General features: G+C 36.8%; 1 protein-coding gene across 1 annotated transcript; it reads left to right on the top strand.

The window, feature by feature from the left end:
- Positions 1-41,513: 41,513 nt before the first annotated feature.
- LOC144445227 (transmembrane protein 65-like) lies at positions 41,514-54,432 on the top strand. The gene is made up of 7 exons (XM_078134768.1): positions 41,514-41,757; positions 50,081-50,128; positions 50,583-50,650; positions 51,466-51,520; positions 52,332-52,374; positions 53,238-53,343; positions 54,304-54,432. The coding sequence occupies exons 1-7, from the start codon at positions 41,514-41,516 to the stop codon at positions 54,430-54,432; spliced, it is 693 nt and encodes a 230-aa protein (XP_077990894.1).
- The last annotated feature ends 8,528 nt before the right edge of the window (positions 54,433-62,960 follow it).

Consider the following 62,960-nt stretch of genomic DNA (forward strand, 5'->3'; position numbering starts at 1 on the left):
ATCATGGTTGGACTGTTATACAACGACGAATAGACGGTTCAGTTGACTTCCATCGCGATTTCAGTGACTACAGATTAGGTTTTGGTGACGTCACAGGTGAACATTGGCTTGGGAATGAACAAATATACCAAATAACTTTCGGAAACAGTGGCCCCCTGAAAAGGTATATTTTGAGAATCGACATATCTGATTTTCTTGGTGGCGCTGATGTTGCGGAGTACTCTGGTTTCAGGATCGAACATCTTACTGACGGATATCAGCTCGGACTTGACGGTTTTCTGGGAGGAGGGGCAGGTGACTCTCTAAGTCGACACAATGGAAGTCAATTCATAGCATATGATAATGGTGAATACGCTGATCGAGATTCAGGGGGTTGGTGGTTTAACGACTGTCCAACAACAAATTTGAATGGTCTGTATTACTCTGAAAACTATGGAAGCTACGACGCGAACTATCCAGATGGGATTCTTTGGAGAGCATGGCGAGGTGCATTCGTGTCTTACAAATCAATCCTGATGAAAATCCGACCTGTAGAACCTTCAACTACAGAGCTGTTGCATCTTAGTCGTGGCCATGATACGGCAAACTCTCCACCAATACCCGAGTACTGTCCCGAATTATTTCAAGGTAGGGCGGTGTTCATTACTATATATGTATAAGTTACTGTACTGATAAGGAAATCTCAAAACCCTTTACACCAAAGTTCTCGACAATATATGGAAATACCTGTATGTGAAACGACCGCCCCCATCTGATGTGTGTAAGCACAGACAACTAACAGTTAATAGTTGTCTGTGGTGCAAGTTACCTTATGTGATGCGTCTGTCCACCTTTCAACATCCTTCTACACATCGTTAGTATGTTATCATATCTTGAAGATTGATTCGTTCAGTCAAAAGTTTTATCTCCATGGAATACCAAAACTTCACTGTAGTTTCCACAGAGGATAACTCGTGAACGGGTTCTTTCATGTTGAGGGATGGCTTGCAACAGATGCATTTCTCAAAATTATTAGAACAATTAGTTAATATTGTCTGCTACCCTTAACTTTACCTTTATCTAAATAGATTGTCAGGATTTAGCCGACGGTGGCCATTCTAAAGATGGGGAATATGGAATATGGCCCGAAGGTCTCTCAAGCCCGATTACGGTTCGATGTGAATTTGACGACGGTGACGGGTGGGTGGTAATACTACGTCGACTAGATGGGTCGGTAGACTTTGCTTTAGTCTGGAGTGAATATAAAGCCGGCTTTGGTGATACCAATGGCGAATACTGGTTGGGCAATGACGCAATACACCTCCTGACAAACGGACCACGAACTTACGAACTGTATATTGATTTGATTCGTGACGATTTACACGCTGCATATACCAGATACACAACGTTTCGTATTGAAAATGAAGACAATTACTATGCACTCAGGTTGGGAACTATTTTCGAAGCAGGGGGTGGTGCTCATGATGCGTTCGATTACCATCGTGACATGAACTTTACAACTACCGACAACGACAACGATGATTGGCCCAATAACTGTTCCACTGAATTTGGAGGGGGAGGTTGGTGGTATAAAAGTTGTTACCACAGTGAGCTGACAGGATATTACCCGGATGACGTCATCTGGATTTACGATGGAGGCTTTCGTGGACATGTATACGCTTCGATGAAGTTACACCCTGTACAGTAGCTGTCATAGATATGGAACGTTTGATAGTTTCAAAATCACCTTTTACCGAAATTAAAGTTGGAAAAAAATATTTTGTGGGTCTGAAAAGGGATAATTCAAAAATGTATAATATTAGTTCATAAATAACGTTGTGTTATTATTCCTGTGTTAATTGAATGGTGTGAATTTGATAATAAAGCTATGATAACATGAAAATATTAAAATTTTCATAAATCAATTAAAATGTATACAACCAACATATATTGTTATGTTTGATTTGAATTAAGTTCCGATTGAATTCCTGTTTTGTGATGTGTCCACTTGTGAAATCATAGCTTATATATGAGCGTACTTTACTAGCCATGCACTTGTGTGTGTGATATTTTAAGCTGCTAAGCCATGTACTAGATGAGAGTTAATATTGGTGCAATGATGTGCAATTTGTAGCTAGTGTTAGAAGTAGCTTACATACATCATTGAATTAAAGTCACGTGTTCAAGAGATTTTGCATGCTATTTGATTGAGATTACGTCATTCATAAATACGTGATAATCTTAAACATGGAGAAAATTGGAAATTTCCTTTGAAGCCACAAATACAACACTCCAAGACTCTCATAATCTCCAAGGATGTAATCTAAAGATGATAAATGTAAACGTAAAGAGAAGGAGAGATTTGAATCCATAGACTTTCTTTGAAAAACATACTGGTAGAAATCCGTATTATACAAAACATTGTCGTTGTGTGTTCCTTCACTAAGTTAACTTCCTTAATGGTTCGCCGTTGAAATAGAAACCAATGCAGTTGTGATACATACGAATATTACTAGTAAACATTACTGTCTTGGTCGAGTACTACATCATAATTACTTGGGAGTTCTGATAGACTACGTTATTATGACTAAAATACTTTGGCTATTATCAAAATACAACGCTCACACCCTCTCATGTATCAGCTTCACCATTTGTTTATCACTCATGTGAACTACATGTGCAGACGTGTCAGGAGAATTCTGCAGTACTAGCTATCTGGTCATATTTATATTGTGTCACTCTATTTGCTGTGTGATAACAACTGTCTGGCTGTCACGTTGGTCTCTCGTGATTGATGGATCGAACTAGGATGTTGACAGATCTTTTCAGTTGTTCTAGTCCGCATGCGCAGATCACATAGTCTCTTAACTTCTTCTCAAAACATTGCCAAAAGATGTCAGATTATAGAGGTAACTTTTGAAGATTTCACAACTTAGTAATGATGAAATGGGGGGGGGGGTGCAATATTCAAGGAGGAGGAGGGGGTTTTGAAGATAGTTTTGTTAATGGATGAACCTAGTATAGTTCATGGTTTGTGTAAATATTAGTTTTAAATTATTTGATAATTTTATAAATTGACAATGAAAAGGATATTAACAAAACATGGTAAAATTAATTTAAGTTGGTGGTGATGTGGTGATGATGGTGGTGGTGGTGGTGGTGGTGGTGGTGGTGGTGGTGGCGGCGGCGGCGGCGGCGGCGGCGGTGGTGGTGGTCTATAGTCGAGTTGAAGTGTTTCTTTCACAACAAAGAGGCTGTCCCGGCGATGTGAATCTATTCAAAGATTGACACTGATTGGTAAACATACTTCATACAATCAACATATGTCCTTTGTTTTCTAACCAATCAGAATGAACTTTATAAAGTGCTTCACATTATCTGAGATTGTCTGCTGCTGTTTATACAGAGACAAAAGAAATGTCAGTTGCCCTTTAATTATCATGTGTGTAGCAAAGGTGACGCGACCTTTTATTGGACCTGTGAAGTCGTTCATGGCTGACTATTCTAAAACATACACACCCTATCGGCGAATATCGAATTCTACTTTACACTTAGTGCACCACAGTTGTAGACTCTTGCCGTTGAGGGCTTCACCCACTACAAAGTTTCACAAAATATATTGAGCGGTATACTGTTTAATGTTTCATTTGGTAACTTTTTACCTTTAATAGTAACATCAATTAGGTGCACATCAAATATGCTTTTCTCTACCGTAATATTTGTGAACAATCTGATACTTTGGAAAGTGTTATGGGGCACGGACTATTTTGCCACCTGGTACAATATCGCTGCACTTGGATTATGAGTGGAAGGTGGTATTTCAAATGGCGGTGTGAAATCCGATAGGTACCCAAATATTTCTTAGCCCGTTGGTGGCGCAATACTTCGACATCTCAACGTTACTCCGGATCCCCAGGGGGAGGGTACCTACCATATATTGCAAATGGAGCACTTTCCAACTAGAATTCAACTACACTTAAAACAACTACCGCTGATTGGTTGACTGGTTGGTGATTGATGAAGTTCTCAGTGGTTAGTAGGTAGAGAACACGGCCCGAGTGGTGAGACGATCAAATATTGCGTTATTCAAATAGGTTTATAGATCTTTGTACGGGTTGTGTTTATTTTTTAAAATGGGACCAGCAGGGGAATATTAAGTGGAATTCCATTTTTCTTTGTCACAGTATTCTATATCATTCACCGTATTTTAACCACTTATGGTATCAAATTATTCTTATGATCTTATTCAAATGGTTTGTTTTCATTTAATCATGCTTTTCCATATTACTAGGAAGACATTTGCCTGGTTTATCACAACGTTACTATATTTAAGAAATAAACCACCCCCCATGGGGATGGTATACCCCAAGGTCAAGTTATGACCAGTTGACAACATATAATATACACACGAACGTGCGCGACTGTGCATATGGAGTCAACTGGTCAGAAACACCAATGCCTGGAGGTGATTTAATGTTATTGTATTATGTTTGAAATTATTTTTTTTAAATGGAAAAATGACGTTATCGATTGGCCGCAGAATCTGAATATATGTTCGTTATGTTCACAGCATCCTTCGAATCTGTACGATACAATGTTAACTTGTATGACGGCGTCATTAAACTTATGTCTATACAACGTGTCATTTACTACATAGTAGGGAATGAATAGAAACTGGGACGCAAGGTCGAAAGGTGGTATACGTCACCACATTTACAATTGTCAAACAGATGTAAAATCGTATGGACATCATTGTGTATGAATTATTGACCAATCAGAAGTCTGTCTCAAGTCATGAATATCTCTAATTATATATTCGACCAATCAGGTTCTATCGCATAACTACGTACGTCAGAGACTATTCTAATTTATGTTGGCTTTTTTTGCGCACAGATGTGTTGGGGCATGGCCAGGGCTCCAGTGCTGTAACTGTGTTGAGGTGTGGCTTCAATACTGGTAGATTTGGAGAACGGAGAGGAAAATTCAAAATTGAAAATGTCTATTTATGGTCGCTGAAATACCGTCATATCTTCAACAGTGCCTCAAGACTTCAGGTAGGCTAAATAAAATTTACAAGTGGTTTCAAAGAAATAAAATGGAGTTAAATGGTAAGAAATGCAGGGACTCGGAAATGAGAATTCTCTTCTCAAGATCTGATATTGACCTCCCTCTTCTTAAGCATTTGAGGAGGTCAATTCCTAAAACGTTATCTTACTCAGTAACCTGGATTCTCACGTCGAGGAAGTCGTCAGTAAAGCGTGTAAATGCCTGCAGTCATTGCGGGTTTTGTGTCGGTATGGAGCCAGTGTTGATGACGTGAAACCGATTTACATCTCGTTGATTAGTTATTGCCTAGAATTTTCATGTATAGCTTGGCAAGATTGGCTTAAAGATAAATTGTGAAATTATCATTGGAATGTGTTTAGAAAAGAGCCTTGCGTGTAATGTTGCTCTATGTACCTTACAAGCAAGCAATTCGTCAACTTGGTATTGTTAGTTTAAAAGGAAGGCGTAAGAATATCCGTCAAGAATTTGTCTTTAGGATTGTACAAGTACAACACAAACTTCACCACCTTGTACCGGATGGCCATTCATGGTTATGAAACCCGCCATAACACCAAAATCACATTCAAGTGTAGGACAAAACGTATGGAAAACAGCCGTGTCGTGTATTGTATCAAGTTGAACCAGTAGTGTGTCTCATTTTTTGTTAATTCATGTCGCATTATGTATTAATTTTTGTAACTTTAAAAAAAAAATATTTTCATGGTTTACCATTACTTCTTTGTTTTGTGCAACTTTTACTACAGCTGTCATTGCATTTAGTTGCAAATAAACCAATGTTTTTATTAAATATACACAAACCGGGCGCGGTGTCATCAATTTTAAACTTGGTACTTTCTGACGCAATGTGGTATGTGTGCTTTTGTTAGAGGTCAAAACCAATGAAGCTGAGCTGAGGCTCCACTTGGTTTTGTCCAATTCATTCTTCATACTTTTATCTTCGCTTTTCTTATATCATTTACTCTCGTAAGTCGTTCTTTATCATCTTAGCATGGAAACGTCTGAAATATCCCAGTCTTTGTGTTTGTGTCCTGTGAAACTTGTGAGGATCTTCTCAAGAATTAACCAACAGACATATTTACAACTTGGTTTGTATTTTCAATAGCAGAAGTTCTCAAAGATTTGAAAGAGCAACTCGAATATACACTTTTATATGCATTATTGATGCAGTACCTGGAACCACGAGGTTCAGGAGGAATAAACAACTTTTTTTCACGATGTCCCGGATTTCTAATATTATTTTCTTGTTTTTTTCTCTACATATAACAAGCGTGACTATCATTTCTCCTGACAGTATTTTCCTATTTCCTACCGTTATCACTACCTTACCAACGTTTATCAACTTCATGAGCTCATCCGAGTTTCCTCTCTGGAACCCAAAGTCGGTATTTTCACGCTTATTGTACGTCACACTAAAACGTTGTAGTGAATGTTCAGCTAGCTACATGCTAAGTTCCGCCCGTACCGGATCACACGAGCACACAGGGAATAACTCAACAGATGTAAATTTATGGTTCACGAGTTACCCACTCCAAACCAGATGGTTACATTTTCTGATCTAAATGCTTTCTCTCCTTTATTATCCAAACTCTTACTTTGAGAAAGTGTTTACATTTCTATTAATAAACAGTGATGTCATTAATATCTTCAGTGTGATTGGATAAGTAAACAATGACATCATCGGCGATAATTAACTTTAAATGATATCGTCAGCGAAATCCTAAGATCATATGCTCTCATTAATCAATGCAAAGAGATTATTTTTACACTCAACTGATCACAATATGTCAATACCGAGTTCGCTCGTCATTCAACCGATAAGAGCCACGGTTAAAGCTAGTTTTCTTGTAGCTCAATTGTAGAAGTGAATTTAATATATTTTTAGACAAAGGGACGAAATTGCCTAAATAATGAATATTAAAATATTGGTCAGTGACAATATCAGACATACAATGTACCAAAATGGTTATAAAAATTGAATTTTGAACAGATGTAAGTTCGTACAAGAAGACGTCAAAGGCAATGAGAGCCTTTCATCACGGTTACGGTTGTCTCGTAGAAGAGCCCCAGATGGTGGGAGTCTGGGTAACCAAGACTATCCCTCACCTCCCTCTACGTATAGGCATCACACACATAATTATGCTAACAATCTACAGGCTTTGTAAAACACATGCATGTATTGAGTAGCACACAATTTTCTCGGAACATCATACTGCGCTCAAATATTTCTCGCGAACGTAAAGTAATATCATTGAACCAAGCAGAACGGAAGGAATGTTTTCTCGAATAATAATTATTTTTTTCTACTTTACCTAGGCTCTTGAGTGCGCAGAAATCCTTTCAAATATAGGTTCATTGTTTTGTTGATTAAGATGGAACACTGGATATTGTGTAAGGGTTGTAAGTTTATATAGGTCGTAGCTTCATAGATGCATACGTATGTTCGATGCGAGTGCTCGAATAACGCCAATGGACATGTGTAATATAGGTTCCTGTAAACAAACAATGGTAACAGCTATCATACCACCACCCGCCATAGTCAGTTTTGGCTGCACAATTTCCACTATTATTGTCATTGTCTTTATCAACAGTTGTGAAAGGTAGGTTTCGATGATGATCTAGGGAGTCATCAGCCCCACCCTCTCCTGGTAAAAATCCTCCTAGTCTAAGTCTATAATTGTCAGCTTCATTTTCGGTGCGAAGGAATGAATATCGTACAAACGCAACGTTCGAATTCACATCTGTCAAATCCACGTGCAGTTCGTAAAATCGTGGTCCATTCGTCAGTAGGTGTACAGCCTGGTTGCCGAACCAGAACTCGCCACGCGCATCTCCAAACCCATATTTGTATTCGTCCCAAACTCTGTCAAAACTTTCCGATCCATCTATTCGACGTACAAATACCAACCACCCGTTATCCTTATCAAATTCACATCGAACCAAAGTCTGACAAGGAAAACCTTCAGGCCATATTTCATACATCCCGTTTTCTGAATACCCTGCATTGGCGATATCTTGGCAATCTGAAATGAGACCATACTGACACTAAATATACGGTCAATGGCATTGATGAACAATCTTTGGGTTTATCCTCTCGATAACACCTGACATTTAATAGTTCTTAACATTTTCATATTGTATTCAATTTAACTTTTTCATATTGTATTCAATTTAACTTTTGTTCCAAACACAACTTGAAAAATTTACCTGATATTTTCGACTACTCACTTTAGTCTTTGTCAACAGATTGACCCGCTATTCAGTATACGTGGCCTTATGACCTTAAATTGAATACTGTGGTTTACCATCACAGAAGAATTTCCATTTGAAATTTTTTTATATCGATATATATACGGGTAACATTTTTTCATGGTCTTCTGATGGAAGCTATCCGAAACATTTATCAACAAAAAATCACAGTCACACACACACACGCACGCACGCACGCACGCACGCACGCACGCACGCACGCGCACGCACGCACGCGCGCGCGCACGCACGCACGCACGCAAAATAAAGGTTATTTGAGAAGGTTTGAGAAAGCTCTCAGATTAGCATTTTGTTGAAAAACATTTTACAGTTTATGATCGCGGTAAACTGGATTTAATAAATACTTTTAAGTAGCAATATAGGTCAGTCGTGTACATAAAGTGGTTAACTTTTTACCTTGAAATTGCTCCTCGGAGGATGGCAATATCGCCGTTTCTTTCGTCATACAGTGTTGACCAGGCGTCGTTAAAGGTTGGTAATTGGATGGTTTCGCGTTTGTAGACAGTTCAGGCCGGACCTTTATTGTGACTGATTTATATGACACATATGGACCTCGCCATGTGTCCCAGTGAATACCATCTGTGTAGTTAGATTCGTAGTTTCCGAAGTTGTCGGAGTAATAGAGTCCATTCAAATTGGACGTTGGACAGGCGGTAAACCACCAACCACCTGTATGTCTATCTGCATAGTCAACATTCAACGTTTCATCATTATCGAAATCAAAAGTACTGAATTTATTCCCGCTGTGTAGGCCGAGAGAGTCGCCAGCCTGTCCCCCAAGGTAGCCTTCAACCGTTAGAGGATAGTGGTCAATTGGCTGTCCAATGCTGAAGCTTGCATATTCGGCAGTTTCTACATTACCGAACCAGTCAGTGATGTCGAATCTAACCACATACTTTCTACCTGATAAACCGTTAGCGACAGTGATGTAATGTATTTTGTCGTTTCCAAGCCAGTGTTCAGTAAGGACGTCACCAAAACCAAATTTATAGGCAGCGTAGTTACGGTTGAAGTTGACTGCGCCATCTATACGTCGTTGGATAATGGTCCATCCAAATCCAGAAACCGTGTTCATATCACAACTGACTTCGAACGGAATTGAGGAAAAAGCCGGCCAGATCTGGTATAAGCCACTGTTTGTATTACCATCATCGAAAACGTCTTGGCAATCTGATAACAAACAATTATAAAGAACGTCAAAGTTTGTAATGACAGTGTTGTTGGCTACCAAAATTTAGATTACAAATATCAGGTGAAATTGCAATGACTTTTTACATTTGCCTGCCTGCCTGCCTGCCTGCCTGTCTGCCTGCCTACCTGTCTGTCTGTCTGTCTGTCTGTCTGTCTGTCTGTCTGTACAACGGTTATTGAAAAAGATACAAAATACAAGAAAAATATTATCATCTTTTGTGAGAGAAATTACGATGACGTGATTCCATACATTAAACACATGATATTGAAATATCGATATATGGATATAGGTATATATAGACAAAGCAATGGGTACCTGCAGTGCTTCTATGAACAAGTTATGTAAATTTTGTATCGACAGAATATTTTAATATGGAGTAGAAAACGTGGAAACATTATCATGGTAGACGTTTGATCTGTCATAAACTGCGTTTTTGCACGTGGCGTGGTGCTGAAAACAAGAATTGGAACACTAAACTGAAAGTGTCAAGTTGTATTTTTTTTTCTGACCGACGTGGAATAAATCTTACTGGAATTTTGCGGCTTACATGATTCTGAATAACATCATTATCCAGATGTAAACTGAGTGCCTTCTGTGAGTACAAAAATGCCAGACTTAAGAATTGATTGCTGTTCCTTTATGCATCGCATACATGAAATTGCATATTGACCATTCTGACCACCTACGTTTTTTGTTCTTATCTTGTCAATTTTTCTGTCATGAGTCATTTGTGTGCTATGTTTATAACATATGGCACTATAGACATGGTTCGGAATGAGGCCGAAAAAATGTGTGACGTGGTTCCGGTTTATACCTGACCACACCCAGTTATTCACTGCAGATAAACTTTTTTTATATATTCGAGAGCAAAAAATAATAAAATCACGAAAAGAGTGTGAAATCTCACGAGAAATAGTGGATGCGGAAACTGACATCAACTTAAAAAGACAATATAAAACTGTTCTTCCAATCTGATAAGAAAAAACCAATAACACAGAGACCATATGGAAAACAACGGAAAACATAACTACCTGAACTAGATTCTTACACCTGAAAAGATAATATAATAATAAAATAAAATAAAAAATCTACCTACCCCACTTATTCTAAAATTAAGTGTAATCGGAACCACACAATTTTTTTTTATTAGGCCTAACATCGTTATCCAGATATAATCTGAGTGCCTTCTGTACTGTAAGGACTAAAATGCAAGACTTTCAAATTGATGCTGTTCCTTTATGCAATACATGATGTAAAAGGAACACTTGGAATCAATATATGATTTATTATGAAACATGTTGAAACACTTACCGAAGTAGCGTTGTGCATAGGAAGTCCAAACCACCACTGAAAACATGTACACGTACAGGAACAAACGAGCCATGCTGATTGAACGTAGTCAAACTATGTATACCAATCTGTTTGTATTTGTCTCTCTTTATATTCTCTGCAACGCGTTTGATGCATGTGAACCGATAACAAGATACCAGACGACAATATCGTGGAAAGATAAAACGCAAAGGTATTGTCCCCGACGTTTCGCATGTCAGTCCCATGACTAAAACCCTTAGGTCATGTGGCCTGGTATAGAGAGAACGCCCTTGCTCTCAATACACGCTTCAAACATCCATTTTGACTTTATGGAAATGCCAAAATGATTTTACTTCACAAATGTATCTCCAAGCGAATAATATATGAAATGGTATTTTTAGGAAAAAGTGATCTTCCATTCTACAATGCAAAATATAGTATATGCAATGCCTGCTTTTTGAAACACATTGACAAAAATCATTATGACATGATATTGATTGACACAAACTCTTTATGAATAAATTACTAAATTATATTGTACTTTACAATTTTACAATAATAGATAACTCATATTTTACAAAAGTTTGTATTTCTTTGTCTCTAGTCCTTTGACCAAGGCTCAGGAGGAATAAAAAAAACTTTTTTTCACGATGTCCTGGATTTCTAATATCATTTTCTTGTTTTACACTACATTTAAAATAACAAGCGTGACTATCATTTCTCCTGACTGACCTTTCCTAATTCCTATCGTTATCACTACCTTATCAATGTTTATCAACTTCATGAGCTCATCCGAGTTTCCTCTCTGGAACCCAAAGTCGGTATTTTCACGCTTATTGTACGTCACACTGAAACGTTGTAGTGAATGTTCAACTAGCTACATGCTAAGATCCGCCCGTACCCGATCACACGAGCCCACAGGGAATAGCTCAATAGATGTAGATTTATGGTTCACGAGATACCACTCCGAACGAGTTGGTTACATTTTCTGATCTAAATCCTTTCTATCCTTTATTATCCAAACTCTTACTTTGAGAAAGTGTTTACATTTCTATTAATAAACAGTGATGTCATTAATATCTTCAATGTGATTGGATAAGTAAACAATGACGTCATCGGTGATAATTAAATTTAAATGATATCGTCAGCGAAATCCTAAGATCATATGCCCTCATTAATCAATGCAAAGAGATTATTTTTACACTTTACTGATCACAGTATGTCAATACCGAGTTCGCTCGTCATTCAACCGATAAGAGCCACGGTTAAAGCTAGTTTTCTTGTAGCTCAATTGTAGAAGTGAATTTAATATATTTTTAGACAAAGGGACGAAATTGCCTAAATGATAAATATTCAAATATTGGTCAGTGACAATATCAGACATACCAACATGATTATAAAAATTGAATTTTTAACATGTAAGTTCGTACAAGAAGCTTTAAGACGTCAAAGGCGATGAGAGCCTTCCATCACGGTTACGGTTGTCTCGTAGAAGAGCCCCAAATGGTGGGAGTCTGGGTAACCAAGACTATCTCTCACCTCCCTCTACGTATAGGCATCACACACATAATTATACTAACAATCTACAGGCTTTGTAAAACACATGCATGTATTGAGTAGCAAACAATATTCTCGGAACATCATACTGCGCTCAAATATTCCTCGAGAACGTAAATTAACATCACTGAACCAAGCAGAACGGAAGGAATGTTTTCTTGCCCAATATTTTTTTTCAGTTTTGACTAGCCTCTTGAGTGCATAGATATACTTTCAAATATTAGTTCATTGTTTTGCTGATTAAGATGGTCAGAACACCAGTCCATGACAGAAATATTGTAATTTGGAAGGTTGTTTAAGTTTATATAGGTCGTAGCTTCATAGCTACATAGGTATGTTCGGTGGAAGTGCTCGAATAAGCCCAACGGACATGTGTAGTATAGGTTCCTGTAAACAAACAATGTCGACAGTTATCATACCACCACCCGCCATTGCCATATAGGGTTGCACAATTGCCACTCCTATTATCATTGTCTTTATCAACAGTTGTGAAAGGCATGTTTCGATGATAATCTAAGGAGTCATCAGCCCCACCTTCTCCTGGTAAAAATCCTCCTACTCTAAGTCTATAATTGTCAGCTTCATTTTCGGTGCGAAGGAATGTATACCGTACAAACGCAACGTTCGAATTCACATCTGTCAAATCCACGTGCAGTTCGTAAAATCGTGGTCCATTCGTCAGTAGGTGTATAGCCTCGTTGCCGAACCAGAACTCGCCACGTGCATCTCCAAACCCGTATTTGTATTCGTCCCAAACTCTGTCAAAACTTTCCGACCCATCTATTCGACGTACAAATACCAACCACCCGTCATCTTTATCAAATTCACATCGAACCAAAATCTGACAAGGAAAACCTTCAGGCCATATTTCATACATCCCGTCTTCTGAATACCCTGCATTGGCGATATCTTGGCAATCTGAAATGAGACCATAATGACACTAAATATACGGTCAATGGCATAAACTATATTGATAAACAATCTTTGGGTTTATCCTCTCGATAACACCTGACATTTAATAGTTCTTAACATTTTCATATTGTATTCAAATTAACTTTTGTTCCAAACACAACATTAAAATTGTACCTGACATTTCCGACTGTACACCTTAGTCTTTGTCAACAGATTGACCGACTATTCAGTACACGTGACCTTATGGACACAAAGGTTAAATTGAATACTGTGGTTTACCAGCACAGAAGAATTTCCATTTGAAATTTTTCTATATTGACATACGGGTAACATTTTTTCATGGTCTTCTGATGGAAACTATCTGAAACATTTATCAACAAAAAATCACACACGCACGCACGCACGCACACGCGCGCGCAAAGTAAAGGTTCTTTGAAATTTTGAGAAAGCTCTCAGATTAGCATTTTGTTGAAAAACATTTACAGTTTATGATCGTGGTAAACTGGATTTAATAACTACTTTAAAGTAGCAATAGAGGCCAGTCGTGTACGTTATAATTGGTTAACTTTTTACCTTGAAATTGCTCCTCGGAGGATGGCAATATCGCCGTTTCTTTCGTCATACAGTGTTGACCAGGCATCGTTAAAGGTTGGTAATTGGATGGTTTCGCGTTTGTAGACAGTTCAGGCCGGATCTTTATTGTGACTGATTTATATGACACATATGGACCTCGCCATGTGTCCCAGTGAATACCATCTGTGTAGTTAGATTCGTAGTTTCCGAAGTTATCGGAGTAATAGAGTCCATTCAAATTGGACGTTGGACAGGCGGTAAACCACCAACCACCTGTATGTCTATCTGCATAGTCAACATTCAACGTTTCATCATTATCGAAATCAAAAGTACTGAATTTATTCCCGCTGTGTAGGCCGAGAGAGTCGCCAGCCTGTCCCCCAAGGTAGCCTTCAACCGTCAGAGGATAGTGGTCAATTGGCTGTCCAATGCTGAAGCTTGCATATTCGGCAGTTTCTACATTACCAAACCAGTCAGTGATGTCGAATCTAACCACATACTTTCTACCTGATAAACCGTTAGCGACAGTGATGTAATGTATTTTGTCGTTTCCAAGCCAGTGTTCAGTAAGGACGTCACCAAAACCAAATTTATAGGCAGCGTAGTTACGGTTGAAGTTGACTGCGCCATCTATACGTCGTTGGATAATGGTCCATCCAAATCCAGAAACCGTGTTCATATCACAGCTGACTTCGAACGGAATTGAGGAAAAAGCTGGCCAGATCTGGTATAAACCACTGTTTGTATTACCATCATCGAAAACGTCTTGGCAATCTGATAACAAAGTTATAAAGAACATCAACGTTTGTAATGACAGTGTTGTTGGCTACCAAAATTTAGATTACAAATATCAGGTGAAATTGCAAAGACTTTCCACATTTGCCTGTCTGTCTGTCTGTCTGTCTGCCTGCCTGCCTGCCTGCCTGCCTGCCTGCCTGTCTGTCTGTCTGTCTCTGTCTGTCTGTCTGTCTGTCTGTCTGTCTGTCTGTCTGTCTGTCTATACAACTGTTACCGAAAAAGATACAAGATACAAGAAAACTTTATTATCTATTGTAAGATAAATTACGGTTACGTGGTTCCATACATCAAACATATGATATTGAAATATAGATATATAGATAAAATATAGATATATAGATAAAACAATGCGTACCTGCAGTGCTTCTATGAATATGTTATGTAAATTTTGTATCAACAGAATATTTTAATATGGAGTGGAAAACGTGGAAACATTATCATGGTAGACGTTTGGTCTTTCATAAATTGCGTTTTTCACGTGGTGTGGAACTCAAAACAAGTCTTGGAACTCTAAACTGAAAGTGTAAAGTTGTATTTTGTGTTTTTCTGACCGACGTGGAATAAATCTTACTGGAATTTTGCGGCTTACATGATTCTGAATAACATCATTATCCAGATGTAAACTGAGTGCCTTCTGTGAGTACAAAAATGCAATACTTTCGAATTGATTGCTGTTCCTTTATGCATCGCATACATGAAATTGCATATTGACCATTCTGACCTCCTACGTTTTTTGGTCATACTTCTTATCTGTCAATTTTTCTGTCATGAGTCATTTGTGTGTTATGTTTATAACATATGCGGTATATGGCACTATAGACATGATTCGGAATGAGGCCGAAAAAATGTGTGACGTGGTTCAGTTTATACCTGACCACAACTAGTTATTCACTGCCGATCCTAAACTTTTTTTACATATTCGAGAGAAAAAAATAATACAATCACGAAAAGAGTGTGAAATCTCACGAGAAATAGTGGATGCGGAAACTGACATCAACTTAAAAAGACAATATAAAACTGTTCTTCCGATCTGATAAGAAGAAATCAATAAGACAGGTACCATATGGAAAACAACGGAAAACATAACTACCTGAACTAGATTCTTACACCTGAAAACAAAATATAATAATAAAATAAAATAAAAAATCTACCTACCCCACTTATTCTAAAATTAAGTGTAATCGGAACCACACAATTTTTTTTTATTAGGGGCCTAACATCGTTATCCAGATATAATCTGAGTGCATTGTGGACTGTAAGGACTAAAATGCAAGACTTTCAAATTGATTCTATTCCTTTATGCAATGCATGATGTAAAAGGAACACTAAGTCTTGATTTATTATGAAACATGTTGAAACACTTACCGTAATAGTGTTGTGCATAGGAAGTCCAAACCACCACTGAAAACATGTACACGTACAGGAACAAACGAGCCATGCTGATTGAACTCAGTTAAACTATGTATACCAATCTGTTTGTACTTGTCTCTCTTTATATTCTCTGCAACGTTTGATGCATGTGAACCGATAACAAGATACCAGATGACAATATCACAATACGTGGAATGGAAAGATAAAACTTAAAAGGGATTGTCCCCAACGTTCCCCATGTTAGTCCCAACCTTATCAGTAAAACCCTTAGGTCATGTCATTTCTTAGTAATGACGATACGATACACTGCAATAATTGTCGCGTTTGTTGTGATTTTGAGGGTTTTTTCTTGTTTTATGGTGTTTTTCGTTCCGATGTTTAACTGGAATGATTCAAATCTCAATTGCAAAGTTGGGTGGATTTTTTCTGCTAAATTACGCCTTGCCTGCCCAAAACTTATCGAACATTTCCTAATTTCAGCATTAATTACGAAACCTTCAAGTCCGAAGAAATTTTCTGAGGTACTTCAATCCCGTGAAAATCGGCTAAATTAGCATCGCATGCTGCAAAATTTGCGTCGTTTGTTGTGATTTGGAGTGTTCTTTATTCTGGTTTTGTGTTGTTTTTCGTTCCGATGTATAACGGGAAGCAAACGCTACAATTCCTGTAACGTTAACGCGCAAATTAACGAGATCACACTGAAAACGTGAGCAAGATGTCAGCGTACTAACCGTTTCATGTGTATAATTTGTCATTTAATAGTATTTTGGCAATAATTTGTCTCAGCGACAGAGCTCTAGCAGATGTATGCTACTGTACAAGAGAATCATTTGTTACTTTTAAAGCGAAATGAGTGCGTTAACTAGCATTCTCTCCAGAGAAACAAACGTACGATATAGCAATTTCAGTTCACATCTTGTTGATATTTTGTTCTCAATATATTGGAATAGAATCCACACCATTCAATTCGTCCATACCGCAATTGCGTAAAACGTACAGTAAATGAAGAAAGACATGTGTTATCAATAATATGCCAAACTTTTTTTTTTTTAAATGGGGCGGGGGAGGGGGTGAATAACGAGGACAAGTTTTATCACACCACTCATCCGCAACACCTGTGCTCTTCCCTTACTTAGTTGATAAAGTTGTATTTGTATTTGATAAAGTTGTTTTTCACATTGAGCATATTTACGAACGTCTTAACTCCATATTTTGGCTATGGCTTTTCTACGATTATTCGAGCTTGAGATTTTATCGTCTGGATTTCGTAGTTACATGTTCAAGCTATGGGAGAGTGCTCGATACATTCACTCAGTTGTAAGCTTTGTCAATGTATTTTATAAAGAAAATTGTCACAAGATAGTCTAATTTACCAACGTCCAAAGTGACACCGTTTGTAGGACAGAGTAGGGTTAGCATTCTCCAGTTGGAAATGATAACACAAATGATAGATTAACACAACCCCGTAGTAGTTAACCCACATGTGTTGAGTACAATACTCCTTTTCCCCAATATTTATATGCCTGCGTTGGCATTTCAAATGATCTAAACCAACGGTTATCATTGAATGTACAACGAGCAACCAACAAGCGAGCTCATAAGAATGCACTATGCATGAAATAGGAATTAGGTAGAAATGATGTACAGTTTGTAATTATAACAGTGCCAGTAGGTGAAAAATGACCCTCGAGTTACAAGTATAACTGGAACACACCTGCTCAAATTAGAATGACAAAAGTTCTCTTGAATAAACACTAATAGAACTATAAAAAAATTCTGCGACATTCTTGCTGGTTCTTTCATCTGATATTTAAACCATAATGATATGTGCATAATTATGTTGCTATAGCGACTAAATCCTGGTTACTGGATGTCCAAATATATTTTTGTAAATTACTGTAAATATAATTATATTCGTCGCTATAAAACGTTGCGATTTTACAGTCCTCGGCTCGTTATCAAAGACTAATTGTTACTAATTACTACACACATTGTGTTCACGTACAAGGAGGCATTTTTAGTCGGTATTTGTCTTTGTGGTTTTGTTTTCCAGCGAAAAAGATGTTAATTCTCTTTTATAGATCATTCATTGAGAGAGAATTTAAAGTTTTTCCATTGATGGTTTGGTAATCTGAATATACAAAGCATAAACATGTTTAGGAGAATTGTTAACATCTGTAGCAAACTCATATTGGTGGACCAGTCTTGCCAAGTTGTACGAAAAACAAGTTTTTAGAAAAGCCAAGGCCATTCTAAGCAATAACCAACACCCCCTTCACCAGGAATTTGAAGTTTTACCATCCCGTCGGAACTATAGAGTTCCAAAGACAAAAAACATATTCATTCGTTCGACATTCCGACAGCAATTCTTTACTGAACTGTGTCAGGAATGATTAGTAACTCATCGTTCTATCGTTTTATGTGTCTGCCTCTGTCATGTATGGTTTTATCCTCGACTGTCGCACAGAGAATTGCCCATGTTAGGATAATAAAGAAATATTGTATTGCATTGCATTGTAAATAAGCGAAAATAGTGTCCATGTTTACAGTATCACGCCACACACGGACATTGATCAACAGAAGAGAGTAAACTGTACAGGAACAAGAATCAGAATGGGCAATAGTTACTTGTGTCTTTATTCATTTGATACCAATTACATTCGGTTTACTGTATGTGTGTGCTGGCTATTTGTCAAATGTTACACCCTGCGCAACTTCATGACAGCGTACTGGTGTTCTCTATAATTATCGGAATAGCTCCAAAATATCTCCTGTGTGTATTTTCCTGTTAGCAGACAACGCATACATGCATCATACCACCACCCTCCATCCCCTTCATAATACGAGGCACAGTTAGTATCGAAGTTATCATTGTCGTTATCGGTAGTCGTAAATAGCATGTTGCGATGATAGTCCAAACCGTCATCAGCGCCACCCTCTCCCGGTAGAAATGTTCCAAGTCTCAGCATGTAATTGTTTTCTTCACTGTCAATGCGAAGGAAAGAGTATCTGGCATACGCAGCGTTTGAATCCACATCTGTCAAGTCCACATGCAGTTCATAGGTTCGTGTGCCACTCGTTAGTAAGTGAAGAGCTTCGTTACCAAACCAATACTCGCCAGTTACGACCCCAAACCCAACTTTATACTCGTCCCAAAGTCTACCAAAGTCCACTGATCCATCCTGTCGACGCAGTATCACTAACCATCCGTCATTTTTATCATCAAATTCACACCAAACCATAGTCGAGCAGTTGACACCTTCCAACCATATTTCATACACTCCATCGTCCGAATATCCTGCATTTGCATAGTCTTGACAATCTAAATGAATAAGAAGGACTTATCAAAATGTACTTTGTTCTCAGGGACGATAGTCGATACATTAATTTGGTGAATTAGAGACGTTTTAAATGCATTACACCGTCTTTAGACATGTGGTCTAATACTCTTTCAAAAAACAACAGTCCGACATTTTGAAATCTAAAATACACCACATCACATGCATGTAGATGAATACTTTGTGATAGCGTTGACAACATAAATCTAGTGTATTTACCTTGATATTGCCCGACTGAGAACTTTGGTATCAATGTATCTAGATTGTTTTCCACGCTGTTTTCATTGGGACTGACAGGGTATTTCGCTGAGAAATCATTGCCTTTACCAAAGGGTGACGATTCTGGTCTGATTTTCATCACAGCTGTGTTATAAGACAAAAATCTACCTCTCCAAGTTTCCCAGAGAATTCCATATGGATAGAACGCATTATAGTAGTGTCCATAATGCTCAGAGAAGTAGTATCCATTAAGGTTAGCTGTTGGACAGGTTGTAGTGGACCACCAACCACCACATAATAAGTTGTCTTCATGGACATCATATGTAGAAAAGTCTACTCCGTTGTGTTGAGTAAGAGAGTCGCCAGCTAGTCCTCCAATAAAGCTATTTATTTCAAGGGCAAATCGGTCAAATGCTTGCCCTATCTTGAAACCAGAGTACCTTGCAAATTGAAAGTTTCCAAACCAGTCTGACAGGTCGATTTTCAACTCGTATGTATTAGGTGGCGGACGATTGAAATTTGTTAAGTAATATATGTTGTCGTTTCCAAGCCAATGTTCACCAATGACGTCACCAAAACCATCCTTGTACGCATCCCAATCCCGGTGAAAGTCTACTGAGCCATCTAATCGTCGTTGTATGACAGTCCAACCATAACCAAGAATATTGTCCATGTCACACGTGGCTTCAAATGGAGCAGGGGCAAACTGAGGCCAAAGTGTATAGACTCCATTCATTGTCAAGCCATCGTCGTAAACAGCTTGGCAATCTGAAAGGAAAAAAATACAATTTATTTGTTAAACAATACAGTACTGTATAACCAGAAAATCGGTTGGCTTGCTGACCGTGCACACATTACATTGATCACAAAATAAATACGTATCTGAACAGTTCAGGGTATCGTAACGCAACGCTCTGACTTCATTTCCATAGTGTTTGTTATGATAATGCAATTGTCATTTGAAGGAATGTTTCAAAAACCAAGCATGAAATGATATTCATCAAAACTCTCTGTTCAAAAATCTACTTGAGAAATACAATATTAAGAGCGTGTTTTGCATATAAATAGGATTTAGTCTAATGATTGATTAAGTTACCCTCATGTGGAATGGTCCGAGTTTACATATTTAGTATTTGATATAATGAAAATATTAATAAAAGGAATATTCCAACGAATTATGCATGCGCATGCAATAACACCTGAACGTCTACCTAAAGAAATACAACATGAAAAGGGTATTTTAATTGTCTGCGAGTGTTTATTCTCTCCTTATATTCCTTTGATAATCTTTATTTCCCAACTATCACTTCAACAGCATTCTCACAAACCAGAGCACATAGTTCAGCTATACCAACGAAATAACTCTTGGCGGTGCATCTTGGACGGTGCCGTAAAAGAGGCTGTGGTTTACGACGATGTTGAACAGTTGGTACAACTTTCTTTGATGCCCATTTACGTTTACATTCAAGATAACGAAAACAGTTCTAAATAAAAAAAATGATTAATATGTGATAGCCTTACCGGCATAACGTTCAATTTGAGCATTTGTGGTTAATATCACTGCTGATATGAGTACTGCAACCGTAGACAGTCCGGCCATGCTTAGTGAGTGAAGGAATACAATATGTATGTATGTTATCTCTGTGTTTGCAGTTATTCATATCATGGCGGTGCCGGTCTTTTATATTGGATGTCTGTGATAAGCCTAGGAACATGTGGTGATATCACACGGGACACGTGATCACTGAAAGGTTCCCCCTATTTTACCCCGGGGTATTACCATTTTACGAAAATAGCTCGATTTCATTATTTTGGCCATACATTGGCTGCTTGTGTTTTACATATTTGATGACCTGAATTGGATTTATATACATTGTAATACAATTGCTGTATGTGTCTGTCTTCTGCAGAGGGTGATTTATATACATTGTAATACAATTGCTGTATGTGTCTGTCTCCTGCAGAGGGTGATTTATATACATTGTAATACAATTGTTGTTTGAACAGGAACAGGAACACTCTATTCTCAAAGCATAATACTGCACACTGCATAGTTGATTTTACATGTTATATTTTCAGTACTTTTAAGTGTATCTGGTAAATTGCTAACCAAAATCCATTGTTTCAAATGTATAAAGCTCTTTAGATAGGAACCCTATGAGAAGTGCGATTGTCTGTTCACGGACATACAAAATATTCATGATTTAGTAACCAAAAGTTCTAGGATATCTCTTAGATTGAGTGAACTATTAATATTGATTAATTCAGCTAATTATCAAGTACAATATTATAAATGGAGTTAATATACTTGTAAAATCCATGTCAATAACTGTCACACCTAATGATGTACTTGCATCATATAATGAATTGTTCACATCATATAGTTGATTGTTTTTTAGATTTAACACAACTGTGGCTTTCCATACATGTACATGTTTGCACTCCTCAAGGCACTTGTTTGTCCTGTTCATAATTGTTCAGTGTAATCATGGCACTGACTCAAAACGCCATCCCCCAACCCCCATTCATTGACCACACTGCTAATTTTAACCAAAATATTTTTGAAAGGTTTTGAATAATGAAATGTGATAAATGTCATTGGTTTCAATAGAAATTAAAAAATATCATAAAAATGTTTTCTGTACTACAGCAGTTGTTTCTAAACTAGATTACTAATTCAATTCACTTACTATTGGCTATGTTGTCCAGTATATTGCTGGCAACATGATAGCCTTGAAAATAAATACATTCTAATACCAAGGAAATGTAATATGATCTGCTGACAAAATGTTACTCGCAGTATACAGTCACTCAATGTGGATATTAGATATTCCAGGGGAGATGTAAAATCTAACCCCCCCCCCCCCCAACTTTGCACCGTGTCATTACTATAGAAGTCCTGGCTACAGTAAGTAGCCCTTTACTAGATCATCATCAAACAAGTCTGTGTTTATAACTTTGTTTATCAGTCATTCACATAATATATATTCTCCGAGAATCCGATTAAATACTGTGTTCACCTTGGAATATATTTCTTTCTTGGTAGTTTATGGTGTAAAACAATAGCAAGACAAAAGGGGGTTTCACATGTAGCCTGGTAACATGTATTAAACTCGGTGATAGTCACAGGTATCAGAGAAGAAGTGAAACACAAACACAGAAAAGTAATTTTTGATAAGACATGTAGTTCGTACTATAGCCATGCCAAGTAACAGTTCAATAGTTTGTACATGTATGATAAATCAACACATTAGGGGTGAGATCAGTAGGTAAGAAAACTTATTCTTTTAGTAAGGCCTCAGAACCCCTTCCCCATTACCTTCTAACTAAATTGGTAAAATTGTTGTACACAGCACAATCAATTTCAAATCAGTTTATAGTATTATGTGGTGCTATGAATACAAAGCCAGTATGTAGCGAGGAAAAATAGCTCTTTTATATGCACAATAAATGTATTTTAGTGCCATGCATAACAATTTTTTCCCATTTTTCAATCTGACATTTTTAGAATTGTTTGTATTGGGGGGGGGGGGGGTAGAGTTGACTTCTCAGACAGAGCTCAGAGGCCTCAGAGGCCTCAGACAGAGGTCAGAGGCCTCTGTCACAGAGGTCGCGCACAGAGCTCAGATACTACCTCAGACGATTTCGTCCAAATGATTCATTTTACAGTCTGAACCGATCGCAATCTTGGTGGTCTTTCATTCTTAGTGAACATGTAGTCAGATATTAAACATATCTCTGTATGAAGTGCACATACAGATATGCTCTGCCGAAAATGGCGGACAATTCTAGGTTACGCTAATACTGAAACAAATAAACGAGAAACGACCTGTCTCTAAACACAGACACCAAGTGACTCTTATATTTATAAAGTAGTTAAAGCACTGGCATCCCCGTAGCATGCGTAGGAACTAGGATGCTAGGTTGTATCCATGAAAATAGTCCGTAATTCGCCATCATCACTGCGTACACACTCAACTATAGAGGGCGACCTAACCGGGGGGGGGGGGTTGTGTACTGTTTAATCTCATTTTCGGCAAAACTACGTTATTCAGGCATTCTCTAAGTTTGAAATTTAGATTTAAGCAGGAATTTCAACCATACTTTACTACTGTAGATAGCACTCCTTGCAACATTACTTACTTAGTTGTATTCAGTACTTCTCTCCTTTATCTTTTCTTACACAGTCCCTCTATAACTGTGCTGTATATGATGCAGACATAAGCTTGATGGATACCATAGTGCACTACTTTGCTCTGAGCAAATATTCTTCCGCTCTGAGGTAGGCTGAGGTCGCAGTCTCAGCTCTGATCGATAAAGTTACGATTACAGACTACAAAATCTTTTGTAGTAACCATGATAAAGTCAAGTTTATCAGGAATGTTGTTCGTGTACATCTTCATACATGGACGTTTTACCTCGTACATGATGAAAAGGTCCTCAGGATAGCTTTAAACGTTACGAAATGATTGATTTGGACAATATCTTTTTAAGTAACCTCTCAGGGTCTGATGTAGGGTCTGCCCTGCGCCCTCTGGGGCCTCTGATCTCTGTAGGCTCTGCGCCCTCTGAGCTTTGTCTGAGAAGTCAACTCTACCAGCCATTATGTAGTAGTATGTAGTGCTATTAATACAAAAGCCAGTATGTAGTAGTATGTAGTGCTATGAATATAAAGCCAGTATGTAGTGCTATGAATTAATACAAATATAAAGCCAGTATGTAGTAGTATGTAGTGTTATGAATACAAAGCCAGTATGTAGTAGTATGTAGTAATATGAATACAAAGCCAGTATGTAGTAATATGAATACAAAGGGTAGCCTCTGCGCCCTCCGTCTGAGAAGTCAACTCTACCCTACTGTGAGTGTGTGCTGACAGTGTTGTGCCGGGTGATCATGACTGACCATATGACTGACGCCCTCAACGATGACCAAGGACTGAAATACAAAAAAAAATACAACGAGGTCAGACGTCCCTCGTGGTCTTGACTTTAACGACCACCTACGAGTTGGGGCTCATAGCCGTATCTTCTACATCTGGACGAAGATATTATCAGGATTGTACCTACCTAACCATACTAACAGCAATTACTTTCAGGTAAGACTACTTTCGTTGTTATTAAGGAAAACACAAAACTGAAGTGATGTCCGCGTCCGAGCCGGCGTGAACTACTCCCATAGACGTGACAATGACAGGCGAAAGTTTGTTTGACTTGTAGGAGTTTTGAAGATGGGTTGGCTAGTTAAAATGTTTAGTTTCAAGTGCACTGTTTGAATTTGTGCTTGAGTATAAAACTCCTACTGGTTGTTGCAAAGTGTTTCACAGAAAAATTCTGTTATTTTGGTAGCGTGGTTGCGAGACCACCGAATACTACCGGAATTTCGCGCTAAAAATTACAATTAGCGTTATAGCCCAATGAATTTTTACTAAATTTTGATAAACTCCCCACTTGTTTCGAACCAGAAGTCCCCGCCCAAACTAGTAGGTTTTGAAAAGAAATTCACGGACTTCATTGAGCAGTTGCCCATCTTTTAAATTTCCCGCCCATGTGGTGTGAACAAAAGGCCATGGCGATCTCTGCTACCTTTTGACAGTGCTCCGATCTGCTACCTACTCCAACTCGCCCAATTCACCCTTTCACCTGTTTAATTAAATTTGAAATTTTATTTATGGTATTTTCTGCAGTTACAGCAAAATTCATTGTAATTTTGACTGTGCTAAAGCAAATTCAGAAGCTTTCCTTTGAAGCTTTGTTCGATGTTCAGTACCAAAACATTCTTTGAATAAATTAGCACAGTGAATAAATTAAATACTCAGTTCCCAGTTGATGCAGCTTTCAATAGCATTTTTGCTCATTCGCTTGCCCAAAATTCATTATTATCCCCAAGTTTACCTATTACAATTATTTACCTGTGTTTACTTACATTTTGAAACCAAATACTGGTAAATTACTAAATAAAAATATTTTCCCTTCTCAAAAAATAATTAGTAAATTTATTCAATTCTAGAAAATAGTCTACCAGGTAGTCACATTTTACTTTGACTCGTTATTTTGTATTTTGGGGGAATTTGGCATCCTACTGCTGCCACATCGGATAGGGAGAGTGTGAAGGAAGGTTAGGGTAGGTACAATAATATCAGGCCATGTCAATCAAGTCACTGCTGACAACCATGTACTGAATTAATTGTCAGGTGTGGGAGAGAAGTCAAAGTGGGTCTCACAGGAGTAGAACAGGAATAGTTGGGTAAGATATATTGTAATGCTGTTGTTGAGATGTTGATCTCATTCTCGACAATATATTGGGAGTGTGTCCATCTAGTGTTTGGATGTTAAAGTTCTTACTGTTGTGTAAACTCAGTCAGTGAGATCCAAACTCTGGTATTGATTAATGCACTGCAGATTTAACACATTCTATACAGTGCTAGTAGTTGGGAAATATCCAATACCATTCAAAATGTCAACATGGTGGCAGCAGTGGGATTAAGTCCTTTAAACCATTGATTCTGTGACTAGTGTCAGCACATAAACCATGTCTTTGAAATATTTTAACAGGGCGAACGTCAAGAGTTGGGGGGGTCATATTTTACATAACAACCTGGGCCCGATTTCCCCCCCCCCCATTTGCTGATGGCGCCCTTAACCATGTATATCAGTGGGGTTTTAGGGTTGTCGTTGGCTGAGCGGTTAGCACGTACGCCTCTTACCTCTGCAGTCTGGGTTCAAACCTGCCAGGTGACGGCTGTGTTTGATTAAATTTACCATGCTGTAAGTAAGAAGAGTGTCATTCAGTTTGAAATGTCTGACCCAAATCACTCCAAACTGCATATTATTCTTCATCAAGAAATAAAGGATTTAGGAATGCAAAAGCCCCAACAGTTGCATCAAGCAGTGATAATTGTATATGTCAATAATTTCTATATATATAAGAATTTGTCATTGATTACTTAATATTCCACTTTTAATGTTAATCTTTTAATTTTTTGTCCTTTCAGGTAAAAGGACATGGATGTGCACTGGTCAATGAATGAAAATCAATCAAGAAATTTCAGTAACCTGTAAGCTGATGAAGATTTGAGACAACCAAGATAAGTTCAACTAATTGTTATATTTGGATTTCTCAACCATTAAAGCTTTGCTGTTGTCAGATTGCACATACACAAAATTGATTTAAGCTCACTAGATGTTAGAATTATCTGATGATAATGTTTATCAACTGGAGTTATGCCTGTTCAGGTCAGATACTAGTAACTTTCAAGTTTAAATATGGAAGCTGACAGATCCTAAGTTGTACAGTATTTTTCAAATTCTCTTACAATAATTTGCTATAAACGCACACAGTGGAACACAGGTAAATATGTCCATACAAATCTATGAAAACTAAAAACCAATAGACAGTGTTTAAATTTCATATTTGGATATTGTTGATATGTATATATTATTCAGGTCGGTTTGCATGTTGCAACACCTGGATGGCTGCATGCAATAAAAGAATCAAAGAAATTTCCACAACATGTGGTAGATTCACCCATCCTCTGTGCTTTGCATTTTGACCGATAGCTTTTACCTTTCCTTGCAAAATCGAATTCATTGAGAATAAATGAACATGCAATTGGCTAGAAAGGCACAGTGAAATGAATATGAATTTCACCAGTCATGTAGCATATTATTTTGAGTGTGTCAGATGAAAGTTAATGACGTGAACATAGAGACAGATATACATTGGATGTAGGGCATTATTGGGACAATACTTTGATAGTTGCCATAGAAGACATATCGGAATAAGAAGACATATGACCAACTCTTTCACACTGAATCGTGCACAGCACTTGTAAAACCTTCCACAACTTCACTAGTATGGTCAAACCCTCAGTTTTTATGGCACAGCCTGAATGACAACATATATTATTTAATGCATCAGATATTGATCACATTGGGTAAACCTTTTTTGATGCAAGTGTACAGGAGAACCAAACATCATAAAGTCCAATAAGAAATTGTAATACATTGTGATTTATTAATAGGTTCTGGCAGACCAATAGTTTTTATAAACACATCACCCTCTGGTTTGTATTGTTGGTTGGTTGGTTGATGAGTTGTTTATTTCGGTTATTAGATGGATTTGTCATCATTTGGTTGGTTGGTTTGTCGGTTATTTGGTTGGTGGTTGGTTGGTTGATATTTTTTTATCTTGATTGGTTTGTTGTCTGCGTTAGTTGGTTGTCTGTTGCTTAAGTTATTTATTATCTTGTTTATAGTTGTTTGGTAAGTTGGATGGCCCTTTGAGTTTGTTGGTTGGTTTGTTGGTTAGTCGGTTAGTTGGTTTGCTTGTCAAGTTCATTTATTTGTTGGTTGGTTTTGTGGGTCACAAATATTGTTGTACATCAATGATGCATTGAATTGGATTAGAGGGTGCTGTGACTATGTACACCATGGGTTGGTCAAAACTCACCGATAACTCACAATGTACAATTGCATTTTCTTTTTTGGCCTCTGTGATGTGTGGTCTTTTTGTTTACTTCTACCATCTTCAATGAAAAAAAATGTTTATTCAAACTGATCGAAATCTAATGCCTTTGATATCCAGATATGTTGTCAATCAGGCCAGGCCATACAAATTGAATGGGTAACGATACTGGTGAAGCTATAGAAGAGTTAAATGAGCTGATGTGCCCGATTCAGTGTGAAAGAGTTTGTCACATTGCCATCTCTTTCCAATATGTCGTCAATGCCAACTGTCACTGTATTGAAACAATAATGTCATATTTCCTATATATATGTCTCAATGTTGATGGCATGAATTTTCATCTGACACACCCAAGATAGCAGGCTCCATGATCGGTGAAATTCATATTTATTTCATTGTATCTTTTAATGCCAATTTCATGTTTATTTTTTGTCAATGCAATTAGATTTTACATCGAAAAGTGAAAAGTATTGGTCACAATGCAAAGGATGGAGTATGGATATATCTGCAACATTTTGTAGCGATTTCCTTGTTTCATTTAGCAATGCAGTCATCCATGTGTTGCTCCATGTGAAGTGAAACAAGTATTTCATTAACTGTTTCCCATTGTCCAGCCACAGTTAATGATCAATCTCAAAGTATTAATCATAATTTGCATACTGCTCTGCAGACTATTGTCTGCAAGGTGAGTTGATTTCACTCTCTGTCCAGCTTACATTTACAAGATCTCTATTATGTTCATCAGTTATAAACTAACGTCCAAGACAGAATGATAATCTGGAGATAATCAATGTATTGATTAGAATCAATTTATTGTTTTAGCATGACCATGACATGGCTTACCTGTAAGTCTCTCTCTTTCTACTCAGATAACTCAACAAAATTGGAATGTGCAATAGACACCTGCCAGGATTCAAATATGCTGCAAACTATATGAAAAGGTATTTAGAGCTGATCTTTCTTAGTTTCAAAACCCATGCTCATCTTTGTCTAGTTTTTCGGGTTCAACACACAATATTTCTATTAGAAACATCTGTTATGCTCTTTACCACAGTTGATTTTGATTATTGTCAGATAGTAAATAAAATAAAATAAAATGAGCTGTCAATGACCAACCAGCCATCACAATAAAAATGCATACATGAGGTTGCCATTACCTTTTTGTCATGCATCCTCAATGGCACACAGCTGCCAAAATTGGTGTCTACTGCCCTTCTGCTCATGAAATGACCTGAACACATTATTTTTGCATTCACTGATATATAGGTGTTAATGATTGCTGAATTGTAGGCATCAGCATCCCACTGACCAGAGGCACCTCAATTGGGAACTACATGTATGCCCAATATTAGCTATAGTTGCTGCAGAAATACAATCATAGACTTGGATCCATCACCAAGAACACGTCACAGACCACACAAGAGTAAATATTTTACAGGAAGGAGTCAAGACTACAATGCACCATTATATCAAGAACACATGTCGCAATCCACCACAGTATTAATGTTGTACAGGAACAGGAAGAAGTCTACAGTTACTATCAGGGTTGGTCAGCTTGTCATGGTAAGAATTAATAGTCTAACATCTCCAAGTCATTTGGAACAACTATGCAGCATTTGCGCCAACAACGACATGTATTAAATGAGTTACCTATAGCATAGAGGTGGTCTTTATGAGAAACAGAAGTTGTAAAATGAACAAGACTATTGCTCACATTATCAACTGTCATGTGAAGCATGTATTTATTATTTGTCAACAAATCCATAACCCATAACCCACGATTGTTTTGTCAAATATCAAATACAATATCAACAATAATTAGTAAACAATTCAGCCATTGAAAGGAATAGTTAAACTGTTTCCATTGACATGTAGAGTGTATTTGACAAAAAGAAGAATAAAAACTTATTACAGCTCCTGGGTTTGAATATTTGAGACCTTTTTTAAAAGCCATACTAGCTAGAAGATTTGACAGGTTACCTGGTATATGATGCTATGGGAAACATGGGTGTTGAGGAATTATTGATTGTAAATTTTGAAGATTACTGTATCCTTAAACAAGAACAATCTGTCTCGAGATTATTTTTGGGGTTATTTAACAAAGCCCTAATCCCCTGCTATGGCCACTGTCTTTTACATTGAATTGACCTGAAGACGAGGGACCTGCGTACACTCATAAAGTTGTGTAGTGCATACATGTGTCTGTGTTTGTGAATAACTTAAAGCTTGAAATCACTGGACCTACTGCTAAAGTTGATGCATTTGTTTAGGTATTTCTAGGGTGTCAACTTTGGGGAACTAGTTGAAGACAAAGTGACTGTGCCATAGATGTTGATAAGGTAACAGAACAACTTAAAGTTAATCCTAGACACAGCTTAGTTGGAATGTCTGGTACTACTAGACCGATAATCCATTTGGTATAATAAAGATGAAAACCTGTTCAGTGAAGGATGAGTGCAAATTTAGTGGAAAAATGTGAAACTTGCCTCCTAAAATGGCTGAAGAGATTTGTGTATTTATTGGGGTGTCCAACGAGACTTAAAGTGCACATTAATGGCTATATTACAAAATGGGGACAAGGGAAACATAACCACCACACACACTCATAGCAATATGTTAACTAATTGATGTTGGAGTCAAAAGAAGTGAGATTAATAGGGAACTTGCAAACCCGCCATGTTGAATGTTGCATCATGGGGAATGGGATAATAAATGCTAAATAGATTAGTATTGTAAACAGTACTGTTACATTGTTTGTCACCACAAATAATCAATTCATAGTCACCCTGACCTTTATGGAAGGTTTATTTATTGGTAGCTCCAGATTAGGTATTATGATAACCACACATAATCCCACAGGCCTTTGCATCTGAGCATGCTCAGTCTGGATTGCAAGTGCACTGTTTAGTATTATTCTAAGGTATGTAAACCCCAGCAACAATAATAATGATATAGCACATGCAACTTTAAACTGCTATTATATCAACTGACATATGAAATTAATTTCAGGCCAGCAATTGTGATACAATGTTACAGTGTACTTAATTAGTGCCATATTGTTATGTTCTAAAACTAAAAAAATGTCTTCTCACTTGTTTGATTATGGAGAATACTTGCTGAGCATTTGCACATAAAATTTGAATTAGAATTACTAGTCATAATTATCAAGAATTTGAAATTCATTATTATCATACCATTACAATTGAAGAATACCTAACCCATACAAATCTTCAGTGTATTTATCTGGTAGACTCTGTTGCTCAGTCTCTTTGCGTATGCTTTGGTCACACCTAGTCGAGGCACCTAACCCTAACCCTAACCCTAACCCTAACCCTTCACCATTAAACAAAATAGCAAATTAACCATAATGTAAATCATATCTGTAAAGACTAACACAAACCATCTTTGAGTGATTGTTAAGCTTACGCAAAGAGAAAACACAACTTGTTCTTCCATTTTTAATATAATGATGATTTTTGGGATATAATTGATGCTAGTATACGTTTTGTATCATGTTATTTTTAATTGTACCGAAAGCTTTGATATACATTAGAATCCATATGGGTACCAGAATTGTTATACCACCTCTATACATCTTTTATTGGGGACAGTTATACATTGAGTAGGGGAACAGCTATACTTGATTTTTCTAAGGAAATACTTGTACTACTTTGATGAGGCGAGGGTCAATAACTATACAACTACATGTATATTTTTATAAGGAGATGATTACATTTTACTTTGATTGGGGAACAGTTACACTTTACTTTGATTGGAGAACAGTTACACTTTACTTTGATTGGAGAACAGTTACACTTTTACTTTGATTGTGGAATAGATACACTTTACTTTGATAGGGAGACATTTACAATTTACTTTGATTGAGGAACAGTTATACTTTACTTCAATAAGGAAACATTTACACTTCAATTGGGAAACAGTTACACTTTGGGGAACAGCTACACTTTACTTTGGTTGAGAAACAGTTACACTGTCTTTACTTTGATTGAAGAACAGTTACACTTGACTTTGATTGAGAATAGTTGCACTTTACTTTCATTGGGGAACATTTACAATTTACTTTGATTGAGGAAAAGTTACACTTTACTTTGATTGGGCCGGGAACAGGTACACTTTACTTTGGTTGAAGAACAGTTACACTTTACTTTGGTTGAAGAACAGTTACACTTTACTTTGATTGAGGAAGAGTTACACTTTACTTTGATTGAAGAACAGTTATACTTTACTTTGATTGGGGACCATTTACAATTTACTTTGATTGGGGAACAGTTACACTTTACTTTGAATGGGAATAGATACACTTTACTTTGAATGGGAACAGTTACACTTTACTTTGAATGGGAACAGTTACACTTTACCTTGATTGAGGAACAGTTACACTTTACTTTGGTTGAGGAACAGTTACACTTTTACTTTGAATGAGAACAGTTACACTTTTGGGAACAGTTACACTTTACTTTGATTGGGAAACAGCTACACTTACTTTGGTTGAGGAACAGTTACACTTCACTTTACTTTGATTGGGGAACATTTACAATTTACTTTGATTGAGGAACAGTTACACTTTACTTTGATTGGGGAACAGTTACACTTTACTTTGGTTGAGGAACAGTTGCACTTTACCTTGATTGGGGAACATTTACAATTTACTTTGATTGAGGAACAGTTACACTTTACTTTGATTGGCGAAGAGTTACACTTTACTTTGGTTTGGGAACATTTACACTTTACTTTGATTGAGGAAGAGTTACACTATGTTTGGTTGAGGAACAGTTACACTTTACTCTGATTAAGGAACAGTTACAATTTACTTTGATTAAGGAACAGTTACACTTTACTTTGAATGGGAACAGTTACACTTTGCGGAACAGTTGCACTTTACTTTGATTGAGGAACAGGTACTTTCCTTTCACTTGGGAACAGTTACACTTTACTTTGATTGGGGAACAGTTACACTTCGATTGTGAAACAGTTACACTTGACTTTGGTTGAAGAACAGTTATACTTTACTTTGATTGGGGACCATTTACAGTTTACTTTGGTTGATGAACAGTTACAATTTACTCTGGTTGGGGAATAGATACACTTTACTTCCATTGGGGAATAGATACACTTTACTTTATTTAAGAAACAGTTACACTTTACTTTGATTAAGGAACAGTTACACTTTACTTTGAATGGGAACAGTTACACTTTACTTTGATTAAGGAACAGTTACACTTTACTTTGAATGGGAACAGTTACACTTTACTTTGATTAAGGAACAGTTACACTTTACTTTGATTAAGGAACAGTTACACTTTACTTTGAATGGGAACAGTTACACTTTGCGGAACAGTTGCACTTTACTTTGATTGGGGAACAGTTATACATTTACTTTGATTGGGAAACAGTTACACTTTAGTTTGATTGAGGAACAGTTACACTGTACTTTGATTAAGGAACAGTTGCACTTTACTTTGATTGAAGAACAATTACACTTTTAGTTTGGTTGGGGAACATTTACACTTTACTTTGATTAAGGAACAGTTACACTTTACTTTGATTGAACAATAGTTATACTTTACTTTGATTGGGGACCATTTACAATTTACTTTGATTGAGGCACAGTTACACTTTACTTTGACAGGGAAACAGTTACACCTTAGTTTGGTTGAGGAACAGGTACACATTTACTTTGATTAAGGAACAGTTACACTTTACCTTGGTTTGGGAACAGTTACACATTCACTTTCAATGGGAACAGATACACTTTGGGGAACAGCTACACTTTACTTTGGTTGAGAAACAGTTACACTGTCTTTACTTTGATTGAAGAACAGTTACACTTGACTTTGATTGAGAATAGTTGCACTTTACTTTCATTGGGGAACATTTACAATTTACTTTGATTGAGGAAGAGTTACATTTTACTTTGATTAGGGAACAGTTACACTTTTGGGAACAGTTACACTTTACTTTGATTGGGAAACAGCTACATTTTAATTTGGTTGAGGAACAGTTACACTTTACTTTGATTGGGGAACATTTACAATTTACTTTGATTGAGGAAGAGTTACACTTTACTTTGGTTGGGGGACCATTTACAATTTACTTTCATTGAGGAATAGTTACACTTTACTTTGATTGGCGAAGAGTAACACTTTACTTTGATTGGGAAACAGTTACACTTTACTTTGATTGAGGAAGAGTTACACTTGACTTTGGTTGAGGAACAGTTACACTTTATTTTAATTAAGGAACAGTTACAATTTACTCTGGTTGGGGAATAGATACACTTGACTTTGATTGAGAATAGTTGCACTTTACTTTGTTTGGGGAACAGTTACACTTTACTTTGTTTGGGGAACAGTTACACTTTACTTTGATTGGGGAACAGTTACACTTTACTTTGTTTGGGGAACAGTTACACTTTACTTTGTTTGGGGAACAGTTACACTTTTACTTTGAATAGGAACAGTTACACTTTTGGGAACAGCTACACTTTACTTTGGTTGAGGAACAGTTACACTTTACTTTGATTGGGGAACATTTACACTTTACTTTGGTTGAGGAAGAGTTACACTTTACTTTGGTTGAAGAACAGTTACATATTTCTTTGATTGGGTAACAGTTACACTTTACTTTGATTGGGAAACAGCTACACTTTTACTTTGATTGGCGAACAGTTACACTTTACTTTGGTTGAAAACAGTTACACTTTACTTTGATTGAGGAACAGTTACACTTTACTTTGATTGAGGAACAGTTGCACTTTACTTATATTGGGGAACAGTTACACTTTTACTTTAGTTGAGGAACAGTTGCAGTTTTCTTTGATTGGGGAACAGTTATACTACTTTGATTGGTAAACAGTTACACTTTACTTTGATTGGGGAACAGTTACACTTCGATTGGGAAACAGTTACACTTTACTTTGATTGACGAACAGTTACACTTTACTTTGATTAGGGAGTAGTTAAACTTTACTTTGATTTGGGAACAGTTACACTTTCCGTTGATTTGGGAACAGTTGCACTTTACTTTGATTGAGGAACAGTTGCACTTTACACTGATTGGGGAACAGCTACACTTTTACTTTGATTGGCGAACAGTTACACTTTACTTTGAGGAAGAGTTACACTTTACGTTGATTGGGGAACAGTTGCACTTTACTTTGATTGAGGAACAGCTACACTTTACTTAGATTGAGGAACAGTTACACTTTTCTTTGATTAGGGAACAGTTACACTTTACTTTGAGGAAGAGTTACACTTTACGTTGATTGGGGAATAGTTGCACTTTACTTTGATTGGGGAACAGTTACACTTTACTTTGATTGGTAAACAGTTACAATTTACTTTGAGGAAGAGTTACACTTTACGTTGATTGGGGAATAGTTGCACTTTATTTTGCCAGGGGAACATTTACACTTCACTTTTGATTGGGGAACTTTTACACATTACTTTGATTGAGGAAAGGTTAACCCTTATTTTGATTAGAGATGTTACTTTACTTTTATTTTGCTAGCGGAATAGTCTCAGTTACTCTGACAGGGAATAGTCTGGATGCCAACTTGGTTTCACACTAAACCACATCTGGTCAAAGTTCCTCAATCAGCACAAAAGGTTGTTCATCCCATCAGTGAACCCCAGCTGCTATAGTGATGAACAGTATATAAGTAGCACCCAAAGCTGACAAATGTATCATTACATAACTGCCCCAATAAACACTATCTTTATGAGGGCTGTGTTATTGGTTAGAATTTTGTGATTCATTAAAAATAAAGGTATGATGTTAATGAATGTTTGGGTGGGTGTGTATGAATTTTAAATTACATTAAATTGCAGCTCGTGCATCTCAGGACTTGTAGTGTAACAACTTTGACTATACTGTGAGCGGAGATGTAAATAGTAACGATTCTGTATAGGAACTAGACTAACCAGGGAACAGTTGCACTTTACTTTGCTTTTGGAACAGTTACATTTTACTTTGAGGAACAGTTACTCTGTAATTTGATTGGGGTACAGTTGTACTTTACTTTGATAGGGGGACAGTTTTACTTTACTTTGATTGGTAAAAGTGATGCTTTATTTTGATGCGGGAAGAGTTACAATTTACTTTACTCTGAGAACAGTTATACTTTACTTTGATTGCAAGCCTTTACACTCTATTTTCATAAGGGAAAAGCTGTACATTACTTTTAAAACTTGTGTGTTAAATGGTAAATTGTGGCAATGAGGCAATTTTTTATATTTTTCTCCATTGCATTGTCCATAATTGCTCCTGATGTACTTTGAATGAGCACTATATATTACCTTTGAATAAATGTTAATTTTGTGCCAAACAAACCAAAGTGGTTTTAGCTGTGTATTATTACTACACTATACTTGCTACCATGGTAACTGAGGAACATTTGAGTAGATTACGTCATATGATGTGAAACATGATCATCTCGCACGTATGGAGATTTTTTGTACAAACAATTATTTGTAAAATAAAACTTTTTTTAGTAATTTCCCAATGTATCTCCTTTTGTAAATATTTTTGCCTGGTTTCCATGGCAACCCAATTTTTTAATAACTTTTATGAATATATACACACACACACACACACACATATATATATATATATATATATAACACAGTGATCAGTGTGATGATTGCAACAGCATGAAACAACTGTTCTTGTGAATGTTGCTTGATACTGTACATGTGTTATTTACACAACTCTACATACATATGTATTGAGCACTGTTTATTCCAGTATAGACATTTTACATATACCGAGTTTATATGTGTACATTATATACTAGTATACATGTATGTTAATTATTAATATCATGAAAATGTTTCAACTGTTATATTTTTTGAAAGGTGATACATTTTTTATAGAATTCAATAAAGCATTATTATACTATTGTCACAGTTTCCATTCGTAATTATTCCCACTAGATAGAGCCAGGAGAGGACTATAGGAATGACTATCTGTTATCAGTCCTATTCCTGATATGCATAATTCACGTTCAATCAGTCCTGGCATACATTTTGTGTACTGTAGGCGACATATGCATGTCACTTTATCAAATAGGCAAGGCATTCATCTGTACTCCAGCCCTCAACACGTCATTGGATAAAAACAGTCACATGAACCTACAGTGAATCACTATTGGCCAAAGATATGGGATTATGCAAATCCACTATTAAATTAATGCCCTGTTTGGTATAATAAGCTACTGGCCAAGTGTAAAGGGATGTAAATGTTTGCACACCTGTATCCATTTACTGAAAAATAGACTAATGTTCCTTTAAGCTAATGTAACCTACACCCCATTTACTATGTTGTCTTTGGTTCTCAGTTCAATATTTGTATCTGGCAACTTATACATTCCTTTAAATAACAGGATTACACCCCTTTGGTTTCAACTGCAATGTTTCCGTTTCATTAACTGAAGTTCGACTTTGATTATACAAAAATCTAACCACTATTCTATGACAGGTAGTCTCGCTGCCAGACTCGTGACTATAGTCCATAAGCGTTGTAAGCCGAGCGGCGAAGCCGTGAAAAGTGAGGGACTTTACTGTCTTTCTCGAGTTTTCGCCGCTCGGCTTATAGAGCTTTAGTCCCTCATTTCTTGGGCGACGCCGGATAGTCACGAGTCTGGCAGCGAGACTAGATGACAGTGTGCCACCATGTTTTATTTAGAAATAAGGGATCTGCCCTTTTTGGTATTGCAGGGGGTCAGTGACTTTTTGTCTACACGACACGTGCCGGAGAAACTGACCAGTCCCTACCTCATGTGTACATGTCTCTGGTCTACATTCCAAACTCATACACTGTACGAAATGTTAACATTCTAAGGCTATTCAAACTATGACATAACAGTATGTTTGATGATACTGCAGTGAATTTACACAGCCTTTACTGATTAATGGTGTATAGACTGGCTTTGTATTCATTTGAAACACTGACTCATACTTTCTTTTAAAACTCATCAATTTATTCTTTCTAAATTGTTGGATGTGGTGAATGCTGTTTGTGTTTGATAGTTGTGTGTTGAGTTGATGAACATGCATTAAAAGAGGATTATGTTACTTGATTAGCCATACTGCTCTTTGTTAGCCTATATCTGATGGGATGGGTCATGTTCACACATCACATCACATCATTTCAGTCGTTTTTGGAATCTTTTCATAGCTTACTTTGTACACAAGTTTTCCATTGTACTCCCTTGCATTTTACAATCAGCCTTGTCTAAATACATATGTTTGTTGTTGATTCAAAATTTGCATCAAAACAGTGCTATAGAGAAAAACAGTATGAGACTGTCTTCTTACACAGATACTTTCTAATTGGTGTTGTGATGAGACGTAATTCCATCCATTTTACCAATCAAAATTCTATGTAATTTGACTTCTGTAGATATCTATATAGTAAATGTTCATGCAATACATTGATAAAGAAATTTTCAGCATAGCACATACAATCTACAGTATTTCTTTTACTGGTAAAAATATTTAAAGGCATCTAAGCTCTTGGTGTAGCATGTCTGTGAATGACCAGCTTGTTTCAATGCCTCCTTTTTTTTTTGCTTTTTCCGTATGACTCTTATCTTAAGATTTCACATAAATTCAACAGTGCCCTAACTCATTGCTTTATTGACAATCTTAGGTACACTCGTTCTAAATTGTCCTTGATCTGAAAGGTTGGTTTCTGCGTGACAGGGCTATCTTCTGTGTTTTCCTATATTAATGTCTACATGGCAGGGCTATCATTGAATTCTGTAATCTTTTATTTTTTACGCTGCAAAGTAATCCAGTAATGAAATCATTACATGATATTAAGCTTATGTCTGCATCATATACAGCAAAGTTATCGAGGGACTGTGTAAAAAAAAGATAAAGGAGAGAAGTACTGAATACAACTAAGTAAGTAATGTTGCAAGGAGTGCTATCTACAGTAGTAAAGTATGGTTGAAATTCCTGCTTAAATCTAAATTTCAAACTAAGAGAATGCCTGAATAATGTAGTTTTGCCGAAAATGAGATTAAACAGTACACAACAACCCCCCCCCCCCGTTAGGTCGCCCTCTATAGTTGAGTGTGTATGCAGATACAACCTAACATCCTAGTTCTTACGCATGCTACACATTTTCTAGCAGTTACGGGGATGCCAGTGCTTTACTTACTTTATAAATAGAAGAGTCACTTGGTGTCTGTGTTTAAAGACAGATAGTTTCTCATATAGGGGTAGACCATTCGATATTCTGGGGGTGGGGCTTGGAAGATTGGTGGAGAGTCATTATTTTTTTTCCCCACCTGCTTGCCTGAGAATTATTTTTTTTCTCCTTCGCCGATGCTGGCAACTTCTTTTTTCTCTGCTTCTTTGAGATATCCGGATTATTTTTTACGTCAACGTTGAACACCTACATTTGTTGCCACAATTTTTTGTTTGGTTTTCACACAGGGTAATACAGAGAGTAAAAAGATGCTGTTCTATCACACACAGATTTTATTTAGAAAACTACATATTTCATACATGTTTGATTTTCAATTAAATAAACATCATTGACAGTTGTTATGCCATGGTATGATGACACACTGAAAATACAAATCGGAAACTTGATTGGTGAGCTCAGACATTCAGATAGACCGGTCAGTTTCTCCAGCTTGAGGGGATGGGGGTGAGGGTTTCTTTCCATTGGGCCAACAAAAAGTCACTGACCCCCGTGAATAAAGTTTCATAGCATCTGACAGTAAGCTGTAGAGGGAAGAGCTTTGAGACTGGGATATGTCCACCTCTTGTGTGAGTGTGTGTGAATGGGGGGGGGGGATTCTAGGGGTGCTCCCCGTAGAAGCCCTGGAGGACTTTTATTTCTGAAGACAATGTTTAGGCTATTAACAGACACTTTCAGACAATAATATGCAAGCTTTACAAGACAGCTCTAACATGTAAAAAGCAACTACATAAGGTTGAAACATTTTTGAAATAAAGTTCCATAGCATCTTGACAGTAAGAGGTGGAGGAAAGAACTTTGATTTGAAACTGGAACATGTCTACCTCTTATGCTGTCCCCCTATACTAGAAGCCCTGGAGGATTTTTACTCTTAAAGCCAATTTTCAGGCTATTAAAACATTTTTGAAATAAAGTTTCATAGCATCTTGACAGTAGGAGGTGGAGGGAAAAACTTTGATATGAGGCTTGGACATGTCTACATCTTATGGGGGTCCTAGGGGGTCTCCCCTAGAAGCTTTTCAAGGTTTTTACCAATTTAGGTGACTCTTATTGTTGGTTTAACGAATGAGTGGCCTCTGGAGTGATGAGTCCAATGGGTTCCCCCATGCCAGATGTGCAGCTTTTTAAGTTCTATTTAGGCAATTTTTAGGTTATTCATAGCCTCTGAGATATATATTGCCAAGCATCGAAAAGCTGAAGTAAATATAACTTTTTAAATAAGTTTTCCATGTTATAAAAGTGGGCCTGTAACATTGGTAATGGGGCATTGATATTGCATGTATAGTAAAGTTACTGATGTGTGAGAGCACTTCGGAGGTCATACCTAGTGTACAATAGAAACTTGAATTTGAGTTGTGGTGTCGATACATGTAGTGTCTGAAGAGTTATGTTAATTGTCCGACGCAACGCCAGCCAACTTTTTTTCTTCTCAGAAACAGCAGTCAGATTGCTTTATATTTGGTGTGTATGCCCCTTTCGGGAGTTAAAGTTCCGACAGATTTGTCAATTTCATGTCAAGTTGAACCGCGCACATTTTTAGTAACCGTGTATTTTTGGTCAAAGGATATTTTTTTCAAAAAACAATGGTCGGATTACTTTGATAATTGGTGTACATGTGCCTTGGGGGAAACTATTTAGATTTTTGAATGCAAAACTGATACAAGTCCATACCTTTAGTAGATTTAGATTTAGGGTAGTTAGTGACATGTTGTGTGTGGATGACTCTGTGTATACGTACTCCGAGGAAACAAACGTATGTTATTACCCTCGCGCCCTGTTCACTTTATATACTCGAGTTCATTATGAAAAAATCATTCACTACATTATGAATTTGATATACTTTGAATATTCCTACATGTCACTCCCCGAGATGGAAATTCAATGTAAAACTTTCTTCGGGATACTTTGTCCAACGTTCATTGGCCTATGTATGCTCAACAAACGGCACCCAATTAAAAATAATCTTTATTCGTCCAAATAAATTTGGAAATTTGTTGAATGGTCGCAACTTCTGGTAGTGTACTGATGCTTATTCGATGCAACATTTTCCGACAGTTTGTATCCGTCGCACGTCGCTGATATAAATTCTCCAGACACTCGTACTCGTAGCACTGTCGACATCAGTGTCAGTCTGTCACTCAGCGCTCGTACTCGGCGTAGACCTAGCGCCGCCACCGTTGGATGTCAGCTAGACTTGAGGCAAGACATAAACAACAAACGAATATTTAAAAATGGCGGCTTCCATAGTAAGGTGTGCAACCAGCAGGGTTTTTCATTTACATCCATTTCAACCGTTATATTTCAAGAATTTCTGCCCAATTGTGTGTCAACGAAGGTCAGTCTTCAGGCGGAGAGGAGATCGACTCGATAATTCAGAAAAAACGAGAGATTTTATAGCCATACTGGACCAGAAAGAACGGATTCTCCTTCTCGATGAACTTCAATGCTTTGAAAATGAACTGAGAGCTTCCAAACGTAAGTCACAGTTGTCGTGTAGAAGTCTAATTATCCACAGAGTACTTCATAAGATTTTGGATGGCATTCATAAGATTTTATATGAGTTATCCGTTTTCACCACAAAAAGAAGATCACCCAAACATACATGTAACATGTACCTCCTACCTTTCCCGTAGATGATAACAATGAAGGCCCCGCCCACACCTCAATCCACCAGGTGCACTACTAGTAGTAATAATATCATAACTAGGCAAAGCCCATAAGCTCGCACAGAGTAGATCATGTGTGACCGGCTGCCAGGGCTACCTCGCAATGATATTGTAGATAGAAGGTTGGATCTAGATATGGATGGGGGTTAGTTACTCTGGCTAATGACAACAATATTGGTTAGGTTAGGGTACATCCTCTTGACAGCAATCTTATCAAAAAAAGTGCAAACGACAGCAAGTTCAAGTTTTTTCTTCCCGACAAACATGTCAATTTGCTTCTTCAAAAGCAACCAACTATCTGACTTTCTGACTGCTTTGCAACTAACCATTCAATGTACTTGCTTGTTCAGGCATTTTGGTCATTCTTGGTGTATTTTATTTACCAAGTACAACATGTCAACTAGTCTGTAAGGTACGCCGTGACGGTGCGCCCTCAAACATCGGCCAACCCCTAACACGTCTGTATCGAACTGGACTCTTCCCAGCGTTTCCAACCAGAACTGGTTGCAGCCAATCACAGGCATGCACACGAATAGAGGCCGTTAAATGACACTTTGATGTTAATTTATTTTAATTTCGCTGGTGACGTATTCAAAAATTGCGTCACCGATATTAGCATACATTCCGCCCACAACCGTCTTGTATCTTATCATGTGTACACAATGTAATGCATACTCGATTACGTTCTCAGTTTGACCTATTAAAGCATTTAGCAAAGTACGTCGAGTTACCAGCAAAATGTCTGTCGTGAATGCCATTACGAAGTCTTCCCATGAATTTGGAATAGTGTTGAAAGAGAAGCAGAGAGAATGTCTGGAGGTTTTTTGCACTGGAAGAGACGTATTCGCGATACTACCGACTGGTTACGGGAAGTCGATCATATATTACCTAGCACCCAAAGTCATCGATTTAATCAAAGGTCAACCAGGTTCTATAATTCTCGTTATTTCGCCTCTCGTTTCACTGATGATGGACCAAGTAGAACGCTGTCAAAAGTTGGGCATAACAGCATCGCTTATCGGTTCGTCTTTGACCGACAGTAATAATAAACAACGGGACACAAAATAAGTCACGTAAATAGGACGTGAAACGATCTTCTGTAGGGAACACGGATCATCGCCTTTTTTTAGGGTGTAATTGTACACCACAGACGGCACACTCCGTACACGTAAGTTTGAATGTGGCAATCGTGGATTTTGTTGGCGTTTTGCCGTCATCCATGACTCCGTTACATTTATTTCAAAACTGAACATGAAAATTTGAAGTACAAGTACGTTATTTTAGGAGAGTTTCAAACTAGTTTTATTGGTCATTATCGGTCATTATTGGTAATGTATATTGGCCTACACATGTGTGTGTGTTTATTTACGTGGTGGTATTATCGTTGGTTATGCAAGTCCAATCCCAGAGCGGATGTCGCCGACCGAGTGATTGACATATATTACCATGCCAACATTCGCTCTTATCGCCTGACGTACAAGCTATTCTACATATTTGATTTCCAATCTACATGACGACCTCTGCATGACCTTCTAATCACTAGTTCAGGGCGGGGCCCAAATCTTTTGAAGTGTCCGACATACTAGTGCAGAGTAGTACAGTCGTGTGAGAGGAGGCCGGTGAGGGCGAAACGTCACGACGTATCTTACAGTCTACATGTCAACATGACACTTTGTATTTTTAATGGCAGACCCTTTTGGAAATTTTTTGCAGCTACATGTGTACCCTCTTTCTATCATATCAGGTTAATCAGGTAGATGGAAGTTCACTATTTGGTGTTTTTTACTGTAAAAAATTATCAAGTTCAATTCATTGTTTATTCACTAATGTATATATAAAAAACATCAAAAATCCTGTTGGCTCTTACGCTAAAAAGAAATAGCAGTTAAATACAACATCCCACAAACAGTTACCAGTCAAATACAAACACTCAGAACTAAACACTAACAATAACAGCGACTAGAATTACGAGCATCTGGCTAGAGGGTCCTTTCCATTTCGTTGGCGGACTGCTGACGGGTAAACACTTTTTCTGTGACGTTCTGATTTTGCTGTAAATGAGCGATAAAGTTTCCCTGATGGCATAAGGGATAAGAAATCATGTTGGCTCTTATGCTAAAAATAAATAGCAGTTAAATACACACCGTTGCAATATTTGTATATACAGTTAATTTTCAAGAGGTTTGTCATCGTCTGTTATTTTAAAATTATCTAAATTTACGTTTTCATACAATCTGTTGACCAATTTTTATTCATTTTAGATTGATGTCAAATAAAGGATGCACACACATCAAAATTTGGGGCAAAATAATTTGCATACTAAAATTTAGAAACAAAAAATGACAACTTCTCAATAACTTGTACAACGTCTGACAGTGAAAAGGGAATCTCCTTTACCACAAACAATAATATTCTAAAAGTTATACCACTGTCAGTAAATCATAAAATAATCATGCATCCATTCCTCGCTGCATACACAGGATTGATCTTGACCAGTCTCTGCCTGTTGCCATGTGCAGCCGGTTCACAATGTGTGTTGTTGTGGGTGTAAAGGGTTGTATCAGTGCCCATTTCTTTGTCCTGATGAATGATGAAATAGAGAAAAATCGAAATGTCAGTTAGGATAGCGGAAATAGTGTTGTAGCATTTAATGACATGTACGTGGCCTACACATCTACAGGTAAGCTAGTCTTTTAACTAATATTTTCTTAACGCTTTGTCTATTTCAAAAATGCATCTCTTCCACTCTGTTTCTCTCTTATCGGCCGGAACATACTGTGGGTGGTATGCGAAGAGTGCCTCTCTGACTGCCCTCATTTTTATTGGGCAAAGAGGGTTTTTGGCCAATCCCCTGGTCGAATTTCCGGATACTGTTCAGTTACGTCTTTCGTCGGGCGCAAATACTGCGTAAACTAGCCTCTTGGCGTAGTTCATAAAGCTGGTAGCCAACGCCAACTCTCCCTCTGCCAGCTCCTTTGGTACGACGTAGTCTTCATGAAGATGGACGATATCATTTGACATGTTGTGGTCGCTGTTAAACTGTAGTGGTGGTGGTGGTGGATATTGCGATTGTGGTGGTGGATATTGCGATTGTAGTGGTGGATATTGCGGTGGTGGTGGTGGTGGATATTGCGGGCGCATTGATGGTGGATATTGCGGGTGCATTGGTGGTGGATATTGCAGGTTTATTGATGGTGGTGATATGATAACATCGGACAACGGTGAGGATGTTGCTGATGGTCCCTGGATACCTTCTAGTTTCGATAACACTATGTCAAGTTTGTCTTCTAATACTGTCAATCGTCTTCTGTCGTTGTCGTTGTCGTTGTCAACATGGTTTAAAGAAATTACTGTATTACTGTCAGTCTGTGTTTCTGCATTATGTGTATGTTGTTCTGTCTGTGTGCCTACAGAACTTGATATCCTAATGTTGTGCTCCGCCGCGTATTTGTCGACTAATTTGTTCACATACGAGAGTTCGTTACTCGTCAAAACAACTTGGTTTCTCCGATTGGAAACTGTGGGTGCACTCTGATGATCGCAATATGCGTGAAACTCCGAGTTACACCCAAGAAAGAGTTCCAGTACTACCAAAACTATTACGCTCTGCCACTGCGGTATAGAGCACTGTCTTAGCAGATTGATACTCACCGAGTTATATATATATATATATATATATATATATATATATATATATATATATATATATATATATATATATATATATATATATATATATATATATATATATATATATATATATATATATAGGTTTTGAAAATTTGAACAAAATTACATGCTATTGACCCTACAGAACTGTTTCGTGAGGTGCGTAGTCCTCACTCATCAGGGGTAGAATGGAATATAGTATCTGCGTTTCCTTACCGTTAAATTCTATTATTCTAATGTTCCTAACAGGGAATATCTACCTAGTAACATAGCATATTAGCATAGTTAATTGTTCTGCAATAAGGATTTATGTCTATGTCTACACGACGACACAAGTTCATTCCGTTTATTTAGAGTGCAGCGATGAGGTTGACAAATTATAATGTACTTTTCAGTTATGCAGAGATTATATCTCTGACTGGAGCTGTTGTATTTTCCACGTAATGTCGTAATCAATTTCTTTATCCTTAATTTTATCAGTGTAAGCCAGATGATTTAACAGCGAATTCGAACGAAGGGACCCTTTTTGGATGAGGTCATACATAATACGTGCATTAGCACCAAACCACTGGGAGGGAGTAACTGATTCCAGGCGGGGCTTTTTTGTATCAGATTCAAGGACCAACCTAGTGCCATTTTCCACCATACTAATAATTTGTTGTTCTTTAACCTTGTCACCTATACACAAATAATCAACAATATTTAGATGTTTATGCTCACCTTGTTGTTGACGGGTTTGGACATACAGTAGAGGGTCCAAATCCGCCCTTAAATTACTATGTTTAGAGTTCTGAGAGTTCGATTGTGAGTTCTGTTGCAAAAGAGAGTTCAATAAACTGTTCAGGGGTGTCGCCTGTTGTGTTTGTGCTGCTGCATCTGGTCCGTTCCCTTGGAGTTGTTGTTGAAGGTAGGCGGTATGGTCGACTTGTACTTGTTGTTGTTGTTGTCATGGCGGCTGCCATGTTTGGTTCACCGATGTAGCCGTTGGTGGCACCCACAACCGGAAACTGCACACTCGGCATTGTGGGAAAAGAAGCGCCCTCTGAACTGGTTGTGACAGCTGACTGGTTTGTTGTTGTTGTTGATCAGCCGGCATACTGTTGAATGGATTTAAGCTGTCTGTTTGTCTTTGTGCTTTGAGTTTGTGAACTGCAGCCATGAGTAGACGATGCTGGGCCAGTGGTTCTATCTGCATGGGAACCAGATCTTCTGCCATGATCAATCGAACTGAACTGAACTCATGTTGGTGAAACCAGCCGAGGCTAATTTTACCAGAGTGAAGGAACTAATACCATGATCAGCTGCCCACTGTTGCACATCGATTGTAATCTCTGGGTCCATTGCAGTTTGGCTGCTCGAAAACAATTCCGGTGTCGCATCTAGCATTGTAGTCATCGTAAATACGAATGCAGGATCAGGAAGTGAAGAAATGACGGAAGGTTTTTCAGGCTTGGCGACTTCTCATGCACCAGTAGTATCGTGAGTTAGAACACAGGGATACTCAGCTATGGTAAGATAGAGCTGGCAAACTGAACGTCCGAAGCAGGACAAAGAAAGCAATTTTCGAAGGAAAAGCTGGCGGCAGCTTTAGTTGTTTGCAAGGGAAAAATGCTGACGCTAACTTGTAAGCCGCTTGAGATTTAACGCAATGTTTACTTATGTAAATTCCAAAAATCGGAGGGGATGATTGGCTGAAAAGAGCATGTATGCAAATTGACCTGTAGACCCCAAGCCGGCACTTCCCCTCGATTTGAAACCAATTAAACTTTAACTTTGCCGACAAGATAACAACAGAGATAAACTCACTGGGGATTTGGGTGGCAAAACAGTGGTTAACTCCCTTCTCTGTCATCCAAGCCTTTGTGGAGTAGCTAACGTGTTTTGGATCGTTGTCCTGATAAAAGCTGTGGCCTTCTGGATAAGCTTCTGCAATGAATGGCAAAAATGCATCTTCCAGTATACTTTGATAGCCAAGGGTGTCCATGTTGTCTTTAAAAGTCTTGATATTTGTTGTACTGCGACATTCCGGCCCACACAAGTACTTGAAATGAAAAATAAAACAAATATTAACAACATGTACTTTTAGATTTTGGATTTGACACGAGCAATTTTAGTAATAAAATAGTTCAGATAAACGAGTCTTACAGTATCAGAAAAATAAAATCGATAGTCTCTGCTCACCGAGAGAAAAATAAAACAAATATTAACAACATGTACTTTTAGATTTTGGATTTGACACGAGGACAAGTTGTTCAAGCAATTTTGGGATATAATAGGTTCAGATAATCGAGTCTTACAATATCAGAAAAATAAAATCAATAGAGTGAATATGCTCACTGAGAGAGGATGTTTGGGTTTTCCCCTTCTGATCGCTTTTTATCCTCGTCTTCTATAACTGCTCTGTGCACTTCTGTCTATTTCAATCTTACTCTCATTGGTAAAGATAACATCATCGAACTTCTCTTGCTTTGTTAACTGATGTAGACACCACTCTACTCTTTTCGGTTTGTTCACCTCACGAATGAGTTGACAGTACTTGGTGCGCTCTCTCACCAAGCCTAACTTCTGTCTCAGCTTTCTGACGACAGCTGCAGTCACCTGACACTCCGGAAAGGCCTGGTTGAACTGCTTCGCAAGTTCATATGCTGTTAGTTTTCTGTCCTTGTCTGTTTTGTTGTTGATGAAATCGAAATGCAGAATCTTGTACCGCTGGGGTCGACCAGTTCGGTGAGCATTTGTGACTGTCTTCCTTGTTCTCTGGCGCTTAAAAAGGGTCGTTGATTGCCTGGCATGAAGGTGAATGGCCCTTTTCTTGATATAGCATTTTCATGATACTGTTTGTTGATCTACCCCGCATCTTCAGATTTACAATTCATTGCCTCTGTTCTAATCGAATTCACCATTGTTTTAAGGGCAAGGTACAGGTCATGATACTAGTTTCAATTAGATTAACTATCAAAACTATTTTAGAACCAATTTCTGGTGTACTCTAACACATACAAAAGCAACAAGGCCAATGATAAAAAATAAAGCTTTGAAATGTTACTTCCTTCCCTTTCTGTAGTCGGGTTGGTGATAGTGCTCTCTTCTTTGCTGAGTCTTACTGAAGACGTGACCACGATGATTTCGCCCAAGGTGTTCTTCTTTCATATATACCACGAATGCTAGATTTTTGGCAAAATTGCTGATTGATACACTGACAGAGGAAATTGAATGTCTTTGTCTGTTAGATCATTTTTTTGTTGCTGGTAGTGCATGTACATGTAGAATGTAGCATGTGTGAGGTTGGGTGGACCATGTGGTGTGAGGGTGGATGGAACATGTGGTGTGAAGGTTGATGGAACATGTGGCGTGAGGGTGATTGGTGGGTGGATTGATGGGTTTGGTGGAGATGATGATGTTGATGTTTTCTTTTCTAATTCTTCTAATTTCTTTGTAAGTAGGCTTACTCTCATCTCCAGGTCTTCCACATCAGCTCTCAGCTTCTCACAGTTGCGTGCATCGTTCAGCTGACAGGTCCTTTTATAAAACCTCTTTTCTTTTCTTTGCCACCCTCTTTTATCAAACTTGATTTACCAATCTGAAGTCCATGTCTTCTACATTTGTAATTGGTTCATCATTGACTGCAGTTAAGCTCATAAAGTTAAATGGTCTATGATTGCAAATGGAAAAAAAGTCATTCCATCTTTTAATCTAGCTATCATTGCAAAAAGAAATGAGCACTTCAATAAATTTATAGACAAATGGTCTGTTTTGACTGTGTGATATCCACTTACCTCCTTTCAAAAGTGGGCAAATCGTGTATTTTCATGAGTAACTGGAAAGTTGGCCTGTTTTCTCGGACAGTTTTGTAACTTATTGAGTGGACTTGCAAATAAAAAAAAAATTTAAAAAGCTAGCTAACAAAGTTAGCCAAAAACATCATAGACAGAAGTCTCGGGCAGTAATTAGTAGGATGGTGTCCACTTGGGTGAAACCTAGCTCTTCAGATAATACATTCCAGTAACTCCAACACATCTTTGACCAACTGTGCTGTGGTTCTGCTCTTGGAACCGGCAAGACTGCAGAGATGTGTGTATTTTCCTACACATGGTTGTTGATTTAATAAAACTGTGTCAACCTTTGTTAATGCCCATAACAAATAAGGAAAATTTTTTGAAACAACTATATTCAATCTACGTCTCATCAAAGTTTATCCTGCTATTTCTCATTTAATGTAACTTGGATTACTGGCCAATGTCAACCAGCTGGAAAATATGTTAGACAGTAAGCAACCGGATGGACAAGTATGTAGATTGAATGTAGTGATTTATTACAAATGTTCATTATTTCTTTATAGTGGCATTCATTAACAAGGATCGAGGTAGTTTTTTTACCCCAAAAACCGTACACAAGATATATAAATACAGAATATTCAACTTCACTCAAATTCATGTTTTCTATTTTTATTCTCTTTGAATCAGCTATTGGCATCGTAATCAAACCACCTACATCAAAGCAACTTAGGAGAGGTAAGAAACAAACTTACTTATTGAGGGTAACAACTTAGCAAAGAGCACATTGCTCAAACTATAAATGTACTATCCCACTGACTAGCAATGATCCAGACCAGTACTTTGTTTGCAACGACTTTGAAAGGGTATAGTCTGTAACTTAAATATTATTTTGGTTAAAGTCAGTGTGCAAAATACACATCACACTAAACTCATGTTGAAACAAACCTAAGTCTACATAGTGTATAGTGATAGCGGTGTATACCCAAAGAGGCCTTGTTTCTGAGATAGTTGTACCCATGTTTTCTTCAGTGTTTTTGCTAAGGTCTGAGAACTCTGGTAACGGAAAGAGGTGAATCTGGTAAAACTGGCATAGTTTCCCCTATAGTATACCATAATTTTGGTGGGGAACTGGATAGGTAGTGAAATATTTAACATCCATAGCTGTTTTTCTCCTATATTTGTTTTACAGTTGCTTTGAGCAATGCAGTTCCATTTATAGGCTTCGGATTTCTAGACAATGCAATTATGATCATAGCGGTAAGTAACACTTGTATATTTTTACATATGTACCAGAGATTACTTTCACCAGTGTGCATGCATACTAGTGGTATTTGCACTGCATTGCAATACCAAAAACATTTTTGCATACCTGTATGTTAATATGCAAATGAGGGTATGATTGTTCATTATACATGAAAGTGTTCGATCACACAGTATCATTTGTATGAGGTATGGAAGTCTGCTTCTTCGGATAAACATATAATAATAACAGAACCCCATTCCTTGTGACTTCCAGTGGGGGGGGGTGTACTTGTGCTTGTATTTTTAAACATTTTGTTAATTTTGGTATTTTATTGAGTTACAAACAAGGACTTGGTGCATGCTTATCTATTTTTTCAAGTAGGAAAACATAGTAAAGTTGTTTTATGAATAAAAAATCCAAAATAAATACCAACATGTCATCCATATAGCTTCTTTAATTCACTTGTGTATTATTATTCACTTGTAAATTAGTCCATCAGCATTAACTTTACTATAATTTTATTGATCAATCTAATAATTAATTCTTTGTCCATCACACAACATGCATCTAAAGTACAAGTATATATATGTACATATATACGCAGGTCAATTATTTTTCTAAAGGGCTGTGTTTCAATCCCAGGTCATTGCATTAGAGTTATCTATAATAATCTTACCACAAATAAGGATTACATTGGACCATTCATTGCTTCAGGACCTACTTTTTCTATAAATCTGCTAAGCAAGTTGTTTTAACTAAAACACAACTTTGTTCAATACTGTAATTTAATTCAAGGTATTCCATGATTTTGTTTTGTTTATATTCCCAGGGAGATTACATAGATCACTCAATAGGTGTAACGTTAGGAATATCTGTAATGGCTGGTAAGTATTACAACTAAATTTTCTATAAACTCGTTTTTGCATTCAGGAAATAGATTTTTTAATTTTCAAAATTCACAGATCTAATTATTATTTAAACAGAATTTCATAGTAACAACTATGCCCCAGCCATAACATGTGTTAGTGTGTATGGGCATGTGTATACACACATCTCTTCATGTATGTGTGTGTATGAGTTATATGTACCCTAGTACTGTATACTTTTAAGCCAAATATATACGTACTTGTGAGATGTCTCTACTTCCCTCCATTGTACATGACTGAGATGGAGAGATGATAATGTAAATCTAGATATTTTTGCCACGAGAAAATTTTGCGATTTTACAGTCTTCAGCTAGATCTAAAAGAGTAATTTTTACTAATAAAATGGCATTTTAGTCACATTTTATTTTTTGGCGTTTTTGTTTTCTAGCGAAATTAATGGAAATAAGTCTTTAGTTGTCTACAGTAGCTGTTACATTGCACTAAAATCTAAGCTTACATGGAGAGGTGTGCATACAAAATGTAGTTCTTAACTAAGATGCATACTTTAGGGTGTCTGCCCTTACATTTGAAAGACAAGTTGCTGTTGAAAGTCATCGCGCTTCCTTCCTAAGCTTCAATATTAAGAAATCTTATCTCAGAAATATCAAATTCATTTACTGGTATCCTCAAAGGCTAATTATTCAATCATGGGTTCTCAATATATAAGAATTGAAGAGGATCATACTTCAAGACCAACTTTTTTTTCACACTTTTGATTTTAATCCTAATCTGTCAATAGCATTTAAAATCTCTACTTTTCTTTTCACAGCTGCGGCATTAGGAAATCTCATCTCAGACTTGGCAGGCGTTGGGTAAATCAAATCATTTATTTCAGTTCACTTAGCAATTATCTAGACTCTTTTCTTGGCTTCCTCATGGATTTTCGTTCATTTAGGTCAAAACCCCTCCCCTTTCCCCTTAATGAACATTCATAAGTGCAACATCAAACATTTATATATGATGTAAACTATGATGAAAACTGTTGTGGTCACACTACTATGATCGATGTAATGTAAAAACATAATTGCAAACACATTAAAAATACTACCAGAAACCCAGCACCATAATTATCTCACATTAGAAGTAAATTTTAATCAACTTATCAACATCTCAGTAGTAAATACAAAAGTAGTTATCATTGAAGGAGTGACAGTTTTCTGTCGAAATTTGGTTAGAAGTGTGAAAATGAAGTTCAGCAATCACATTGATGCCAGACCCCCCCCCCCCCCCCAGAAAAAAACGAAAGTTCGCTTATTGAGCTTGTGTTACATTGTGCGATTGTCCCTAAAGGGAAAAGAAGTCGCATTGTTTTATAAAAACTTGGATATATACCTTGATTCATTCAGTTTTACTTATCAGTACTGTGTTTGTATCAATCCAAACTTAGGCAGAAGTAATGCTCAGGTAGCCAGGCAACTTCTGTTAGACATACTGTTGATGCCTCTGTTGTTATTGTTATTGTAAGGTTTGTTAATATAGTCTGTGTAAAGTCAGTACATAATATACAATGTATATGTACTGAGAAGCTACAATCTCAAAAAGAATTTTCCAATTTTATTTAATATTACTGGTACATTGACCTTTTCAATTTTAGAATAATGTAATTATGTTCTTTAATTTCAAAATATTTGTAAATCTATATATTTTTTGTTATTTTTTTTAAAATTGATACCAGACTTGCAGGTTATGTAGAAGCATTTGCTGCTAAACTGGGAGTGAATCCTCCCAAACTTAGTCCTGAACAGGTGGATATGAACTCAACAAGATATTCGGCAAGTTTTGTAAGTCAATTTTTACTTTGTTTTAGTGTCAATCTTTATATCTTTTCATCATTAGTAGCCTTCAAAGCCATGTGTCTACAAATGACACAATAGTGGAGTCATGATGGGCGAATGGTTAGAGTGGCCGGCTTTGAATCTGCAGGTTGCAGGTTCGAGACCCTCGATGCCATTTGTTTCTGAGTGGCTAAAGTCCTTGCGCAAGATTTGAACCATAACTGTGCCTTAGTCAACCCAGCTGTATAATTGGGGACCTCGTAGGATAGCGGTTGCAATGTGAATGCTTTAATCCTATGTGCTTATAAAGGCTGCAATGAATTGTATGCTTCCCAGGGAGTTGAGGAAATATCTATATCAGAGACACCCACTGTTGTTTTACATGTAGTATCAGTTGTATCGTTGTTTTCACCTAATTTTGTCTTTGTGCAAAGTCTTTCCTTTTTCCTTTGCTCAATTCATTCAAGCAAATGCATCAGCGTTTCTTGTTTGCGGTTGTTTGAAGTCAAATTCAGCTAATTGAGGCTAATAGCCTGCAATTGCGCAAGCTGATCAAAATTCCAATCTCAACAACAATAGTTATTGTTTGTGTCTATCTTAATGGCAGTGATTATATGTACATGACCAAGGCACCACCATCATCTACATGTATAATCTACCACATGCAACAACAATAGCTTTCATTTGTGTTCATCTTAATAGATTGCCAATAGCTTATTTTCTGCAGTAACGTGTATGTGGTAGTGATAAAGTTGCCTTTTTTTGGAATCTAGTTTTTGAAGTGACTACGTAGTTTTCATCCGAATAACTCAGATGTCATCAGTGTAATGATGCTATGCATGATTTGATCAGGTGACCTATTGGAATCACATGACAGTAGTCTATTGTAATTAGTTGGAAGGTTGTAACCCACAGTCGTGTATATGGCAGTCTCAGAATATGATGTCTCTTATTTTCATCTTTCAGGGTAGAGCCATTGGTATAACCATAGGCTGTATACTTGGTATGTTTCCTCTGCTTCTACTGGATACAAGTGATGATAAAGAAGACAAGAAAGAGACAGAGAAAGAAAGTGACAAGATGAAAGGGAGGTGAAAACAAATTGTCTTGTAGCAGTTGCTTTCTTAAGATCTCACAACTCTGGTTATACTTGAGAAATGAAATAGAGTTTACCTTTAGAACAGAAGCACTATGTTATTAAAGTCTGCAAGATAAGCAGTGTCGGGCATCCTCAAGCATCATCAGGCTACACCACTTGAAGGCTGATGATGTGGGAACGACACAATATATCTTGCAGTCACAGTGTTCTGTACACTCACCATCTGCTATACCTGAAATATTACACATAGTTTTAACTTTCTAGTTGTCAGAATTCAAGTAAAACGTAAACCAGTAGAAAAACTGTCAAGTGCAAAGATTTTTAAAATTGTGAAAAGTAAAACAAGTCGAAATGCATTTTGATACAAAATTAGAAATGTATGGTTTCCAATGAATGCAAATGACATGTGACATGACATGTGACATCACATGACATGTGACATCACTAAGACAGGGTTTAAACCAATACAATCAACTATTAAGAACTGTAATATAGCAATAAGTAAAATCTGAATGTTTTGAGGTTTCGACAACCCAAATTGATATGTTTGAAAATGTAGTGATGTAACAGTGTAAGTAAATGTCATTACATGATGGTGTTCAAATGAAAATTTATATGTGTTTATTAACCATTGTTATAAACACAAACTTGAAAATTGTTACCTGAATTTTTCAACTGTACACCAGTGTTTCTAGATTTGTTCATTAATCATATTACTGTCAAAATCAAAGATAAAGTTAATTTTTTTTAAAGTCTGTGCAATACAAGATGAAGGCAAGGATAGGCCTGGAAATGGGGATTTCAAAACACTGCTGACACCCTTGCTTTCAGAATTTTACCATGGTATAATTATTGGATCTAAATATCACCAAAATGATGTGTATTAAAAAGTAATTTTCAATATGTGAAGCATTATGTTATGAATTCATTATGTTAGAGTTAAAAAAAAATATTATGCAATTTGTGACCAGACACAGCATTACAAGTAATATTTGAAAGTATAATATCTTCAAGATATTAATTGACATGACGTCACTGATATTTCACACTTCTCAAAGTGAAAGGGCTATAAAATGTCTCAAAGCAAGGGTAATGACAATATTTTTGTCTTAAATTGAAATATTAAACTCAAATAGAAATATGAAGACTGGAAGAGTAGATTGTTGGGAATAGAACAGAAAAGACTTTAATGTAACCATACAAGTGTTGAATAGAAATTGATATGATCAGAACGTTGTTTTATCAGTGATGAACAATTTAAACTGGCTTTGAAGGTGCCAGCAAATCAACTGGATATGAATTCCATCGACCCTTACACTTGACTGCAGCAGATGAAAGGATAGTAATTCCTAGTAAAAAGGAAAGGTTCTTCCATGATCCAACCATCTATTGAACAGCACAGACTTGAATATTTTGTGTGTAGTATCTATATTTATATGTGTTGCAACCTCAGTGCTGCATGTTGTGGTCATGTGTTTGTGTTTGTAAGATGGTTCACATTAGTTTGATAATGTTATAAAAAAGACTTCTCAGCCCTTTAAGGCTAATGGTTCCACCATTGATAAAAGAAGTCAGTCAGTCAAGTCAGTCAGATCACAGCAATTTTTATCCAGTATCTTTAATGCTTGTATAAAGGATTAGTTAATATTTACCCATGACAGATGATTCACATATCAAATTCATTTATCCTTAACAAATATGCAAAGAATGACAACCATTCCAAGAATTTGCTACCTTTCCAATGATGAGCCTTAATGTATTCGTAGTTTTATCCTGAAGGGTATTTAAGCTACAATTCTAAAACAGATCCCTTATCTTACCTCAGACTTGCTATATTGTAAAACGAGTTTGAGGTCACCTTAGGCTCTCTCACAGTCCTCGGAGCTTCGCTTTACTAAAATTAAAGCTAAACAAATTATTTTGTATGTACTGATACCAGCTATATAACCATACTCGAATATCCTTGTACTGTGCGCCCTCATCGACAACATAGAGGTAACCATTCGTTGATGTGTGACTGCGATGCTCCGTGTTTTCGCAAAGCTCACAGTCACACGTCAACGAATAGCCTTAAGCTCCGAGGACTGTGAGAGAGTCTAATTTCACCTCAGACTTGCTATATTTTAAGATGAGTTTGAGATCCATATAAACCCTAGTGCCTCCCACCTATCACTTCACAAATTCAAAGGGGCATTAAACATAAAAATAACTTTATTCATCATGTGTTATCATAAATGGAAAGTTGTGTTTACTTCAAGGGGAAAATACCATTCCAGGAAATTTTCATAAAGAGACATTTTCATAAAGTATTGGTTCTGGAGAGTCAACTCATGATTTTACATCACCTACAATTACTTGCTATTTCAGAGAAACAGCAAGTTGATCTTGTGCATTTAAAGAGTATCTTTGCTGTGGACCATTGAAGATGGGAGTCAGCAGAAATTATATATTCATAGTTGCACAATAAATATCATAAATGATTGTAAGTAATTGTATGTGATATAAAATCATGAAATGACTCTCCAGAACCCATAGTTTATGGAAATGCCCTTATTTCCAGGAGTGGCAGTCCCCTTTAAATGCAATCACATATACATACTCACGGCCGTGTTGTGAGGCCCTTCTCGGCATGTATGATGATAAGTGAAAAGTTATGAGCGACTCAAATATGCAACTCTATAGCAGGTTCTTGCAAATCAAGGTTATTTTTTCCACTATAATAATAATTGTATTGTATTTGTGGTTTGTTGATAAAACTAGAGTCAGTCCAACTGTAGTTTAACAATCGGCGCAAGTAGATTATGATACATGTACAAGGACTTGATAAGTACATACTAGTAACTATGAATGGGAGTTGAAGAAAGACAAGTCCAGGGTTTTCAATCAATGTTTATTTAAAACAACCCAGTAGTAGTTAGACTGTAAAAATTTGTTGCCAGTGTTTCCTCGTCATCCCTTCCCTTATAACTGTAGACACACTGTAGAATAGCACATGGAAATCAAAGCTAAAGTGTCCTGCCGAGTATTGTCAACAGATGTCTGATATGTGTAAACGTGTTGCTGAGATACATGTGTGTTAGGTAATTTCCTGTTTGTTGGTCCAAATAATAATCATTCATACCTATGTGAGAGCTATTGTCCTCCTTGTCTGATTTTGTTCATACACATGTGCAGTGTGGGCAGGATTTAACTGGCAATAAACTGAAATGGAGTGATGTGATTGGATGCAACAACATCTTGTTGCAGAACAGCAATCACATACATGTAGACCATCTTCAGTCATTGGTGAAAAGGGATGAGAAAAGCACCCACAATGGCTGATCTTTTAATCAAAGTTTTGTAGTTTGATCCTTGTGGCAGAGGGAGGAATTTTTACCACAAAGATGTCCACCAGTTTTTCAACAGTACTTTCAGAAGTAACTTCCAAGTATCACTGCAGTTATCTAGAGTTCAGGAAATACATCAGTATGGCTAATAGATGACATTACAGGGTATTTTCTTTTAAAAACAGTCTAGCTTGTAACCCAAAATTTTGTTTTAGATGAAAGACACGTAACCATGAGAAATGTTCATGATATGACTTTACAGTATTGATAAGCTTACATTTGTACAGAGGCACAGTAGCCATGATCTAAGAGTACAATGTACCTCGTTGATAAATATCGTTAACAAAATTGAGGCTGTTATTTTCTTATCCATTCAGATCACTGTATATCTGATTTGCATTTAACTGGTCTGTAAGAATGCCATGGCCATGCACTCTCAAGCGTCAGCCAACCAATGAGGGCACAACATGTTTTACAGTTGAACATTTTATCAGTAAATACGATATCAGTCTTTCTATAAATGGGATTAGTGTTCATATACTTTAAAAAGATTACAAATCTGTTTTCCAGATATGAAATAGTACTGAACCAAACATATTTTTACAGTTGACAACTGACTGCCCAAATACCAATAAGCCATTTGCATTACCTGTTCTGAGACCCTCATCCAGAGTTCTGCACCTGGAACTGGAACTTTGACCCTGACCCTTGGTTTGGCATCTGGCTATTTCTCTGAAACTGAGACAACTGCTGGCTGGCTTTTAAATCTGAAGATATCTTCCAATGCTAAATAGAAATGATGTCATCTAGTGAAAATTTAGCTAGACCACAAATTTAACAACGGTGCATGTCAGTAGTAATCCATCACACATTAACAGACTTATTTCATTCACACACTTGCTCCTTAATATTCAATTAGTACAATCATGTTTGACTTTCAAAACTGAGTTCAAAACTGGTGGATCGTTCCAGAAACAGACTCTTGATATGTAAATAATGTTTACTACAAACCCAACCTCCAGTCTAAAAGTAGTCATGTGAAGATACGACAATATCACCGGTGTATATATTAATGCTCCAATTGAATTAAGAATACAGCTGTTGGTGGTAATTTAAAATTCAGGGAAAGCTGTGCTAGATCCATCAATTCTACTAAATGTTGGAAGAGATCTTCAGATTTAAGGGGGGATCCTACTCCAGGAAATAAAGGGTTTGAGGTCTGAAGTCATTTTGTGATTTCATATCTCATGAATTTACTAGATTATCAAGAAACACCAAATTGAAACTCTTTTCCACCTCCATTGTTCTAGCAGTGGTACACTGTTGTCTCATGGTTCTTAGCAGACACAAATATGTATTAGTTGAGCAATGCATATTCATGATTGTTTATCTAAAGGTAATAAGCACTTAGGACTTATGAATATGAATTTTTTCACAATGTCAGTTGCATACCATACGAAAACCAGGGTATCTGCACATATATTCATTTTTTTACAAACCTAGTCTTCCTCTTAGTCAAATAGTATAAGTCGTCTGATCAAGAAGAATACTCAGTTTGCTTTATTAAATGTATTTGCCATTTTTGTTTTAATCAGATTGAATATATATTAAAATTGCCAGATTTTTGTTATTTCAAAGAGAGGTATTGGATTAGATAATGGCTAAGTACATGAATTTCAATGAATTACATAGAAAATGTTAATTGAAACATTTCAGGAAAATGGTTATGTTCAAGAGATCTCGCATAATGTATTCCATATGCAGACAATGAATGTAGAAGATGAGTTTGTGATGTCAATGTTTGTAGTACAATGTATGACTGCCATCAATGTTTGTGTTATGTCAATCTTTGTAGTACAATGTATGACTGTCATCACAGACAGTGTTGTCTGATATTAGAATTAGGTTAATGTTGGTGGTGAAGAGCTTAATGTGACAGTATGTAACCGTGGCCAAATTTCTTGCTATAGTCTGTGTACAAAATGAAAATGCTTCTGAAAGCAAATCTGGTGTACTAGAGATGTACTATATGTGGATACAAATAGGGGGACATTTCTATTGTTGCCATGGCAACCAAATTTGCATACCTTTTATGTCAATCATGTCCTACCAGTCTGTGCAAAAAGGCTTGAAGACCAAAACATTTTTTGATAAAATGGTACCCAAATGTTGTATTATGTCAATAGCATTTGTGTATCACTGTAAATATGTGTTGACACATGCTTTAGTAGATTGAATAGCATGGGGTTATTATGACAATAAACCAAGAAAGAGTCAAAGACCACAAAAGTTACAGATTGTTTCCTGTTTTAAAATTTACACTAATGGGGAAATTTGGTATATGTTAGATAAATCAGTTAGATGTTTCTTGATGTAATATTCCAACTATATCATAGTCCCACAGGTCTGTGACAGAAGTTGAAAAGATGTAGATAGCTACAGACGTATTTATGCTAGGATCATGTTTTGTAAATTACTATAAAAGGCTCCATCAATTAAATGCTGTGTTTGCTGTCCTTAAATTTCCCCCCAAAACCTATCAGACATACAGGGGGACAAACAAAGAAAGAAAAAAAAACAATGCTAGGGTGTCATGTAAAATTAGAACTTTTCTGTTGATTCATTTTTCTGTTTGTACCTAAATCTACAACACTGGTGAAATGCAAATGTCAAAGATTGATTGTCTTAAAACGACTATTTTTGAGATATGTGTAGTTATTCTGAAGATAGCTGAATGATCGAATCTTTCCATTTACAATAGTGTGAAATTTGGCCTTGCGCAGAAATTTTGAGCAAAATGAAATGTGTTTGTTTTTTTCTAAAGCCACCAACAAACCTCACGCGGACGACAAACAAAATATGTAACTGATGGTGTCCTTTTCTTTAATTAGGTATATGAATAAATTAATATTGTTCTTTGTTTCATTCATTCATTATTTTTGTTGTATTTCGCAGTGGTTTGTAATATATTTGCTGTACTGTACATACCTCTGGTGTAAGACTTATTTAGAATATAACTTTTGTATCTTATTTTGTGGATCACCAGGTAAATTTAGATATTTTCAACATTTTTTTTCACTTTTCTGTTATAACTAATGAACTTACATCTCAGAGTGTTTGACTTTTCGTTAGGATTTACATGAATTTTTATTTCTATTTTGAAGTTTCAAAGTGGGAAATTTAGCACTGAAATAAATAGACGGGACTGTACTACAAGTTGTGATGTGTTTGGTTTTTTTCCATGAGGATTTACAGTTAGAAAGATCGAAAATGGAAACGTAATCACGAAATCATACCGTAACAATTGTAAAGATTAATACCATATAAGGAATGTTGTATACAATTTAAGCATGCGCATATGGAGACAGTCATACTGTAACCACGTGCCATGGCAACCAAATTAGCATTTTATGTCACCATGTCTTATAAGGAATAAATGATGCCATATAAGGAACAGTGCGTGCCTTATAAGGAAGACCTGACAGAACTCGTAAGGCATTGGTTAATCTTTTCTACTGATGAATTGGACTCGCTCCCTCAGTTAAAGTGCACACATGCACATTACGCAAACACAGAATTTCATAGAACACCCAACCCTACCGTACCCCCCCCCCCCCCTTCACATACATGTGTGCCTGTAAGTATCATAATAGAAACTTCATGGTATTACATATATCGATAATTTACACGGGCCTCTCTATCGAAATGTAATAAACTTATTTCTGAAATATAAGCATCAAACATATAATTATTATTACAGGTATGACTATGCATGTGTGTGGGGGGAGTGTGTGTGTGTGTGTGTTCGTGATGTGATATTTTTTGGAAATTATGTCTTGCCATATCAGACATTGCATTTTCTGTCAGTATAAATTGTGGTGTCATATTTGTTTGTATGTAGTCTCAGTTTGTCGGATCGAGGGAGGGTCTCACATCTTTAGAAATAACGCATGATTACGACGACCACAAAATGTATATTTTGACTCATCCCAGACAAACGCACAACAAGCAACATTTAGTGAAATATTCATAATTTATTCAAATTGTTTCTCTTTGGTAAGCTGTACACAATAAATACCCAATATATACCCCTTAAATAATACTGAATATATTCAATTCATGTTGACTTTGAATAAAAAAAAATAATGGCCGAGTACAAATTAGCAGTGCATATAACCCTTGTACTGGCATTGAGATTCACAAAATACTCTTTTGTGAGTTGCAAATAGCAAGTAACACTGTAGAAGCTACAAATCTATAGATCTCTTGTAGGAACAGAAAGCAGATTTTCAACCTCAATATAAATCAAGGTATATTAGATGCAGTATGTTGATTCTAGTATTGTCAATAATGAATCGGTTGTTTTCAGTAAGTGCATAAAAATACACATCTACTATGGAAAAAATATAAAAACGTCCTTGCTAGTAGAATCTATGTCTTAGTCTTAACCACTTCATTTACATAATATTTTGGCGGGAACATAATATTAATGTTTTGTACCAAGCATTTTTCCCGCCAAATCACTGGAACAAAAATTCTTGTTTTTCTGTAAATTTTGACACGGTTCGTGTTTATTTTAGTTCGAAACCACAAAAATGTGGATATTGTTTGAAATTATGTCAAAAAGGAGATAAAAGAAATTCAGTTTTTGATGATTTTCGGAAAGAAATGTTGACTCCATATTTCTTTTACATGTTCGGCAGTGAACTTGAATAGAATAGAAGAGGTTAATGACTATACAATGTATCTAAATTCCGTTTTTAACATGTTTCAGGTGAATATTCAATATTACAAAAGACAATCGTCTCTAATTTTCCCCGCCTTTAAATTATTCTCCCCTTATAAACTTAATTATAACCTGTTTTCTAAAATTCTTAAAATTATCTTTAAAGTATTCAACTTTTAAAAAAAAATTATTATAGTACATTACAAATGGATATAAATAGGTTTGAAAACTCAACTTTTATTTAAAATTCTTGAATTTTGGGTTGTGTTCCTCTCTGGTCGAGTTTTACAGCACTCGCACTGATAAAATTGTCTTACAGTATTTACTTATTTAATATTGGGTAGTAAAATTTGTAAACACACCCGGCATGACTGAGTTTTCGTGAATTTTAGTGAACGGAAGACCTGTTTAATAATTGTACTTTACGTAACGATATGAATTTCTCAAATTAAGATCTGGAAGACTTTTAATT

This window comes from Glandiceps talaboti, chromosome 14 (genome assembly GCF_964340395.1).
Source record: "Glandiceps talaboti chromosome 14, keGlaTala1.1, whole genome shotgun sequence".
Taxonomy (NCBI): domain Eukaryota; kingdom Metazoa; phylum Hemichordata; class Enteropneusta; family Spengelidae; genus Glandiceps; species Glandiceps talaboti.

Coding starts and splice junctions, on each gene's coding strand:
- LOC144445227 (XM_078134768.1), top strand. CDS start 41,514: ATGGCGGCTTCCATAGTAAGGTGTGCAACCAGCAGGGTTTTTCATTTA. Junction 50,129..50,582: donor ATCAAAGCAACTTAGGAGAG/GTAAGAAACAAA, acceptor TTTGTTTTACAG/TTGCTTTGAGCAATGCAGTT. Junction 50,651..51,465: donor ATGCAATTATGATCATAGCG/GTAAGTAACACT, acceptor TTATATTCCCAG/GGAGATTACATAGATCACTC.